Raw genomic sequence first — 71,802 nt, forward strand, 5'->3', positions numbered from 1 at the left:
CTGGGGTGAATCGGGACTATAGTCTGAATAGGGACAGCAGTTTTTAGAGCACTTAAAGCTTTTAAGTTTGGAAATGGATGTACACATTTTGTTGGCCTGAGTCTGTTCTAACCGTAACCAACCAGAAAAATCAAATTATTGGTCTCCAACATGGTTAAAACTGCTGTCCCAATTCGCCCGATGTGTCCCGATTGACCTCAGTTTACGGTACAGTCTGAATAGGGACAGCAGTTTTTCAAGCATTCATAAGCTTAAAATTAGGAAATCGTTGCACAAATTTAGTTAATCTGTATCTGTTCTAACCGAAATAAATTAAATATATCAAAATGTAGTGCAAGAACCTGGCTAAAACAACTGTCCCAATTCGCCTCATGTGTTTTGATGCGCCCCAGATGACGGTACTTAAGATACAATTTTTTATGTATTTATTTCTGAATCAGAATATCGAACGCGTGCCAACCGAGCAGTAGTGCTATGGGAAGAAATTATCAGTATGTTTTTACAATGTTTAATCAATTTTTGGTAACGTGTGCTATTATTTTTAAGTAATACTACATAAAAGACACTTCAATAAAACGGATAGCTTGATAATTTACTACTAAAACTGCTAAGTGGATTAAAATATTGAAAAGCATTCCAAAACTGAAATATAATTAAAGATTCTGATTGAAAATTCAGCAGTGAGTCTAAGAAAACATTGTTCCTTACATCATAATCTATCATTTAAGAAGTGAGCACCTAAAACTCCTCGACATGACCTCAAAATTACAGATTGTCTAGGGATACAGATTGGCCAATGCTTCTGGACACCAAACGCCCTTTACGCCCAGCAAAACTGGCAGTGTTGCAAGCGCAAAACATACGTTGCCAGTGCCTGTTTATTTTGCATTGGCCAGTCTGTTTCCCTAGACAGTCTGTACTCAAAATGGGACAGGCTAGTGTCCATGTCCGCTACTATCCGCCAGATGGCGACCACCATTCGGCAGTTGGCGCGCAACAACGCCCGCCCTTGGGCAGCGCGGCGGGCAGTCTGTCAAAGTGGGCATTGACCAATCTGTCATTCTCGCTCGCTCTCCCTCTCGCTCTGCCTCGCGCGCCATCACAGGCCGAGTCCCGGGGTGGCCAGATGCACAGACCGTTGAGTACTTTGCAGACATTTGTGCATGTGGCAGACTTTGTTTGGAGAGCACAGTGTTTTTTTGAAGGTACGGAAATCGATTGGTTTTAAAATTTGAGGAAATAAACAATGCTTAATTAAAGTTAAGGTGGGTTTGACACTAGATAAAGAGATTTTGTCATGATAAGGTGCATGAGAGAATAGTTTTAATGAAGTCTACAGACTTTTTAATCGCGCTGGCGTGAACTTGTCAAAAAACCATCTGACAACCCTGCCAAAGTAGCAACTGCAAAAAATCTTGAACACCGCAAAGGTGAAAACGTGGTAATTTGCACAACTTGAAATTTAGCATTCAAGTCGATAAAAAGGCGGACATAATTTGGTTTTAGACCAGTTTTGCATAAGTTTTGTGTTTTGAAAATGTCAAGTGCACTTTAGAAGCACTTTTCCATGTTTTGACCGTTTTTCCCGTTTGCATTGCCTCCCCCTGTCGGTGACCACCTCTTGCTCTTGGACCGTCATCGCCACCATCTCGCGCGAGCAAACGGAGCAAAAGTGCGGAGCCGGCCAAAGAAAAGGAAAAACGCGATTTTTGCTGTTCCCGAGAAAAAACGCTTCTGTGAATCGATTCGCGGCCAAAAGTGCGTGAAAATCGTCGAGAAAAGCGCCCCTGTCCTCCGGTGTTTGTGCACGTCCACACTCAGGAGCCGACATTCCGCCACGCACGGTCCACCAGGGAATTTTTCGTGCGGAAAAGAGTGTGCTTTTTTTTTCTTCGTCGTGGTTGTGTGGATCCGTCTGGAAGCCGAGTGTCGAGGACCATCAGCGCAAAAAAGAGTGGCCTCTCGAAGAGGAAGGAGGAACCGAAAAAACACGACAAAGCTGGAAATTGTCCGCCGCGCTGTGCGTGTGTGGAAATTCGCGTGAAGAAGATCTAAAGGGGCTTTGTTCCGCCGAACCCGGATTTGTGCGTTATTCCGTCGTCGTCGTCGTGGTTCCGGAAGCATAAATCATGCAAATTGTGCAGATTCTAGAAAAGACCGTTTCGCCAGGTGAGTTCAGTTTCATATCTTCCGGAATTCCAACACCCTCAAAAGTCACACCTGCAATGTGGTCCCGGAGAAGATCTGGATCATGGCCACCCTTTAGGGCTCTCCCTCAGGAGGTTCCTCCCCGGGTTTGTCGGGGGGGCAAGAATTATTGAACAAAAAACCTTGAAATTACGTCTCGCGCACATTTGCTCAGCGGCCAGGTTCGAAAGTATGCGTGGCCACGGATTCGGGGATGATGGAAGAGCGAAACAAAAGAAAAAGAGGTTGACGTTTTGTGCAAGAGGAAGCGAGCAAGCGAATCGGCCGAGGGGTCCGCGCAAAGTGGATTTTGATGAAATATGTTGTAATTGTAGACGGACAATGAGTCGGATCATTTCTCGAGTTTTTTTTGAAAAGGTCCTATAAACAAAATTTCCAATTTTTGCTTTTTGAGTGTTTTTGAATACCCCTGACTCAAGGCGGTTTCATAAACACCCAAAAAGCAAAAATTGGAAATTTTGTTTATAGGACCTTTTAAAAAAAAACTCGAGATTTGAAGAGGTTGCGAAACTTATCAGTACCTCGAACGTGTGAGAAATCGTCGTCGTCGTGTTATCTTGAGTGCATAAATATCTTCATAAGTGCAATAATAACACAGTGACCAAGATTAGTTGAATGTACGCAAGGAGAATTTTTTTTTCTAAGTTGGGTCCTAAAGCTTTTTTATGATTTCAATGTATTTATAACGGTAAAGGAAACACCCACAAACACTTGCTAAAAGCTTTTCTTTAGTTTAGGGAGCGTTTTTTTTATGTCTGGAGCAACATTTGAAAGGGGCGGTACGACATTGCTCTTACGGCCTTTCATTACACGCGTTTAATGGTACGAAAGGCCGTAAGAGCAATGTCGTACCGCCCCTTTCAAATGTTGCTCCAGATGTGTAGCAAAACGAAAAAAAAAAATGACAAGGTCCAATAACTTTTATTTTTTACCATATTAAATATTCGAGTTGATTTGATAAAACTTGTAATAGGAAGCTCGGAAAATTCTACGATACTTTTTTTTTCATATGCGATTCGGACGCATGTTTGCTAAGTTATCGTCATTCAAAAATTCAACAATATTTTTAAATTTGTGATGTATGTATGTATGTATGTATTTGAACCCCCGTCTTGGCAGGACTTGGCCAGTATACAGTATATTTCAACTGAGACGGTTTGGTTAATAACCACCATATATCTCAAGAACCTTTGAAGCGAATACCTTTCTCTGTCTAACGATTTCTTCTGAAATTGTACGGGCAAAGATCGGTAATGCAGATGACTCGGGCCAGGCAATCCACGACTCCCTCGTCCAGTTCATGAGTATATGAGATGGCCCTGGGCTGTTTTGAGACGGTGTTAGTAGTTATATAATGGATATGTTATACCTTGTGACATTATTTCGCCACTACGGAACAAATCAGTTCAAGAGCATTAACTCCATGATGGCCGACTGGTTAGCGTCCCAGACCATCAAACCAAAGGGTGTGAGTTCGAATCCCACCTGATTCTTAAAGGTTTTCTTGTTCATATTCTTAGTTCAATTCCTGATTCCAAATTTCAAGGGAACCGACCGGGATTTGATCCCTGAACCTTCTGCATTTGAAGCAGAAGCCGCAACCATTGAGCCACGGAGCCGGTACAACAATATTTTTAAATTTGTCATGTATAGAAAACCTCGTTTTTATTGTGTAATTTTTTTTCTCGGATGTTGTATTCAATCTGCAATACCTTGGAATCAAATTTTTAGGCAATTTTATGATCTGATGCTGAAATGAATATTTTCAGAGATGGAGAAGCTTGGTCATAACTTTTACAGTTAAAAAAGTCACATAAAAACACAAAAAAAACAATGTTTAGTGGATATAACTAAACTCTAAAACGGTGCACGATTTTGAAATTCATGGAAAGTACTTATCAATTCCAAATTTAATTCTTCATCTTAAAATAAGGTCATAACATTTTTTTAGATTTTTTCCGTGTTTATAAAATAGTTTTTTCTTAGGCAATATCATTTTTTGTGTCAAAATCGAATAAAAAATTGATTTTTTTAAGTGTATTTTTTTCCTGAGAAGTCCTAAGCGACAGTTACAACTTTGCACAAAACACCAAATCGATCAGCAAAACCGTTCTCAAATTACAGATTTTTGTTTATTTTAATAGCCTTTTTGTATGGACAGCTGCTAAAATTGTAAGAAAACTTGTATGGATGAATTAATGATGCAAAATGAATTCTTTGTTTATATAAAAAGTACACACAGAGATTCACACATTTAGAAAAACACGAAAAGAAATCGTTGTCCGAAGTGTCATTGCATTTTAGCGAATAAGCTATAGGGGCAGGGGGGGCAGAATGGCCCGCCTAAGTAAAATGCGCAAAAAACCATAGAAAAACATACAAATTTATGAATTCAGTGTAGTAGGCTTATGCTTTGGGATGTTCCCTTCAATGTTGTATACTGGGTTGATGAAAATTTTTAGATTAAAACTATTTTTGGTGCACTTAAAAAAAAAAGTTTTTTTGACTACTTTTCCAGGGTGCGGGGCAGAATGGACCACCCTGCGGGGCAGAATGGGCCACCTTAGAAAACAAGCAATTTCGTCTAATACAACGTTGAAGGGAGATAAGAAATGACTTAAGGGACCTTTCTAACATAGTTTCCATGAATTTAGACAACTTTTATGAAAATAGTCACTTACCAAAACAAACATTTTTGAAAATAGTGTTAATATGTTGTAATGAGACATTATTTTTACAAATAAGCATCAAAACAACTAAAAAATCAACTAATGTTGCATTAAACGTGATTTGTGAAGCTACCAGGAGTGAAATAATCCATTTAGCTCAAATTTCGTAACTTTTGATTGTTTTTATAAGGCAGAAAAAGGGTGGTCCATTCTGCCCCCAAGTGGATTTTAATTTAACACTTCCACCACCAAGCCTCTAAATGATTTGAAGGTTCCGTTGTTGTTTGCATACCTTGGTAGTAACATCTAGTAACATTATAAGCATTGAACAAACTTTTTCAAACAATCCAACTTTTCAGAAAGCTTATTTAAAAACCTCGAAATAAACAACATTTGCGTGGTTTTGTCAATAATTTACATTTTTGCTCATAATTCGAAAAATACAATGAATTCAAACGTCGTTTTCGGTATGGTGATGTTATTTGACGTCCTTTATAAGACCCTTGCCTTACGGTTGGTCTAAATCCATTCTAAAGCCCAAAACCAAGGGTGGCCCATTCTGCCCCCATGGGCCATTCTGCCCCCCCTGCCCCTATCTATAAATGCTTGATATTGGTTGAAAGTGAATGTTAGATGACTTAAACGAACGTTAAAATGATGTTATGCCAACATTAGGTGCCTAATGGAATTACATTTACTAGTTTATTAATAAATGTCGAACATTTGTCTAAAAGTAGATCTATTAACAAAGCTTTAAAAATTGTGAAATATTGCCAAAATCTAAGACCTCATCATCTTACGAAACACTGCTATAAAAAGACTGTAAAACGAGATAAATAAATTGTTCGCTCTACATCACGGCTTGAAGCGGTAAGGCAATCCAAACCTCTTTTTACATCAGAGCTCCCATCCAGCTCTGGATTTGAACTGACGACCTTTGGATTGTAAGTCCAACTGCCGACCAGCGACTCTACGGAGGCAGTTTTTTTTGCCTAGGAAGGCGTGATCAGACAAATCTCGTCTCGAAAAATGCCACCGGGGGTCCGACTAGGATCGACAACGTAATTGGGTCCTAAAATGAAGCTTAGATTGCTGATATTATTGTATACAGCGATAAAGCTTATTTTTCTGAGTACAATAACCTTTTGTACAACAACAAAGAGTTTGAAATGGATTTTTAAATTAATTTTGAAAAATAAACCTCGCGGTCCTTCTTGACAGAAAAGGTCCTACTTGACAGCTCTTTCGAAGGGGACCATAGTTGATCTATCGAAAAAATGTTGTCTTGTCAACTTTTTTTTTGCATTAAAATAATAAAAAAGTGATCAGAAATGGTGTTTAAGCGTGTTTTTAATCGTTGGGCATCAAAATTTACATAAGGCTTTAGGACCGTATTGTAACAAAGACCCAGTCACGACGGGGGCTCGTTGGTGTCTGCTAGGTGGTTACATGACAATAATCAAAATTTGAACTTTGGACAGATAATAATCAGATCCTTTTAAAAAAATACTCTAGATTTGGACTTTATTATTATTATTATTATTATTATTTGTTTATTTATTCATGTAATATAAGGCACGTGCCTTTTAATTCATTACATTGTGGCGGGAATTCACTTAGTGATGGATTTCATTTATTTTTACGAAAATGCGAGCAAATTAATGATTTTTTGATTATTTTGAACCTTGAATTTAAATTGTCTGTTTAACCACTTCCCTTTGTCGTATACGTGCCAATATTTGGCATGAGTTCATCTCATGTATAGACAAACACAAGTTCATACGTAGAGTTTCTTTTTAAAAAAGGGCGAATTAACCATATTTTGTTTTTCACTTTTTGGGTGTTTTTAAATATCCCTGACTCAAGACGGTTCCAAATAAAAAAAAATGGAATTTTTTTTTTGCTATAACTTTTTTTTTAAATACCATTTTCTTAAAAATTGCTATGAGATGATCCATTGTTAAATGATTTCTTGCTATTTTTTATGACAAAAATTAATTTAATATAAGGTCAAATCGACGACGTCCAATGGTCCTCTTTAAACAAGCTATCCAGAAAGTCCGCGAAGTTAAGTTCTCAAAAATGGTTTGAAAATCCATTTTAAACTGTTTGTAGTCGTACAATAAGTCTCATTGTGCTTATAAAAGTAAGCTTTATCGGTGTGAACAAAAATATTAGTAATTTAAGCTCAATTCAATTCGACCCTATTGAGGGTTTCTTTTCCAAATTTTAGTAACAGGTATGTTATTTTTTTTAATCTAAAACCTTGGTTCTATAAAATGTGTATAACAAAATAATGCTGGAAGTCAGTTCCAGCTTGGTTCCAGCTGCCAAACGTTTAACCAGACCTTTTCTCGTGTAGACTGTTGATCAACTTCGTAAATTGAACTGTATGTGTTTAAAAAAAAAAAAACTTTAAAATTTGAATTCAAATATAAGTAATTTACAAGTTATCGATTACGAAATTATTACACAAATCGATGCACCCCTCGACCTCGTTCTTCTCTGTGTTGGTGACAACGTTCGTGTGCGAAAGAGACGCAACGATGATACAAATCACACACAAACAGAACATAACCTGCAAAAATTTATGCGATCGTTTTGAATGTTGGAAAAACAGTTGCTAACCGCGCTCAAAACACATTAATGGCATAGCTTTACATGCTGTTTTATTGACATACTAGCTAATCAATTACACATCGTTATGATCTGGATTGTGCGTAATTCGAACTGCTACCCGGCTCGTTGACCACCACGAGTTCCGGCATTTGCGCCAAAAGGTTCTTTTCCCCCCGTCCTTCATTCCACCGTCATTCGTCAACAAGCAACATAAATTTGAATTTCTCGTTTTCTCTTCTTCTTCTTCTCCGCGCCAGACAAAGATGAGCTGCTGGTGGCGAAAAACTTCCTCGAGCAGGCCGCGGCCACCAACCTGCCCGGCTTCATCCGCGCCCTGTCGGATGTGCTCGCCTTTGCGGGGAACTCGCCGGTGGCGCGGATGGCCGCCGGTTTGCAGCTAAAGAACCAACTGACCAGCAAGGACCCCACCATCAAGTACCAGTACCAGGAGCGATGGCTCACCTTCCCCGAGGACATGCGGGAGTACGTCAAGAAGAACATCGTCGGCTCGCTGGGAACGGAATCGTCACGGCCGTCGTCGGCCGCGCAGTGCGTTGCGTACGTGGCCGTGGCCGAGTTGCCCGTGGGACAGTGGCCAAATCTGATGCAGAAGCTGGTGGACAATGTGGTCAACGAGAAGTCTACCGAAATGGAGCGGGAATCGACGCTGGAAGCGATCGGATACATTTGCCAGGACATCAACTCGGAGATCCTCGAGCACCAGTCGAACCAGATTCTGACGGCGATTATTCACGGGATGCGCAAGTCGGAACCGTCCAATCACGTCCGGCTGGCGGCCACCAACGCGTTGCTCAATTCGTTGGAGTTCACCAAGGCAAACTTTGAGGAGACGGCCGAACGGAACTATATCATGGAGGTGGTCTGCGAGGCAACTCAATCAACGGACACCCAAATCTGTGTGGCAGCGCTGCAGTGTCTGGTGAAGATCTTGACGCTGTACTACCAACACATGGAGGCGTACATGGCCCAGGCACTGTTCCCGATCACGCTCGAGGCGATGAAGTCCGACAACGAACAGATCTCCCTGCAGGGCATCGAGTTCTGGTCCAACGTCAGCGACGAGGAAATCGACCTTGCGATCGAAGCGCAAGAAGCGGCCGAAGCCGGTCGACCTCCGAATCGCGTGTCACGTCACTACGCCCGCGGTGCCCTCCAGTTTCTGGCCCCGGTCCTGATGGAGAAGCTGACGCGCCAGGAAGAGTTTGACGACGAAGACGATTGGAACCCGTCCAAATCGGCCGGCGTCTGTCTGATGCTGCTTGCCACCTGCTGCGAGGATGAAATCGTTCCGCATGTGCTGCCCTTCGTCAACAACAACATCAAGTCGACGAACTGGCGCTACCGGGACGCCGCCCTGATGGTGTTCGGGTCGATCCTGAGCGGTCTCGAGGCGAACACGCTGAAGCCGCTGGTCGAGCAGGCGATGCCCACGCTGATTGAGCTGATGTACGACCAGAGCGTCATCGTGCGGGACACGTGCGCGTGGACCTTTGGCCGAATTTGTGAGGTAGGTGGCGAAACAGCCGTACGATCTTGAATCTTGAACTAACGCTTGCATTTTCTCCCCCGACAGGTCATTCCGGAAGCAGCCATCAATGAGCAATATCTGGAGCCGCTGCTTAAAGCCCTGCTGAACGGCCTGAAGGCGGAACCGCGCGTCGCCACCAACGTCTGCTGGGCCTTCTCGGGCCTGTCGGAAGCGGCATACGATGCGGCCAACGTGGACGACGATCCGCCCCAGACGTACTGTCTGTCGCAGTACTTTGACTTTATCATCAGCAACCTGCTCGAGACGACCGATCGGCCGGACGGAGCGCAGGCCAATCTGCGTTCGTCGGCGTACGAGGCGCTCATGGAGATGATCAAGAACTCTCCCCAGGATTGTTACATCTCCGTGCAGAAGACCACGATGGTCATCCTGGAGCGGTTGAACCAGGTGCTGCAGATGGAGTCGCACATTTCCACGCACACCGACCGGCATCAGTTCAACGATCTGCAGTCGCTGCTGTGCGCCACGCTGCAGTCGGTCCTGCGCAAGGTCGACGCCAAGGACGCGCCGCAGATTTCGGACGCCATCATGACGGCGCTGTTGACCATGTTCAATTCCAGCTCCGGCAAGGTGGGTGGAGTCCAGGAGGATGCGCTGATGGCGGTGTCGACGCTGGTTGATCTGCTGGGCGAAGGCTTCATCAAGTACATGGACGCGTTCAAGGATTATCTGTACGTCGGGCTGAAGAACCACCAGGAGTACCAGGTGTGCTGTACGGCGGTCGGCCTCGCCGGCGACATCTGCCGTGGCCTCAAGAACAAGATCCTCCCGTACTGCGACGAAATCATGACGTTACTGCTGGAAAACCTGAGCAATCCGTCGATCCACCGCAGCGTCAAGCCCCAAATTCTGTCCGTCTTTGGCGACATGGCACTCAGCATCGGGCCCGACTTCAAGAAGTACCTAACCGTGGTGTTGCAGATGTTGACGCATGCTACCCAGGTGCAGGTCGACCCCAGCGATTACGACATGATCGACTACCTGAACGAACTGCGCGAGAGCGTCCTCGAGGCGTACACCGGCATCGTCCAGGGTCTCAAGGGCGTCGACAAAATGCCCAGCGAAGATGTCGCCCTGCTGCAGCCGCACGTTCCCTTCATCATCAGCTACATCGTGTCGATCGCCAAGGACAGCGAACTGTCCGACGGTAACATCGCGATCGCCGCCGGCCTCATCGGGGACATGTGCTCCGCCTTCGGGCCCGCCCTGCTCCAGCTCGTCGAAGACCCGCAGATCCAGCAGCTGCTGAACGAGGGCAAAAACTCCCGCACCGGACGCACCAAAACGCTGGCCAACTGGGCGCTCAAGGAGATCAAAAAGCTCAAGCAGCCGGCGAATGACGCGAGTTGGTAAGTGGACATTCGTCGCCGATCTGCGGAAGGACCCCGGGGGGAGCGCGAGTGCACGCACTTGGTCGGTTGGTTGGTGTGACGTCGCAAAAAGGGCACTCTTTTTAATTTCCCTCTCCCCTTTCTTTCCAAAACATCTTGAAAACCTATTTTTCTCTTTTCTTTTCTCTCTTCCTTGCGTCCTTGTGTTCGCCCAAATCTTGAACAAAAAGGCGATTCAAATGAAAAGTGATCGTTTGAAATAGTCCTCTAGTTAAACTGAATTCGGTAAAGTGCGAGTGCGATTGAATGTATGGAATTTGCGCAGTTTAGAGAGTCTCTACCCACAAAACAAGACACATTCACAAACAATGAAAGAGCGAGCGAGAGTCGCACGAAAGAGGTTTCTGGTTGAAAGGTATGGCTAAATTTTGCAGTTTTCTACAATTTTTACTCGTTTTTTTTTATTCGTGCACCATCTTTGCTAACATTCGCTTTGTGTTGACTCTTAACATATTTGCTAAAAATGCGTTTGTTACTTTCGATGTTTGTTGCTTTTGGTTTGAAAGTTCAATTTTTGGCAATAATTGTGTGTTGTGAATAATATCTCGCGCTTGATTTGCGCGGGAAGACGTGTTCAATAACATCAAAGTTTTTGGCGTCATAACTCTGATTATGTTCTTCAAGACTTGAACAAAATATCACATTTTGAAAAATCGACATTCCTAACATTTTCTAAATCACAACTTTCTTCTCAGAATTTCACTGCTTTCTTCTTTAAATCAATATAAATGCTTTGCCCTTCTCCTATTTACTTTGTTACCCTACTGTTACTGAACTTTCTCTTCTTCGCTATCACGGTAACATCCCGGTCACAAGGTCCTGCCTACGGTAGCTGCTCTTCGTTCCCTTTGGTGACATCAACGTCTGTCTAAAGAAAGTCAACAAGATCCGCTATCGTCGTCCGCGAGCAGCCGGTTTGACGAGGAATGTCGGACGGTATGGTGGACGAACCCACGATGAAGGAAGTTAAGGATACCATCAAGAAGCCGAACAACAACAAAGCAGCTGGGAAGGATGGTGTCCAGATTTTTAAGCCATCCGTATCGAATGGTGCGCGCCCGAAATGTCAAAATTATAGTGTTACCAACATTTAAAAAAAAGTGCCAATGTCATGCCCTGACACACTTGTTTTGTAACCATTCGTAACGCCACCTTCGCTTAAAAATCTGGATAGGATCGGAACTCATGAGATGGGTCTGGACAAATTGGCAATCTGTCTACACCGGCTGATAGTCAAAGTCTGAGACACAGAACAGCTACCGGAGGAGTGGAAAGAGGGAGTAATATGCCCGATCTACAAGAAGGGGACAAGTTGGAATGTGAGAACTATCGAGCCATCACTATTCTCAACGACGGACCAAATCTTTTCCTACGCCAAATCCTCCAAAAATGTCGCAAGTACCAGATCCACCGTCGCACCACCTGTCCATCGATTTCAAAGCCGCGTACGATTTGATAGATCGCAAAGCGCTTTGGAAGATCATGTACGAAAACGGCTTTCCCGGGAAGCTGATTACTATGGTGAAATCAACGATGGATGGTGTACGGTGCAGCGTGAAGATTTCGGGCGCGATGTCTGGTTCTATGAGACGGGCAGGCTTCATCATGTGGGACGCAATTATCAACCGGTCCAGCCAGTTCATCTGGACATTGTCGGCAGGACGTTCGAGGAGGTGGCTAGGAAGTACATCGAATTGAAGCGGGAAGCGGATAAGGTTGGATTGAAGGTGAATGTTGCAAAGACGAAGTATCTGCTAGCAGGAGGAACCGAGTCTCTTAGGGCTCGCATAGGACCGAGCGTGACGATCGACGGCGACGAGTTCGAGGTCGTGGAGGAGTTTGTGTACCTTGGATTGTAAGTTCTGGTCAACATCGAAGAGGACCTGCAAACACTTGAAGTTTTCGAACGGCGAGTGCTTAGGACGATCTTTGGCATCGTACGTGAGAAAAAGGATGACTCTACGGTAGGCCAAACATTAGGAAAGTCGCGAAGGCTGGCCTTATCCGGTGGGCCGGACACGTCGCAAGAATTCCTGACGCGCTGGATGCGCGCCAACCGAACCAGACAATGAATCCGGTGAAGTTGGTGTTTAATTCAGAGCCGGTTGGATCCAAGTGGAAGAAGATCTGGAAAGTGTGGGAGTTCCGAGTCGGCCAAACTCAGATCGTGTTTGAATCTCACACTTGGACAATTTTCGGTGAAACCTGCGCCACCTGCCACCAAAATTCTGATTAGATTAGATACATTTTTTCGAATTTTTCCATACTAACTTCAACGATCAATAGCCCTTAACCTAAACCGATTTGGCTCAAAATTTGCGCAGTTACTTATTTTTGCCCAAGGAAGCGAGTCAGGGAGTATCCCTAATCTCATGTCGTTTTTTTATTGTCACCCTAATCAGCAGTCGTGCCTATCATGGAGTTCGCAAGACCTTGAGTTCTGGTAACGTGGAGGAGTTGTCTGGAGGAAATGTCTTTTATTGACAACAAAATTGATATCATTTGTATGACAGAAACTTGGTTAAGTGATAAGATTACCGATTCGATGATTGAAATTGATAATTTCCAACTGGTTAGAAATGACCGAAATCGACAAGGAGGAGGTATTTGTGTATATTATCGAAAGAATTTGAATTGCCGCATTGTTAGTAAATCGATATCTTCTCCATACTTTCATACAACTGAATTTTTGTTGCTGGAAATGCAGTGCGGTTTGAACAAATGTCTACTAGGAGTTTACTATAATCCACCAACTTCTGATTGTTCTGGTCTTCTGGCATCCCACTTTGAAGAGTATAACATAAAATATGATTCAACCTTTTTTATAGGTGATTTCAATACTAATTTGATGAAAGATTCAAATAAATCACGAAGTTTTCGTGATGTTCTGGAAAGAAAGTCATTTGTTTGTATAAACGATGAGCCAACATTCTTTCATAATACTGGTTGTTCTCAGCTCGACCTTCTTTTGACTGACTCTCCGCAACTTATTATAAAAAATGATCAAATTTCTATGCCAGGTGTGTCAAGTCATGATATGATAATTGCCTCATTAGATATTGATTTCAATTCTGAAAAAAATATTATTTATTATAGAGATTACAATAACTTTAATGCGGCAGCTTTGCGTGATACCTTTTTTTCTTTCGACTGGAACTCTTTTTTGCGTATAACTGATCCTAATGATTTATTGGTCAGTTTTAATGAAAGACTTAAGGTGTTACATGAAGACTTTTTTCCCCTCAAGTGGTACAAACCAAGAGACAATCCTTGGTATAACAATGGTATTGAACTAGCTATCGTTAATAGAAATATTGCCTACAATAATTGGAAACGTAACAAAACTACTGATCTGCATAACAAATATAAAAGACTTAGAAATCTCGTAAATGAAACGATCAAACATGCCAAGGAAAATTATGAAAGAAGAATTATTAATACCAACGTTCCTAGTAAACAATTATGGAAAAATATTAAAAAACTTGGTGTTACTAAAACTAGTTCCACCCACAAAAGCTGCGAGTTTTCTCCTACAGACATTAATAATTTTTTTGCCTCTAATTTTACGTCCGATGATACTCTTTATGATGGTGTTTCAGGCTTTTCAAATGATGATGGTTTTCGTTTTCGACTAGTGGAAGATTTTGAGGTTGTTAATGCTGTATTTTCTATCACTTCAAATGCAATCGGTTTAGATGAAATACCAATTAAATTTATTAAAATTATTCTACCCTTAGCATTATCTTATATTACTCATATTTTCAATTCTATTTTTCTGACTTCAATTTTTCCTAATGCATGGAAACGTGTAAAAGTTATTCCTATTAAGAAAAAAAATAATAGTACTTCTTTAAGTAATCTTAGGCCAATAAGCATTCTAAGTGCTCTTTCTAAAGCATTTGAAAAATTAGTAAAATCACAAATTTCAGAATATGTTAATCAAATGAATTTACTGAGTCCCTATCAATCAGGTTTTAGAAAACACCACAGCACTGAAACTGCGTTAATCAAAATACACGACGACATTGCCTTAAATTTAGATAAAAAGGGTATTGCTATTTTGCTCTTAATAGATTTCGCCAAGGCATTTGATCGTGTGTCACATACAAAACTATTGCATAAATTAAAATCTAAATTTAACTTTTCTTCTATGGCTGTTGATCTTATAAAGTCATATTTAAGCGATCGAAGTCAAGCCGTTTTGTATAATGATGTTTTTTCTAGTTTTGTAATGATAAAATCTGGTGTCCCCCAAGGTTCAGTCTTGGGGCCAATTCTTTTCTCGCTTTTTATAAATGATCTTCCATCGGTTCTAACTTTTTGTTCGGTGCATTTATTTGCTGATGATGTCCAAATTTACTTCAATGCTGATGTTAATTATAATCTTGATGTTGTTGCACGAAAAATTAATTCCGATCTTCAGAGTGTTTGGCTCTGGTCTCAACGTAACTTGTTGTTTATAAATTCGTCTAAAACGCAAGCAATTCTATTTAGTCATTCCAAGATTAAAATTAACCATCCCATGTTGTTTTTGAATGGTGACCAAATTGTTTTTGTTGATAAAGTTGTAAATCTTGGGATAACCTTTATGTGTAATTTATGTTGGGAGACCCAAATCAACATTCAGTGTGGAAAAATTTATGGAACATTAAAGAAATTACATCTTGTAGCCAGACATCTAGACATAGCAACAAAAATTCGAATTTTTAAAACCCTGCTTTTTCCGCATTTTATTTATGGAGATTTCTTGTACACAAATGCATCTATGGCAGCCCTTGATCGACTTAGGGTGGCACTTAATTCATGTGTAAGATTTGTTTATAACCTTCCAAGAATATCTAGAGTTACTCACTTGCAGAAAACACTTATTGGATGTAATTTTTCGCAATTCTATAAATTTCGTTCATGTGTTAACTTGTTCAGAATTATTCATACTAAAAAACCAGAATATTTATATACTAAGCTCAGACCGTTAAGATCTACAAGAACTAAAAGTTTTTTGATACCGCAACATTCGTCTTTTTACTATAGTCAATCTTTCTTTGCAAGAGGGGTTGTGAATTGGAATCAATTAAGCATTAGTATCAAAAATAGTCATTCTTATAAAAATTTCAAAGAAAACCTACTGTCAGAACTCGCCAGCGTAAATTAGAATTAGGATAAAGAGAAGCATAGCATTAAGGAATCGATTTATCGATATTGAATTAAATCCTGCATCTGCACACTTTGTAACAAATTAAAAGGCTAAGCCTTAAGTTACATTATTTGAATTAAATAAATAAATAAATAAATAACCTTTCTCGGCGCTATTAAGCCCGCTAGTTATGTACGAAGCATGAGATTCGAGGAGCTCCTACATGCGCTTGCATTTCTCGAATGGCGAGTACTTTTGACGATCTTTGTAAGGGATCAAGTCGGGAAATCGGAAAAGTCGGGAACTTGTCAAAATCCATGAAAAATCGGGACAAAGTCGGGAATTTGTGATTTTTTGTTAGAATGTCGGGAATCCCAAGCATCCTTTCTTGAAAAATATTTTCTAACTCTTGAATAATTTTGAAATATTTTGTACACCTTTGAAATTAATTTCACTCAATTCGTCTTCAGCATCTAACTTTAAATTTCGGGTTCCTTTCACTATTTCAATCTTTATGAGAATGAAAATGCTATTTAAGACCTAAGACATTAAAAATTCTGATAAATATTGAACGATTATGGTGTCATGCATTTCACCCAATGAATTTATGAATCAACAAATTGTTATTTATTTTTGACTATGTTTATCCTTTTCTTAACATCTTTTGTTATCATCTAAATTTAAAAAAAACAACAAAGCCAGGGTATAGTTATGTTTCTGTTTCATTTTGCCACATTGCTTGAATATTAAAAAAAAAACAAATCCAACTGAAGATTGGCTATAGTCTTTATTTGTATTAAGCATTTTTGAATCTTAAACTGAATTAATTCAGTCATTTCAAATCGACGGTAACATTTCAAAAGGCATCATGTACATTTTGACACTTTCTGGGTTATTGCATATTCTGATAGTACTCCTTATAAGCTACCTCTCCACCAAAAATGAGCAAAAGTTACTTCAGTAAAGTCTGTTTAATCATGATTTTAAATAAAGTAACATAAACAAAATCTCTGCCATCAGCAGTTCCTGTTTATATAGCCCTGTCAACCTGTCAAACAAAAGACTACATGTACCTCGTGACGAAAAAAAAGCATCATGAACAAAGCGCCATGTACATTCGGCGAAGAAAAACGAATCATAACAAAGCGCCCCCCTCAATGACAGCAGGGTGATATCGACGTTGGTGATTTCAAAAGAAGTTATGTTTGTTTTTCTCAAATAAAATTACGGAAATAATGTTTTATTGAATTTGGATGATCAAGTATCAATAAAAGCCACGTTTTTCATCGTTTGTTATCATTAGAACATCTTATTTTGCTTTTATATTAAAATGGGAATTGAAAATGGATGCTCAACATTCAAATGCGTTTTTCTCAAAACGCATGGTTTGTACATGATGCTTTTTGAAATGTTGGCGTCGAAATATTGTTTCCTAGTGTTTGATTCCTTTTATTTTTTGTGTGATTATGGGTATCACAACTATAGATAAAGCTTGATTTTCAGTTTTCGGATAACTTTAATATCGAAAAAAATTCAAAATTAATTCAAAAAAAAGAAAAAAATACGTTTTGAATATATTTAAAAATCTTGAAATTGCAGAAAAGGCTGGTTAAAATTGTAATCAAAGTTTTTTTTTAATTTTATTAGTTTTTAAATATTGTTTTTCTGAAGTTTTACGTCTTTTTCCGTTTTGTGCTCTCAAAATTTGTAAAATGTTTTAAAAGCCTTCGTTTGATAAGAAATTCTTTAATAAACGTTAGACAATGTATTCTAAATAGCATGTAAATGACGGGACACATTGAATTTAAATTTGCATTTGCTTGATTAAAATAATAAAAATTTGTTTTAGTTATTACAAATAAGTTTAGAGAACTTTTGTCGTATAAAATAAGTGGTAAAATATAAAATGTTAAAAAACTGGATTTTTATTAAAAAAAGTTTAAACATTTAAATACTGACACTTCGATAAATCGAAATTGATTCAAAAAATCTAATATCACAATTTACAAAATTTTAAAGGATACTTTGGAAAAATATCTTTTTTGAAACGAATTCATTAATATTTTTAAATTCTTTGGAAGAATAATAACTGTAATCAAGTGTAAAGATGTGTAAAGCATTGATAATAAATATAATCATGCAAATAAAATTTAAAATTGTGTTGTCTTTACCTTTTTGTCATGATCTTTTTCATTGCCAGCTTAAACGAATTAAAAAAACTATATGTTTTGTAATTTTAAAAATAAACATTAAAATAATGGGTATTGTTAAGCTTTCGGTTATTTTTCAGACTGATTTTTCATGTTTTTACCCTGAATCAAAATGTCGATTCCATTTTTGAAATGAAGTTTTTAGGAATTTATAATTGAAATTCAAGTTTTGTTTTACTATTTTTGCCTTTCTTACTAAAGAAAGGTATAGGTTTTTCTTTAAGGCTGGACGTCATTTCCATCTTCGTAAATATGTCGATTCAGCATGAATTTTAATCGGAAAAATCGCCAAAAAATCACACTGCATCGATTTTCGACGCTTCGTCGCCAAGTCGACAAGTTGTCAAGTTGAGCTTCGAATACTGGCGCGAGAATGCTGGCGCATATATTTTGAGGCTCGACTTATCCTCGTTTTGTAGTAGCTTGTCTACCGATGTTTTCTACAACATGTAAGATATCGTAGCTTTTCGGTTTCTTTTGCCCTGTCCGTTTTTGCATAACTGTCCAATGTTTATGCAAAAACTTTTGTGACATAGGACATTCATCCGGCTACAATCAATTTGTTTCCCGTGCGCTCCTAAAATCGCCTAAATGTAGACTTCATTTGTCGTAAGTTTATTTAACAGGGTTCATTGGATTCCAGTATGAGCTTTCTAAGCTTTTCATCGTTTATATCGTTTTCAAAGTTTTCAATGCTGGCGACGCCAATGGCTTTCTACCTAAGGTTCTCGCGATTGAGTGTGTAGTGGTGCGGTTGTTAAAAATAGCTATCTCTGACTCTGTCACTTTCGTAGAAGCTGAATGGCTAGCTTCCCTGCACCGTGCGGCACACGCGGTTCACTTGTACCTCGGTTTTGCTTGGCTTGGTGCGCTGGAACGATGAACCAAAATACCAACACACAAAAGGGCTCGTACCGAAGCTAAAAAACCAAAACCGTGGTGTGCGTTGTCACTGGCGCATGGGAAGCTTGCTATGATCGCGTTTGTCATAAACGCTTGTTTGATCACAAACGTACAAACATATTGTACGATTGAAAATATTCTTTTGGTGAAAATTGCAATTTTTTATTTCTTTTGGAAATCATATCATTTATAATACATTGCTTTCATCATAAGACTTTCTTTTGTGCTGACGTTATAAATAAACAAAGTCGATGTTATTAATTGAAAAAAGTTCTACCATTGTTATATTCTTTAGTAAGAAAGGCTCTATCTCACCCCAGGTGGGATTAAATCGGGTTTTAGAAACGCTGTCCGATGGTTTATATTGACTTTTTTATAAAGAGTTTTTGATTTGAAATCATTCTTATGATAAGAAAAAAAAATGCTATAACCAAATCGTAGATGTGTTTCTACAAAAACACGAAAGGACACGATCTGGATCTCCCGACAGGGATTCTGTTTATAATTTTACGTTTCGAACTAAATTTCTAACTGTTTCATTGATTTGTGTTGGTTCTCGGGAAAGCACGTACAATTTACAGTTTGTCAATTTATTGGATTGTTTTGGACAGTTGTTTGATATTTCTACTCACCTTATAATTGTACGTTTTTCATTGCTGTTTATTTCTTAACGCTTTCTTTCACCTTTACCATCCTAGAAGCCTCGACTTGAGTTGGAATTCATTGCCAAACCTTTCTCAATGCTTTCCAAATTACTCGAGGCAACATCAAACATCTCCATCTCCTCCCTAATCTCGAGGTCTGCCCTGCACGGCATTCCTCACACACCTGGAGATGGAAACAGGCTTGCTTCACCACACACACCCCCGCACCATGCGCCAAAACCCCCCCGGGGCCGGGCCCCACCGTCCGCCATTCCATCGTAATTGATTCTCCGCTACTTTGCAGATTTAATCCAGCATCAACGGCAACACGCTCAACTACACGACCGCCAACGGCACCAACCCAGCCGCCAACGCCGCCACCAGCACCGTTCCAGCAATGTAATTCCGCAAATTTAATGTCGTCGGCGCCGCCACGGGAGGACGAGGAACCGTTCAACTGCAATCGCAATCTCTGCTTCGACCTGTCGGTGCGGATTTAGGTTCCGGAAGTTCGATCCGAACGCGCGCGCTGGCGGTAAGTAACATCATCAATTTTTTCGAGGTTTGCGGGACAAACATTTGGCATGAACAGCAGGAACGTGCGTGCGTGCGCGTGCGCGTGTAGTGGTTATTCGTAATTTATTACTGTGTAAACTAATTAAATTAAATCAATTATATCTACGAAAGTATAAGGCAAACACAAACACACACAATTCCCAAAAAAAAAATAAGTATCTTCTCTAAAACAGATCAAATCAAGCTGAAAATAGACAAAAACAAACCACTCACACAAACACAATTGAAAAAAGTCGTAGTCTTGTCCGCGAAGCGTGTGCCATAGTGAAATGAAAAAGTTGAAGGGGAGAGAAGAAGCGGGAAAAAACTGGGGGTTAAAATTGTATAAACATTTTAAACTTTCACCGTGGCACCGTCGCGGTTTTGCCCTACTGTTACAAAATCAACAATTTAGAGCAGCAAAAGCAAAAAGTTACAACACTTACACTGAGAAAAATCTACACCACACAAATATGATGATGATGATGCGCATAAGATTAAATCTGACAGCAAACAGCTAAACAAAAAAAAAAAGAAACATATTTAATTACAGTTTAAACAACAAAAAATAGGGCAATTCTCTCGGAAAACGGACCATTTCTTGAAATTGGCTGAAACTTTGTTGGGGATTTCCGATAACCAAAACAGCAATTTTCTTCATTGGTTCGTCCATACAAGTCTTCATACAATTTTGACAGCGGTTCGAAAATCAATGGGATGGGATTCTCTGATCGGTTTGTTATCTTCGGCAATGTTGTAGGTAAAAAAGGGGGACGGTTCCACTTTTTTAATGGGATGAGGGAAATTCTCCACGTTATCCCCAAGTAAGATTTGCTTGAAGTTAGACGATTTTTGGAAGGCGAAGTGAAAAATATTCAATTTTTCTAATCTCTTATTGGATGAATTATTCTAAAACGGGGGATCGAACACTGTCGTTCGAAGCGACACATTTTTTGGCTAAAATTAAAGATTAGAACTTTAAAAAATCATTAAATGCGAAATTCTAACAAACAAATATAAAAAATGTTAGAGAAAAAAAATCCTGAAATATGTTTTTTTATTTTAAAATTGAATGATTTAAAAACATAAGTAAAAATTTATCAGCTTATTTTTCTTTAATATTTGCAACAGCCTCACTAAAATTTAAAAAAACATAAATTAAAAATATCTAAAATTTTACAACCAAAACTAAAAAAAACGTAATAAAAATAATCTGTAAATTTAGATTTTTTTATGTTTTGCGGTTCAAAACTTTTAAACTTTTAAAAATTCCAGGTGTCTGAAATATCAAAATAGGATTTTTTTATTTAAAAAATTCTAAATTTAAAAAAGTAATTTATTTTAAAATTAAACGATTTAAAAAACATAAGTAAAAACTTATCGGCTTATCTTTCTTTAATAGTTGCAACAGCTTTATACTAAAATTTAAAAATTAGAAAATAGCTGAATTAAAATCTCAGCTATATTAAAGTCCAAAATTTTGAATTTTAAATTAATTTTTTTTGACGAATTTAAAAAAAAACATAAATTAAAAATATCTAAATTGTTACAACCAAATAACTAAAAGAAACGTATTAAAAATAATCTGTGAATTAAGAATTTTTCAAGTTTTGAAGTCCAAAATGTAAATATTTCAACTTTCAAAAATTCCAGGTGTCTGAAATATCAAAATAGGATTTTTTTTTAAATTTTGAAAGTTCTTATAATTCAAAAAAGTTAAAATGTTACAACAATGAAATTCAAAATAGTATGATATCAAAAATATAAAAAAAAATATGAGATCAAATGAAAAAAAGCTCAGAAGTTAAAACCTTCTTTTTTATTTTGAAATTCAAATATAATAGTTTTTTAATCGGTTTAACTTGAAAATAAACAATTTGTTTCAGTAATCCTCGGTTTTTTTTAATTCTATTTTTTTAACATTTGAATAATTAATTAAATTTTGTGCCAAAAAAATTATTCGATTTTGCTATGGTTTGTGTCCTATGACTCACTGCATTCTGAGCAAAACCCAAAATCCGGTCTATTGATTTTTCGCCATCCAAGATTCTGGTTTTTCTCGGCTTTGGCTGAACAAGTTGTGTCCGGATGTGTTTTAATCGGTCCAGTTTCAGGTCTTACAGCTTGGTTCTGAAAATTGTAATGTTTCGTTTTGTTGTTTAAAAGTTATGACAACTATTTAGACGACTACAAAAATTACAACATAACCTCAAACGGCCGGGTCTGATCGCCTCGAAAGAGCCGTGTAGAGGGTTGCCATTTTCTTCAAAGGCGGTGTCTGTATTTTCTTGACAAAAAGTCTGCAACTTATTTTAACGGAAAATTTTTATTTCAGGCACCAGCCACCTAAAGATGTTAGATTTTTAAACTATTTATTGTATATTGGCCGTTTTTCAGTTAGCAAAATATTCTTTTTCAAATAGCTAATAATCTTGTATGCAAATTTCTTTTTTGAACTTTGAAAATCAGACAATCAAAGGCATTTTAAAATTATTCCAATTCAATTCAATTGGTGTTTATTAGAATTTAACAGTTCTGCTCCAGGATGTTACATTTGCAATTCAGAGATTTGGAGAACCTTTCAACTGAGATCAATTCATAAGCCTTTACAGGGAGGGTACATGTTTCTAAGATTAGATGTTGCTAGCTGCATGCTCTTTTAGGGAAAATAAATTTTGAGAAAAAACCCTAGATCTATGTTTGGCTTATTTTAAAATTATTATTATTTTTTTTTTTTTTAAATTCATTTTGAGAAATTGAAAATGGGTACATTTGTTTAAGAGATTACATAAACTGTCCTTATTCTTACCTACAACTTTGCCGGAGGCACCAAATCGATCAAAAAAATCCTTTAGATTTTCGAATATCTACAAATCTGTTGTATGGACAGCTGTCAAAATTGTATGGAAACTTGTATGGACAAACCAATAAATCAAAATGTCTTTTTAGGTCATATTGAAGACACCCTAATAAGTTTTAACCAAATAAAAAAAATCAAATGAATTCCACTTCCGATTATCGTGGAGAATTGCTCAATACGCAATGAGAGAAATATCCACCAGGCAGAAGGAGAGTGACGCAAAATCAGAGTAAAATCACGAGAGAACGAAGCACTTCCAACTCGGGTGATTTAAAAAAAAATGCGAAATCCAATGTTATTTTTTATCGTTATCATTTGAAACCACGTTAATTTTGGTGTGTCCTCCGTGAGGGTACCACATCACTTACCTCCTATCGAGAGAAAAAATGGAAGAGGGTACAACACTACTTATCCCCTATAAAAAATAGGGGGAAATTGGCATTTTTCCCGAGCCCCTTACAGGAATTGTTTCGTTGACTCGATGGACAGCCGGACCCGCGGACGCACGTCCTTTTTTCCTGCGAATTTTAAAACCGACTAAAAAGGGTCATTAGCTACTTCGCGAGGAAGAAAGGAACATCGTTGGCGCGGTGTTTAAAACAGTGCTGTTGTTCCATACATTTAGTAAGTGAGAAGGAGTAAGTCACGCTTAAGCTACCACGCGTGTTGGGAGAACGTCGAGTTGGAAGGTTAAGGGGAAGCGGGCCCGCGTGGAAGCTTAACGTGTAGAGATCATTATTAATAGAGAAAAAAACAAGCAGAACATAGAAAACACTAGTAATGATTAAGATAAAAAAGCAAAAAAAAAAATATCAAAAAAATTAAGGTCAAGTCATGCAATTGCAGCCCCTCCCCTTTTCGCGGGAAGAATGGTGTGAGATGGATTGAAGAGAGAAAATAAGAGAAAGAGAGCGAGAATGGATGCTAAGTGCGAAGAGAGAAAAAGTATGTTTCCGGTGAATTTCCGGCAGAAAAGAAAGAGTTGGTGATGGTGTGAAGAAAGGAGATTGGTTTCGAGAAAGAACGTGTGTTGTTGATCATTGTTGCGTTTGGTTTGGTTGGTTGAGCGAAAATTATGGATGTGAAAAACGAGCTGTAAAATTTTCCGCAATCGGTTAGCGATTCAACTGTCAAACCCCACTCCCGTTTTGGTAGTCTTGTTGTATAAAATAAAATAGTTTTACTTCTTCCCAAGAAAAAAACAAACAAACACAAATTCTTCTCATTGTTTTTGACTCTCCAAAGGTCGGTAACGGAATTTGTAGCGCACAAAATTATCCACAATTTCCGGTCATCCTGAGAAAAAACTCAAATATATTACAGCAAATCGATAAAATCTAACCTTAAAAAGTAAGCCTCGGACACTGACTTGTGACGGTACACTAAACACACACATTCAACGACGAAAGACGGTAAGCTACGTACGGAAATCCAAACCAATAGAGACTATACTAAAGAGATGAGTACGGTTTTGAGCGCGCGATGTGTTGCAATTGTGAGTCACTTCTGTTTTGCGTGTTGTGAGAGTGCGAGAACACAAGGATGAGAAACGCGTAAGTATGCGGTTGTGAGTGTGCGAATTTATGGCCATAAAAATATCAGTTGTGTTAACAAAAAACCAATGAAGCACGGCTTCTGTTAATTTTCCCCTCTTCCTAATGTGCCTTTTCTACCGTCGAATTTGTTGCATTTTAATAAGTTCAAGTAGTTTTGTTTAATTCTATCATTATTACTGTTAAGCTCTAAATCACCTGAAAATTAAAAAAAAATGTACATCAAGAAGGTATTACACTACGTAAAACTTTGTGTAACATAAACTTCTAAAATAAACCCCCAAGATATCTGCAAGTCTGTAAATGAGCAAATGTCTTTGGAGTTGAGTACAAACATTTTTTTCGCTCGAATTTCTCGGCACTGACTGAACGGATTTTATCCGGATTAGTGCCATTCGGTCCGGTTTGACGTCCCATAAGTCCGTTGTGAAAATTATAAAGTTTGGTGAGGTCCTTCAAAAGTTATGCTAAAAAAAAAACAATGTTTTAATACAAAAATAGTCAATATTTTCCTGATTTGTTGAAAGCTCCGTAAAAGAATGCTTTCATTGATTGGATGCTAACATTTCCTTTAAAACAGATTTTTTAAACAAAAATGTTTAGATAAATTAACATGAAATAGTGCCCAAATGAATATTTTTTTGCATGTCTCAAATAAATGTGCAAAAATCATGTTTTTCGAAACAAAAGAAAGTTGTTCCAAAACCAATTCATTGCAAAATCATATAACTCGGAGGCAAAATATATAAATTGGTAAATTATCCCGTTCACAGTAAAAAGTTATTTTTGAAGCTGCCTCAAATTTTTGAATTTGTTGAACGCGGTCAAAAAAACTTGCGCGTTCTTTTCGTGACCCCCTCAGGGAAAGTTGACATTCCGGTTTGACCACGTGCGCTTAAGATTTTTGAGAAAAAAAAGATTAAAACATTGAAAAATTCAAAAATTCTAACATTCAAAATTACAAAATTCCAAAAACTCAAAAAATTAAAAAATTTTGAAGCTTTTTTTTAATTGAAAAATTAAAAAAAATCGGAAAAAAGGGATGAGCAAATAACAAAAAAAAATCAAGAGATTTAAATTCATAACATATCCATTAAAATTCTTGAAAAAAAGATTGAAAATTCACAAAATTCAAAATTTTCAGCATTTAAAATTACAAATTTCTTAAAACTTCAGAACTTAAAAAATTCAAACCTTTTTTGTTTTTTTATATTCAAAAAATTAAAAAAAATCGGAAATAAAAAATCAAGGGATTCGAAAATAAAAAAAATCAATAACTTGGAAAAGCTCAAACTATAACCAAAAAACACAAAAAAATTAAAAAAATAAATTTTAAAAAAATCTTAAACCAAAGGATTCAAAAAAAACAATTACTTCAAAATTCTTAAACTATAACCTGAAAACACAAAAACTTAAAAACATAAATTCTTAAATTTTTAGATTCTCAAATTCTTCAATTCTTAAATCTTCAAACTGTTGAATTTTTGAATTCTTAAATTATTAAATTCTGTATTCTTAATTTCTTTTTATTCTTAAATTCATAAATGCCACCATGTTTGAAGTCATATTTTAGGTTAGAGAAATTTTTAGAAGAAAATCATATAAATTTCGTGTTTAATTCTTCCGGAGTGATAATTTATAATTTTTGCATTTTTACATTTTCATGTTTTTTGTATTTAATGATTTTAAATTTCTGATTTTGCATTATTTTTGAATTATAGTTTTTATTTTTTTTATTTTTATTTGTTTGGTCAAAATTATTGCTATGGCTTTTCCCTCTAGTTTACTTTATTCCAGCAAAAAAAAAATCGTCCTTTTCATTTTCGGCTTTTCAAGATTTTGCGTTTTAAACTTTGGTCTTACGAGGCTATGGAATTAAAATTTTAGTTATTAAATGCAAAATCATTTGAACGTTTGTAATTTAATTCATATTTTTTCGACTTTTCCGTAACAACTCTGCTGTTATTATTAAAATTATAATAATGTTCCAATTTCCAAATCAACACTTTTTATAGATTTTCCCGTAATAACAATAAAATAATTTAACGAAAAATCACTATCAATCTTTAGCATTTCTTCTTGGATGTTGTGAACTATTTCAGCAACATAATTAATTTGTTATCATTCTTTGTTTCTTTAGAATCCTTCACGAGCTTTAATTAGTTCCATGCATATTTAATAACCTACAATATCCGAAAATCCTAAATACTCTACTGATTCTGAAATTCTTTCTAAGCTACAAGCTTAACAGATAAAGCAAAAATTAATGTTGCTATAACTTGAAATGTCCACAATCAAAGAAATGTGATCGAGAAAATCGTATGCAGTGTGCACGTGTGTCTGAAATCTACTCAAAGTATATGCATCATTCCATCGAGTGTGACGTACGTGAAATAAAACAGCTACTTTTAAGTATTAGAGAGAGAGAGAGCAAGCGTCGTGAGCGTGAGAGCGAGAGAAAAAGCGAGAGACAAAACGCAAGAACGAAAAATAAGATAAACTTCCAAATAATTAATATTAAAATTACCTAGAGAGAGAGAAAGAAGGAGAGCGAATTTAAGGTTAATTGCGATCAAGCCAAAAGACTCGAAAACGTTTGCACAACACACACAAAGCTATACAAAACAAAACAAGTGGAAACATACGCGAACACAAACACAAACAAACACGATGATGATGATTCCCAGTGAAAGCAATTTTTACACTGCTTTTTCGTTGCGTGTATTTCTTTTTAATTTTTTGTATTTAAACCGTTAACAAAACAAACGACCGCTGACTATAAAGATGCACAGACTGCTGAATTTAGTGAACGTAAACATAACAAACAAAAAACAAAACAAACATGAAATTAAGTAAATACTAAATGAAACAACAAGCGAACATTGCTCAGGTACATACAACAAGAAACAAAACAAAAACAAAACCTACATTGCAAAACAAAACAAAGACTTACAAAGCGAAACACGGAAACTCTCAGTATAAACAAGAAACAAACAAAACAAAACAAACGAAAGAAGTTGTAAGACAGAAACAATAAAACCATGATACAATGTTATGAAATTTTTCCTTCTTGCTAGAATGTGATGCGAGAAAGAGGGAGAGAAAGAGACAACAACAGAACTGTGTGCCAGTGCGCGAACGTGTGATAATTGGGTGCGAGTGTGTGCAAGTATGTAGCAATAAAACTAACACACACAAAAAAAACATTAATGTTTGGGAAGGGAAAAAAGTTCCAGGAAAACAGAACTTATAAAGTCATATATTTATAGTAGAAGAAACAAAGAAACAACAATATCAAACTAGGAACGAAACAAAGCGAAACAAAACAAAAAACTGAATTCATTCACTCCTATTTAGCTAGTGAGAAAGAAAGGGACGACGAGAGGAGCGCGCGCGCCAGGAGGATGAGCGGGACGGTATCTTTTTCTTCTGTTTTGTCCAGCGTTCGGAGACATTTCCGTTTCCCGTGAAAAACAATTGAAAGAAAAAAATGAGGAAAAGAGACAGAAGTATGTGTGTTTTTTTCTTACGTGGACGTTTTACCATTACCGACGATTACTCGGAATATATGAAGTAAATACATACAATAAACAAAACAAACAAACTGAACGAACTCTCAGAACTTGTGAACGCGGAATCTGAACGAAAACGAAATGATGAACAATACACTCACTCACACAAACAAAGAAACAAACACTTACACATAGAGGAATGTAAAATCCATTAGAATAAGTAGGAATCTATTGAAATTGTAACCAAGGTAAACTGACTTACGTAGACGCAAATGAATTAAGAAATAATAAAATGAAGAAAACAACTGTGATTTGAGAAAGCTTTTTATCGCATTGGTAAACACTCCGTTTAAAGGGAGAAAGGGGAACTTAAACTAAAAAAAAAGAAAACTAGCGCAAAGTTGAACGAAACAAATTAAAAATTGATCAAGCATTTTAAAAAAGGCGTAAATCCAATCGAAACGGGAGATTAAATTTTACAAATTGCAAAGCCCACGCGAAGACGAAGGAAAAAAAGCTTTCTCAAGAAAAAGAACGACTGATTTTTAAAAGAAGAAACAAAATGAACATAATACCAACATTGTAACGACGAGTGAACGCGAGCGTGAGAGAGAGAGAGTGAGTGAGCGATGAGCAGCTCGCGCGAGAGCGTGCGTTTGAGAGACTCATTCGTTGTATCGTTGTAACTCCTATTCATAGAAAGAAAAACAAACACGAACACAAACAAACACACACTGACGACTCGACAAATGGTCCTCCGCGAGTGAAAAATAATGTTTGAGCGTGTAATAAAAATCATCTTTAAGTGAACCGAATCATCTCATCACCGAGGAGAAGCCTCCAAAGAAGAGATTGAAATGAGAGAGGGAGGGAGCAGCAACCTCTCACGCGCTCTCTCCCTCGCAAAACGATAATATCATGCAACAAAATTATCCACTATTTGAATTTTGATAACCTTTTTTAAGACTGGTTGCAACGCGGTTCTACTTTGTTCTAGCTGTTTCATTTTTCAAATAGAACTGAAACAGACCACCCGCAACGCGGAGTTGCAGTTTTATTTTTCGAGCAGTATTTTGGATCAGAAATAAAACTGCTCGACGAGTTTGTTTCAAACGTGTGACGATTTGGAACTGGAATAGAACTCTGTTTTATTTTTTGCTTCAGTGTGTTAGTGACATTTGACAGATAAACAAAGTTTTGATTTCGATTCACTTTGATTCTTGTTTTTTTAGCAGCAGCTGCGTTTCTGGTCTCGGTTTTGGTGAGTTTTCCTGTTTTTAATAAAAACTAGTTTTTTTATTCGTTATCGAAACATTTTTAGGAAATGGAAGATGCGGGGGGTAAGAAAAAATCTTCCGGGAAGAAGCGAGGAGCTGGATTTCACCCCCAGGATGATCTTCAACTAGCTAAATCATGGATTGCTGTTTCAGAAGATCCGATCAAGGGCACGGACCAAACAAAAGATTCATTTTGGAGCTCGGTCAAAGAACACGGTGGGTTCGAGACCCGAACTCCTGACGGTCTTCGCCAACGATGGGGTGTCGTAAGCCGCGCGGTCTCAAAGTTTTGCGGGATAATGACTAATCTCCAAAATAAGAACCAAAGTGGGACGACGGATGAGGATAAACTCGACAAAGCGGCAGTTATTTTTAAGCAGGATGAAGGCAAAGAGTTTCGATTTCTTGCGTGTTACGACGTTTTAAGCTTCTGCCCGAAATTCAGTGTTGATCTTGGAAATAGCGGTAAGACATTGACTACTGCAAGAATTGACATAACCTCCCTTTTCGGCAAAGTAGTATAAACTTGCTGCCGGATCTTTTTCGAAAAAAAAATCCGGCAAGTTGGTACTGAGCGATATTTACGAAGGGAGGTTATGTTCCTGCTTTCAGGACTCAATTTGGAGTGCAAATTTAACAATCACAATACAATCTTTAAATCAGCAATCCTGATAATAATTTTTTTATTTATTTACAGTGGGAGCTGCTAGTACCTCCGCTGCTAGTACCTCCGCTGCGAGTACCTCTACTGCTAGTCCGTCCGCCGCAAATTCTTACGCCGAGAGTCCAACTGGTCGTCCATGCGGACGTGATAAGTCGAAATTCCTCTCAAACAACGCCAGCAACATTCATGCCTTGGAACTGCGACGAGCTGAAGCACTTGAACGTATTGCGTCAGCTGCCGAAGTGAAGGCGAAAGTTTTTACTGAATATAAAAATGAACTCAGACAAAAAAATGTTATCCAAATTGCCACTACTCGTTTGGATGATTTGGACCCGATCTCGAGGAAGATAATGATAATAGAGAAGCAAAGGGTGTTGCAAGAACTAACTGTGTCCAATAACAGTTTGAATACAGATTCCAGCAACATTTCTTCGCGAATTGATGGAACTCAGAGTCTATGCGCAATGCTAACACCCAAGGACGACCCAGAATCTGTAAACCATGCCACTGTTCCGGATGACGACATTTTCCAGAAGTTTATCGAGATCGATAATGAGCTGAGCGAGGAAGAAAACTTTTCCGAAAATTAATGTTTGGTAGCATCTATGCGTTTCGTATATTGTTTTAAGATAAGATTAGGCACTAGATACCATTCTAGCATTGCCTTTGTTGAAGTCCAGTGAGGTCCCTTATTTAAATGATTAAATAAATTATTGATTCTAACTTTCATTTCAAGTGTAATTATTAGGATGTAACAAAACGGGTCAATTTTGCGGGCATTTCAGGGCATGATCTTCTAGGTGTACTGAGCCCGAATACTAAATATGAGCTGATTGCTTGCGGTTGCTAGCAGGAGACCGACTCCGTGGCTTAATGGTTACGGCTTCTGCCTGCCAAAAAACGAAACAGAATCAGGTGGGGTTCGAACTCACACCTTTGGATTGATGGTCTAAAACATGCTGTATTCTTCTCATATTAAGTACGCTCTGATCCCTGATTTGCCTGCATGGATTGGGATAGATCAAGGATCCGTCTGGAGCTTGCTTCTATGTTAAGGCGGGGCCGGACAATGCCCAACGACCTCGGAATTGGGCCGCTAGGATCTCTGCTATTCTGAAATGGGTCGTTGGAAGCAGCGCGAGGGCTTTCACCACCTAATACCCGGGACTGAGATAAGTTGTATCAGCATTCGGCATATACAAAGTTCGATACAAATTATACTTTTTCATAATTTCGCTACCGGTTAGCGGGTATTGGATTGGACCACACACACACACACACACACACACACACACACACACACACACACACACACACACACACTGCTTGCGGTTGCTGGCAGGAAACTTCCTCTCGATGAGTAAATTTTGCGATCTTGGATTAAAAGTGCAATTCGGCCGAGGCGGGATTCTGCAGGGCCAAGAAGCGATTCTGGTGGGCGAGCGTGGGCTCTACCGCTTGAAGCAGTTTGTGGAGAAGGCGATGCTTGCGATGTTCAGCGTGTCTGTGGGGTGTGCAAGCTGGGTCACCTACCGTTCCCGAAGGAGCCCCATGGAAGTTGCGACGCGGCAGGAAACCGGTACCTCATGGCGCTGTTGGACGATTTCAGTGGGAACACAGTGGTCTACCTGCTGAAGGCGAAGTCAGAGGCCGAGTCCAAGATACGGGAGTACTTCAACTTGGTTAAATAACCAGTTCAGTCGTCCTCCCAGAGTCTTTCGCACGGATGGCGGATACGAGTATTCCGGATCGTCGTTGAAGAAGTTTCTGGTCGAAAGCGGGACGTTCCACTTACCCCAGCAGAACGGGAAAGCGGAGCGGAAGAACCGATACGCTGTGAAGATGATGAGATGCATGATCGCCAATTCTGGCCTTGGTAAGCAGTACTGGGGAGAGGCGAAAACAGCGACAACCTTCATCATCGGTCGAGAAGACTCCGCATAAGCTGTGGTACAGCAAGAAGCCATCGTACAACCACATCCGGACCTTCGGCTCGCAGGCATTCGTGCACGTTCCGAAAGAGAAGCACCTGAAACTGTACATGAAGGCGGAGAAGATGGTCTTCGTGGGGTACGCTGAAGGGCGGAAGGCTTACAGTTTCTTGGACCCCGACACCAAGCGGATCGTGATCAGCAGAGATGTCAAGTTCATCGAACAGGACGGTGTTGCAGAGGTTGCAGAGGAACCGGTCCGAACCGATTGAAAAATTCGACGCTTTTGAGATGGCTACAAGCGGAAGCGAAACTCAGCCGGAGAAATTCTCAAGCACAAAGTGCGCCAGGTGGCACAGGGGTACTGCCACAAGTACGGCGAAGATTACGACGAAGTCTTTGCCCCTGTAACGAAGCAGACCACGTTTCGCGCAAAGAGAAGCTGATCCTTTGACGTGAAGACGACTTACCTGTACGGCAAACTCAATGAGGAACTGTACATGAAGCAACCGGCAACTCGAGGAGGAGCTGTACATGAAGCAACCTGCATATTTGAGAAGAAAGGAGCAGAGAAGCTGGCGTGGAGACGCAGAAGAAGCATCTACGGGCTGAAGCAGTCCGCCCGGTGCTGGAACCATCGACTGCACGCCGTCCTGGTTGCAATGGAGTTCGTCCAAAGTGGTGCAGATTCCTGTCTATACACAAAGGATACACAAAGAACATGAAGACACGAAAGCCCACGTCAGGAATGGTGTTCGAACTAGCGGGGGCGCTTTTTCTTGGGCAAGCCAGTTCCAGAACTCTGTAACTTTGTCTTCGATGGAGTCGGTGTTCCTGGCGTTGAGCGAAACGAGCTCAACGTTTGGCTACTACACCTGCTAGACAATCTTGGCGAAGCGCCAGCTGCGTAAAGTTAACCGCAATGATGATTCGTTGAAGTGGATTGAGTGTTCAATGTTCAAACAAAAATTCATTCCTGAATCTACAGGGGAGGAAGAAACGTGGGCAGTTCATACACTGGGTTGCTTGGGTTGTTGGGGGGGGGGGGGGGTGTCGAGGGTTGAAGTCAGCACGCAGCTCCAAAGAAAAAACAAACAGCTTACTGTCAAATTAAAGTTAATTGAAAATCATGTGTCTGTTCTAAAAAATTCAGAATTTTATTTTAACATCACGTGTAAATGTGTCTTATAAACAAAAAAAAAATCAATTAGGTTGGTCCCCGAAATGGTTCCAAATATGATCGATTAAATCTCGTTTAAGTATAGAATGATTGAGCGAATTGCGAACCTCCATTCGTTTCTGAAGATAATCAGCAAAATTGGTTGGACCTGTCTCAACCACATTTAGCGGATCGTTCTCGATTGGTCCGGTATCGGTGTTGTACTCAATCCTCATATTATGCAATATTATACAAGCATTCATGATGAGTTGCAACGTCTCGAGATCTTGGAACCTAGCTGGATAATTAAGCACGTGCCAGCATTTTTTTAGTATTCCGAATGCTCTCTCTACGTCCTTTCGCGCCGACTCTTGTTTTTTACTAAACAACTTTTCCTTCGGAGTATTTGGGTGAGAAATGGTTTTAACAAATATTTCCCAATCTGGATAGATTCCATCGGCGAGAAAATAGGCTTTCTCTTTTTGTTTGCCGTTTAGTTCATAATTGCATTTTAAAATATCGTCCTGAAAAAGATAAAATTATTTATACAATTTGTTATAATTAAACGTTTTAACTATTCTCTCGAACTTACGTTTATTATATGATTCACCAACGGCGAACGATCGAGAATGTTCAAATCATTTAAACTTCCAGGACACCCAAAAAAGCTATGCCAAATATGGGTGTCGTACGATGCGACGGCTTCTAGTACAAGAGTGGCTTTCCCATCTTTGCCAGTGTACTGCCCTGTAAGTAAATAAATTCTCATTTATTTCAATTAATCTAAAACAATTATTATATGTTACTTTTTTAATGAATAATTTGAAATCAATAACCCCGAAACTACGAGTCGGACAGCTGAAAGTAGGCACCTACCTCTCCATCAAAATTGAGCAAAAGTTACTTCAGTAAAGTCTGTTTAATAATGACTGGATAACGGCGACCAGAGGGTGCGGGCCACGATCGGGCTGCTGATGGAGGACACCCAGTTGCCTCTTATCAAGAATGCGACGACGGCCAAGCTCTGCTGGAACGTCCTGAGGGACCACTTTGAGACGGTCACCCTGACGTCTAAGGTGGCTCTGCTGAAGCGATTGTGCGGGATGCAGTACTCGGATGGAGAGGACATCCAGCAGCATGTCCAGCAGATGGAAGAAATTTTCGAGAGGTTGGCGATGGCCGGTCAAGAGCTGGACGATCGAGAGCTGGATCTTCGACTCGGGGGCTACGTCCCACATGTGCGTCAATCCTGATTGTTTCGTGTCGATGGATCAGAGCGTGAAGTAGGACGTCTACCTTGCGGACGGCAAGAAGACGACCTCGGAGGGTGTTGGCTCATGTAAGTTGATCTGGGGGTCTCCGGAGGGCAAACGAAACGACGTTGTCCTGTCCGATGTGATGTACGTGCCCAAGTTCGAGACCAGCATCATCTCTGTGAAGAAGCTGACTGCCTTCGGGGCCAAGGTCGACTTCGATGCGAACGGATGCCGGATTCTCAAGAACAACAGGGTGATTGGATCCGCGGCGATGGCCGGTGGACTCTACAAGATGTGGCCGGTTCGTGAAGCGCTGTGGCAGAATGGGGTCTCGGAGCGCAAGTGTCGCTCGGCTCGTTCCATCGATCCGGAGACGCACGAGTGGACCATCAGCCGACATTGTCATTTTATGACACATCAGAATATTCGGGAAACCGAACCTTCGCAGGGAAGTGTCGTTCTTTATCCATTTGCTGAAGTCTTCCCGAAAGAATGTGTGGCTGATGACGTGCCCGTTGTTCTAGTGCTCGATGGCGAACACGACGGCGGTGAGGATCGAGGCAGACTCCAGCGATTTCGAGGTGGAGGTTTCCGGCGATGGACGGAATGATACGGAAGACGTTGATGACGCGTTGTCGCCAGAAAACGTCGAGATCCGGACTGCAGAAAGGAGCTGCAAGATGGGCGCAGTGTTTGTCGTACAACTCAAGGAGGCCTGCGATGTCGGGACCTGGTTGACCTTTTCCTGGAGCACTGGGAGCCCCGTACGTTTGCTGATGTACTCCGAGAAGTGGTTACTCGCTTTCAAGGAGGAGATCCAGTCCCTTAACGAGAACTTGGCCAGTTTTGAGACCGGCTCGATGCTACCGGGCGATGTCTACTTTCTTGAGAAATGCTGTTACGGACTGGAGCAGGCGGGACGCGTTTGGAACCAGCAGTTTTCTTACGTGCTGCGAAACTTGGAGTACCTGCCGTCAGAAGCGGATCCCTTTTTGTTCGTGAGAAAAAAGGCCGACGATAGATCGTTCGACAGATCGCAGAACGGACGGTTCTGGCTGGACCAAAGCGCGTGTACACATACGATCGCTGTAAGGATTTATCAAGGTTACCCGAAACGCCAGCAAAAGGAGGAGGAATCGCTGCCCCGGAAGAACGACTACGTTAGTGCTTTGCTTGTCCACTCTGGGACGCAAGGTAAGCAACCCGAGCCAGACGAGCTGGACCAAAGCTGAGCGGACGCTGCGAGATCCGAACGCCACGGACGAATTGGAGCTCGGAGCACCAGGACGACGATCATCAGGACCAAGTCGAATACGTGGCGTAGTCGGATGCCGGCCAGAAGTTGCTGTAGCGGATGAAGCTAATGCCGAACGTGGGAGACGACCAAAGCCGGAGCTGATGGTCGCTGCTGTCGAAGATCAAACTGAGATGCTGATGAAGAAGTTGATGAGTTCCCCAACCTACGCAGCTTGAGGAGGAGTGTTGGGATCTAGCAAGCTGTGGAGTTGGACCGATCGTAGTTAACCTTGTTTGTATCCCTAGTTGAATAAACCATTATGTACTTGAATTTCTTAGAAACCAGTCGCCTAGTTATTTCGCACTCCGACAAAACAATGAATCAAAAATGATCAGTGGGAGCCAACCATCCGTTCACTGTTTAACCCCTGAAGACCCAGACTTTATAAGCCTTTACCGACGCCCTCCCAAGAAGCCTGCAGTTCAACAAAAGGGAGGAATGTTAGCCCGATAGTTGAAGTTGCAGACTCATAGCACATAGTTTTTCGGTCTTCAAGGTAAACAAACGCCTGCTGGAGGATCGTGATCGCACCGAAAGAGACCAGCTGTTCCGACAAAACAAGACGCGGAAGTTCTACGAAATTGTGCTCACAAAGGCTATGCTGCAAGCCAACACGTGTCGGGACGCAGGTTGAAACCTTCTCATGGGCAAAGGCGAGGTGTTGAATAGATGGCAGCAGTTCTTCAAGGAGCACCTCAACGGCTTTGAAGCTCAACTTGGGCCGACCGTAGCTGACCAATAGTTCCCGGCACCTGATCTGGAGACGGTGCAGAAGAAGATCAGGCTACTGGCAAAGATCGGCTACCCGGTGAGCTCTTCAAATATGGAGGAGAGCTGTTGGCTATTTCGAAGATCTGGCTACGGCTCTGACTGTATTCCTGAATGACCCAAGTTGAACGCTGTTTCTAAACCCCACTCCTTTGGAGCTGCGTATTGGCCCATAACAATGATTCATTTAACTCATACTCACCTTTATACGCAGTAGGGCAATTCGCCCATTGCCAATGCATGCAATCGATGCTCCCGAGCATGCCTGGGAAGCCACGATTTGCATTTTCATTCAACAGCCTCGTTATGTCTTCCTGATTCGGATACCGAAGAAAATGTTCTCCGTAAAGATTTGTAATTGCCGAGCAAAACTTTTTGAGATAAAATAAAGCCGTGGACTCGCCAATTTTAATATATTCGTCGACCGCATCTGCAGATATACCGTAAGCGAGAAGTCTTACGGCTGCGGTGCATTTTTGTATTGTGCTTAATCCGGATTTCCCTAGAGCATCTACTTTTTGTTTGAAGAATTCGTCGTCCTGCAGATCGTCGACTATCTTCAAGAACATTTCCTTCGACATCCGGAATCGACGCACAAATTTCGTATCATCATATCTAGGATTTAGGACAAAATAGTCCTCCATCAGTTTTTGATGTTCTTCTACAAAATTTCTCCGGACAAAGCTACGTTTTCCTCGATGATTGCGTGTAAATGCCTCCCCTGTAATAGACGTAAAAATATAAAATCTGAGAAATTTGACTTAATCTCTATCCCCACCCAATATCATCCCCACTGAAGATACTTTTTGTTGCTGTCAAGTGAAAGTGTGTAGGCACACACTTTCACTTGATTTCACATAAGTTGAGCTGAATCTAACTTCTAAATAAAAGTCATTTTTACCTTCTAATTCCAACAACGCCACTTCCATTTCCGAATCATCGATCAAATCTTCAAGCACAAAGTCACAAAACATTTTAATTTCAGCGTCTTCTCGTCTTTCACGTAGGTACTGCTCGTAATTAGGTTTGACAGGGTTTGACAACTGAGTTTTTGATTGATGTCGTATCCTCACACACACACACACACTTTCAAATATTTATTTGAAACGAGATTTGAAGCAGCGCATTGCGAGCATCGTGTTCTAGTTTCATTTCCGCCAGTTCTAAAAATTTAAAACTGCTCGCAATTTGAAACAATAATAAAACTTCGCGTTGCTACCAGTCTAACACAACCACTCACGACTAAATTAGACCTAACGAAAGAAGCAGGTGAGCTTTGGAGGTTTCACTCAATCAAAATGAACCGATTTCATGAGAGCGTAATGTGATTTGTATGAGAGAGAGTGAATGAGAGACGAAACCTAGACGTAAGATTCCATTTTTGAAACATACCGAAGAGCGGCTGTAGAAAATAGTGGAACTAAAAAATTGGGGACTTTAGGAACGAATAAATGGGGTGCGCGAGCATGGGAATATAATTACACAAAAAAAAATCAATAAAACACAACAACAACAATGACAATTGGCCATATATGAAATGTGAAAATCATGAAAAAAAAAATCGAAACTATTTTGCCTGTGACTAGTTGAAAACGAAAGCGAGAGAGAGAGCGAAAACGAGAGTGCTGAAGCATTGCCTAGTTTTAAGAGCTGTAAGACGAGTGCGTGCTGTGAGTGTTAAAAGAGTAAAAATCAATAGTTTTAAGAGCAGTGAGAGAAACCGAGTTTTTCCCCTAGTGTGCGTGAGCAGCGAATCACGTGAGAGTGAGTGCTAGAGAACAAAAAAAGAGAGAAAGCTCGCGTGCGAGAGAGAAGACTACAGCGAACGTGTGGTTTTTCTTCTTTCTCCTTCTAAAAAAACAAACTTCTTTTGTTGCTTCTCCGAGAGAAAAAAAAATCGTGTCTTTTTTGCCGTGAGCGCGCGAGAGAGAGCCTGTGACTGCGATGCCAAGTGCGAATGATATGCTAAGCGTATGTTGTAGTCTTTTTGTAAGTAAGTCTGACTGTTTGTACACTTGATGTTTGATGACTGAATAAAAATTACATGACTGCCAAAAACATCATCTTGTCTTATTTATTGTTTTGCTCATTACTACTTGTAAGCCAAGCATTTGCGAGTGAGAGGAGAGAACACAACAAAAAACGAGTCTTAAAACAATCAAGAACAGTGTTATTGTTTCCAAAAAAATATCAAATAAAATACAATAAAAGAGAAAAAAAATCATCAGAACGAGTGTCATGACTCCGTTCAGCATCCCATGTGATGTGTGCGGGTAGCGTTTTTTTTTTAAATTTATTATTTCTGTTATGTAATAACGCTTTATTTTCACAGACTCAAACGAGTACTATTTTGTATGAAAAGGAAATAAACGAGGAAAAAAAGCTGTTGTTTTATTATATATTAGGCTTCATCCATAAAGTACGTCACGCTAAAATCACCCAAAATTTACCCCCCCCCCCTCCCCCCCTTTGTCACGCTTTCCTATACTTATAACACGCAATGTCACACTTGCTCGGACCCCCCCTCCCCCCCTAGAGCGTGACATACTTTATGGATGACGCCTTACGCTAACTGACGATTTTCTAATTTCAGCAGCAACTCGGATCGGTTTTCATCCTTCGGCAAAGTTTTCCGTCATAAAACTTTGTTTCGAAAATCAACGCAGTTCAATGATATTTACAATCCTATCAAAATTATTATTTACAATGTTTTATAAAACTTCAACGAATTGTCTTTGCGGTTAACTTGGCACGGTAGGCCGGGTCGCTTGAGTGAAAATCATTCAGGATTTGACGTTTACATGTATTTGGCCGGACTGAGTGAATTCAACTCAGGCCCTGGGTTATTTTTAATGTGCGTGTAAAACAGATTCTTTTTCAACCAGCATTACTGTAATTGTTAAAATTGAAACGTTTCCAAAATCTTCAACGCTTTTTCGGATTTGGGAAACAATGTTTGCAATTTTTTAAACATTTATAGCGTTGTTCACGATTTTGGAAAAAAATGTTTAAAAAAATATCCGTGTGCCCATGATATTATTTTTGATGTTTCAAATTAAATGTTTATAAAAGATGTCAGTTTAGCCATCAAATTTGCGTGTAAATAGTTTGAACCAAATTTTAAAAATTTAAACAAACTTATTGGTTTTGCACTCTCAATAAAAAAAATCTTATTCTACAATAAATGCATCCATTTTATTTAGGGCTAATCTATTTACCACGTGAACACTTGTTTGGACATCTCAACCCCTTTCCCCCTTGTGGGCAGCTGTCCATACTATACAAATATTTTGTATAGAGCAGGGACCAGTGTCCACATGGTTTATGGATGACCCCTTAAAATTTATTTCAATAGTGTTTAATATATGAAAAATTTATAATATTATACATATAAAACATTTGATGAATATGAAAAAAAGTGTTTTTGATAATATATTCTTTAAATTATTCATGAAAAATATTGTTTTTCAAACAATAATTAGTTGCTGAGAATGCCTTGAGAAAAATAAGAATATTTTTTATGAAATTAATCATATTAGAGTTTTTTTAAATTTCTGAAATGTTTGGTATTTAATTTACATGTTGTCGATTTCTGGAAAAGTCAGGGAAAACCTGGAATTGTCAGGGAATTTTATTTGACCTGGAAAAGTCAGGGAAAGTTAGGGAATTTTAAGCTGGGTCAGGGAATTTCGATGATTTTAAAAATATTACTACAAAATTTCATTTCTTTTTTGAAAATTCGCCCTTGATGATGTATTTGAATGTCTTCCAGGCCAAACTTTGCAACATTGATAATATTTAATTTTTTATATTGGTCAGTCCGGAAGGAACGCAGAACTCCATATAAAAAATGCTTAAGAAAAGGGTCACGATGAAAAGCGCGTAGCTTGTTTGCAATATGTTTAGGTTTAAAAATCAAATAATTTGGATTTTATTTGGATTTCCGTTCAAATGAAAATGACAAATTACCAAAAAATTACTAGCGCACACAGGGTGGGACAATATGAGGCAGTTGCCCCACCATCCTCAGAGATTTGTTCTAAAATTGGTTGTTTGCTTAGCATATAGGGACCATAGAGAAAATCATACATTTTGTCAGAAAAATTGAATGATTTAAAAAATCAAAAGTTAAAAAATTCGAACATTTGAAAATTTAAAAAAAAAATCTAAAATTCTAAAGCATGAAGATTCTAAATTTTCAAAATTGTGAAATTTTGGAATTGTTGATTTCTAAATTTTTAAATTTTTATTCTAAAAAAAATTGTAAAGTTAGAAAATTTTCCAAAATTTCACTTAAGTATTCGTTATCTAAATTTTTATTTTTCTCAAAATTAAACTGAACTATTATTTAAAAATGATCCTAAGTAGTCTAATTTTGTGTAATCTAAAATGTAAGCAAAATAGTGATAGTGAAAATGAATTAAAAATTAAAGAATTAAATTCAAGAATTAAAGAAATAAAACAAAAATTTATGGAAAAACAGGGTTGTTACGGACTACACTCAACTCATTTTTAAACATACTGACTCTGAATATTTAATTTCTTTAAAGTTTTGAGTAATGTTTTTTATCCTTATTTATTGTTCTTTTATACTGGATACATTCAATTTTAATCTTTTGAATCTTAATCATGTTTCAAACTATTCCTGAAGATTCAGACATTGGAACAAAAATTATTATTGGGACTGTTCCAGTGGGTGTACTGTGCTTCTATCCCAAATATGAGCTTGATTGGACGTAACAGAAGCTTCTCCGCCTTTGAATTTTAGATGGAATTCAACCAGTAGATTTTTTTTAAAATTTGAACATTCTTAAAGAAAAATAAAAAAAATCGAAACATTCAAAAATTACAGCTCCAACATTCAAAATTGGATTATTCATAAATTTGGAAAAATAGTATTAAAAACCCAAAAAAAAAATTCACATTAAAAAAAAATTAAAAGATCCGAAATTTTTTAATCAAAAATTTAAAAAAATCTGAAAACAAAAATCAAAGATATCAATATTCAAAAATAAAAAATAAAATAAAAACAATCAAGAGAACAAAAAAAAATATTTCAAATTCTTAAATTCTTAAATTCTTAAATTCTTAAATTCTTAAATTCTTAAATTCTTAATTTCTTAAATTCCTAGGTTCTTGAATGCTGTCATTTTTGTTACCATCTTAGATTGCAGAAAACCTGATAAAATTTGAAGTGTTTTTGGAAAAAAAAATCGGTTAGAGAAATTTTGAGAAGAAGATTTAGGAAAAATTTGCTTCGATTTTTCTAAGTGACGCTTTGGTAAGATCATCGAGTATGAACTGTATCTTAAATTTAAAACCTCAAGATCGAGAATTTATTACAATTTTTAATTATTTTTTTTACTAAGATTTCATTGAGTTTTAGATCTAAATTTCTAAATGTTGAAATTTTTGTTTTTTTTTTTTGCCAAAATGTTTGTTTTGGCTTTTTCCTCTAGTTTACCTAATCCTAGCAAAAATACATTTTCAGCGTTTCAAGATTCTGCGTTCTGAGATTACAAAATTGAATTTATTATGAAACTCTTTTGTATGTTTGTCGCAAAATTATTTTTCTTAAAATGACGCGGATTTTGCGCGGATTGGGTTTTGGGATGGCGCGGATTTTTTTTCGATTTCTCCGTAACAATTCTGAATAAAGGAATTTGAGAGTTCAAGAATTTATAAAATATGGTCTCTTCGGAAAAGTTGTTTCCAGCATCCGAGATTTCATAGGGATTGTACAACTACATTTCACATATTTTCCCCAAACAACATTCAAGGGGTTACAAGGAGGAGTTCCCGTGGTCAGATCGAGCTTAAATTTGGAATCTATTCCAAAACACCCAAATATCTAAGTTTGATAAATAATGACTTTTTGAAAAGCTCGAGGTTGAATTTTGTTTTTATTGAGCAGTTCTCTACGGAATCGGTCTTTTTTCTGTAATTTTAATTTTTGTATTTTTTAATCCGGCTGAAACTTTTTTGGTGCCTTCGGTATGCCCAAATAAGCCATTTTGCATCATTAGTTTGTCCATATAATTTTCCATACAAACTTGGCAGCTGTCCATACAAAAATGATATGTGAAAATTCAAAATTCTGTATCTTTTGATGGAATTTTCTGATCGATTTGGTGTCTTCGGCAAAGTTGTAGGTATGGATACAGACTACACTGAAAAAAAATGATACACGGTAAAAAAAAAATTGGTGATTTTTAATTTCACTTTTTGTCACTAAAACTTGATTTGCAAAAAAACACTATTTTTAATTTTTTTTATTTTTTTAAATGTTTTAGAGGACATCAAATGCCAACTTTTCAGAAATTTCCAGAATGGGCAAAAAATCTTTGGCCGAGTTATGATTTTTTGAATCAATACAGATTTTTTCAAAAAATCGAAATATTGGTCGCAAAAATTTTTCAACTTCATTTTTTGATGTAAAATGGAATTTGCAATCAAAAAGTACTTTAGTGAATTTTTGATAAAGTGCACCATTTTCAAGTTATATCCATTTTTAGGTACCTTTTTTGAAAATAGTCGCAGTTTTTCATTTTTTTAAATTGGTGCCCATGTTTGCCCACCTTCGAAAAAAATATGTTTGAAAAGCTGAGAAAATTCTCTATATTTTGTTTTTATGAATTTTGTTGATATGACCCTTAGTTGCTGAGATATTGCAATGCAAATATTTAAAAACAGGAAAACTGATGTTTTCTAAGTCTCACCCAAACAACCCACCATTTTCTAATGTCGATATCTCAGCAACTTTAGGTCCGATTTACAATGTTAAAATATGAAACATTCGTGAAATTTTCCGATCTTTTCGAAAAAAATACTTTCAAAAATTTAAAATCAAGACTAACAATTCAAATAGGCGTAATATTGAATGTTTGGTCTTTTTGAAATGTTACTCTTGATTTTAAATTTCGGCGCTGTTGTGCTATCTTGTTGGACGTCGCTTTTTGACGTTCCGAGAAAAACGCGTTATAATTATTTTGAAGATGATTCTTCCATCGCTGACAAGTTCAGACATTAATGTCTGAACTTGTCAGCGATGGAAGAATCATTTTTATAAGAATCTCATTTGACGCTCATCAAGAGAAAAATCCAAAGGGAGCATGGCTCTCCTCTCTCGCGCACGAAAGATCGTTAAAAAGAATCCCAAAAAATCATCATCTTGACTTTTTGGTGGAGCATTTAATTCACTACTACACTTGCAGGTGTAACGTCACACATCGAAAAATGATCTGTCACTTTCTGAGATGGGCAATGTGCTTAAACAAAGCGAAATAATTAGGTTTAAGTGGTGCTAACAAGGAAAGTTACAAAAAATCTTAAAAAGATTGATTTTATATGAGAAGTTTGGGAGCGATTTTCTTTTGCGTGATTCGCCTCCTCTCTCTTTAGCGAGTGAAGAAAGTTCGCAAGCGAAAATATTTTTTTTTGCGGAGTTATAATAACAAATGTTTACGGTAGTCGAGCTCGTATCTGTGTCAAACGCGTTCTGACCTGAAATTCTTTTGGCCAGTTGTCGCACTTACATCAATAGTGTCAAAAGAGTACGACAAGATTTAAACTTCTTTGATATGAAGAGCAACAACAATGCACGGATTTTTTCGGTTTTAATTGAATATCTCAGGATCGAATTCGAATTTTGGGGATTTGTGAAGGTCAAGAGGTGGGACATTGAGAGCTGCACAAAAGGGCGTTCTTATATCAATTTGGCTTAAAATGCACGTTCGACAAGATAGCACGACAACAACGATTTGTGTGTTTTTTATATTTTTGATCGTTTAAAAAAAAATATGCTGGTTCCTTGACTTCTTTGAGAGCATTTCGCAAGGATTATACTGCCGTTCTACGCATAATTGTCCCATGTTCAAAAAAGTGCAACTGAGAAAAACGCGATTGAGATTTTTCGACCGATTTCTGTGTTTCTACGCATAATTGTCCCGTGGGCTCCTATTCGCCCTTTGTGTCCCTAATCGCCCCAGTTAGCAGTTTATCACCCTTATTTGTGATTATCTTGCTATACAACAGGTAAACAAGACATAATGCTTAGTAAAACTAATGATTCCGTGTAAGAAAATACTTGGCGGGACAATTATGCGTAGAAGTTTAACGATGGGACAAACAGACTTGGTGTTGTTTTTAATGAATTTCCGAACAAAGTACCTGATTTTATGTGTTTTTCTTAAAGTACACATCAAACTTAACTTAAAATTGTCATAAAGTCAAAATCGTCCAAAACTGACATGGGACAATTATGCGTAGAACGGCAGTGTGCCCCTAAGAAATAAAAATAGTTGATTAGCAAAGTCATTAGGTGATATTTTGCACCTTTGCATCGATAAATTAAATTGATCCATAGAAGACTCCACTTAAAGGAAGACGACGATAATTGAATGAGCTTGACGCCACATTAGGAACGCGGAAAATTCCATCACACTTTGACTACCGGAATCCCCGGCCGACAAACAACGGTTTATCACTATCATTACGAATTTACAACATAACAACCACTGCATCAACATCTGTTTGAGACACGTGCTTTTAGCTGATATTAGAAGATAATAATCTAGAGTGATTAGAACAACTTTGGCTTTAGTCCAAGTTTAGCCCTTGTTGAAAATTTTAAACGAGGAAAGTTGGCTTCTTTCCATTATCTAATTGAAACAGGTATATTTGCCTGCACACATCAAATAAAACTCACAATACCGTTTATCACCTGCGCGTCCCATCGACGTAAAATGACAAACGGCTCTCGATGGTTTGAGGACGGTGGCACGCGTTGTTGCTACTCTTGTAAAGTGTGTCCCATCCATGTAGTGTACCGGCTTTCGAGCAACTTATCTTCCCTCCCCCGGGCTAGATTACATGGGACACGAGTGGTGGGTCCAATTTATTAGCGCCTCTCGCGACCTATAGCAATTCCAGCGCATCAAGTTTTTCGCAGCCACAGTCTTGGTTGGGAACAAAGGCGGTTCACATCTTGGGCCTCGATCAAGTGCTGTGTCGCCAGTCAATTAGTTTTCATTGATTTGCTCTGTTTCGTTCGAAGTAATGGAAATGATGGACAACCATTCTGTGGTAGATTTGATTTCTGTCGGAATAAGAATACGGTTTAAGAAATGTTATAATTTTAGAATGTTGACCCTGGAGCAACTAAAGAACCGTTGAAACGTGGCGTCGATATCAACTATGGCATAGACGATTCTCCACCATGGTATTTGAGCATCTTCATGGCACTGCAGGTCGGTAACTCTATTCTACAAGGTGATCTTTTCGCAATGTTCGGCTCTGTTTCCAGCACTATCTCACGATGATTGGAGCGATCGTATCGATTCCGTTTATCCTAACACCCGCGCTGTGCATGGAGGATGAAGATCCCTCGCGTGGAATCATTATTTCAACCATGATCTTCGTCACCGGTCTGGTAACGTACATCCAAGCCACGTGGGGTTGTCGGTTGCCGATCGTGCAGGGTGGTACGATCTCTTTCCTCGTACCAACTCTGGCCATCCTCAATCTTCCCCAATGGAAGTGCCCTAGCAAGGACGCTATAGCGGCCCTAGACCCAGAAGCCAAAACGGAACTGTGGCAAGTACGGATGCGTGAACTGTCCGGCGCGATCGCCGTCTCAGCGCTGTTCCAAGTCTTCATCGGATACACCGGATTGGTTGGCAAACTCCTCAAGATCATCACTCCGCTAACCATAGTCCCAACGGTATCGCTGGTCGGACTCACCCTGTTCTCACACGCCAGCGAAACCGCGTCCAAACACTGGGGCATCGCCGTTGGAACCATCTTCCTGATGACCTTGTTCTCGCAAGCAATGACCGGCGTGAACGTGCCCACCCTCAAGTATCGCAAAGGACACGGTCTCCAAATTGGCTGGTTCCCACTGTTCAAACTCTTCCCCGTTCTCCTGACCATCATGATCATGTGGTCTCTCTGTGCCATCCTTACGGCCACCGGAGTATTCCCGGAAGGACATCCGGCTCGAACCGACGTACGAATTCGCGTTCTCCAGGACGCCTCCTGGTTCCGCGTCCCTTACCCCGGTCAGTTCGGAATACCGACCGTAACGCTAGCCGGAGTTCTGGGCATGCTTGCCGGTGTCCTCGCGTGCACCGTCGAATCGATCAGCTACTATCCAACGGTTTCGCAAATGTGCGGAGCACCGCCACCTCCCCTTCACGCGATCAATCGCGGCATCGGAACCGAAGGTCTCGGAACGGTCCTAGCCGGTCTGTGGGGATCCGGAAATGGCACAAATACATTCGGAGAAAACGTCGGAGCAATCGGCGTCACCAAGGTCGGCAGTCGCCGGGTCATCCAGTGGGCCGCCCTGATCATGATCTTGCAAGGAGTTTTGAACAAATTTGGGGCGGCCTTCATCCTCATCCCAGATCCGGTCGTTGGCGGTATCTTTTGTGTCATGTTTGGAATGATTGCCGCGTTCGGACTGTCCGCACTCCAATACGTAGATCTACGTTCAGCAAGGAATCTCTACATTCTCGGGCTGTCGATCTTCTTCCCGCTGGTGCTCTGCCTGTGGCTCAAGGATCACCCAGACTTTATTCAAACCGGAAATGAAACGTTGGATTCCACGTTGTCAGTCCTGTTGGGTACGAGCATCCTCGTCGGAGGTTGCTTGGGATGCGTTTTGGACAATCTTATACCCGGAACGGCGGAAGAGCGAGGATTGGTGGCGTGGAGTAAGGAGATGGCACTTGAAGTGGACTCGGATGAGACGATTGAAAGCAACACGTTTGATTTTCCGTATGGAATGTCGCTGTTGAGGAGGTACATTGTAGATGTCAAACTTTTATACAAAGTTGTTGATTTGTATTTATTTTTCCAGGTGGAGATGGACCAGACACGTTCCGTTCCTTCCAACCTACAAAATGAAGTTGTAAAGGTTCTTTATTCGAGATTTAGAGGTTATTCTACAAATATCTTTAACAAATCTCAGTTCGACAAAAAAAAAATCTTGAATGGTGACAGCCTTAACAAGCTTGATGTCGGCATACTTTGTGGAATAAAAGTTACCTACTTAAATGTTTCATTTATGAACTTATGATGTTTCAAATTAGAAAAGTACAAATACTAGGACGTAGGGACCATCCATAAACCACGTGGACACCTTACGGGGAGGGAGGGTCAGCGATTGTCCACGCTCCATACAAAAAAGATTTGTTTATCCACGAGGGGGGAAAGAGAGGGGGTATTTCAAAAAAGTGTCCACGTGGTTTATGGATGGTCCCGTAACAAAATGCGTCATTGTTACGGAAATTTAAGAGCATGACCGCATGACCCTTGACCCCCTTATAACTATAGTGTACAGAGCTAGAAGGAAACGGTATTCTTAATACCAGCAGTACTTTCAATGAAAACTGTGTTCTTATCAATCATGTCACATGTATGAAGTGAGGAAGGCACATGGGAAAGATTTTTGATTCGAACCGACTTTTTCAAACATGTTTCCGCTAGTTGCCGCTAGGGGCGTGATCGTCTTCTGCGATTGTAGCTGGCGGGCATTAATGAAATGAGACAGTGCCGGCGAAAATGAGCGGGGGTTTAAAAAAAATACAGAGTTCCAGGAGAAAAAAACGTTACCGTAAGGAGGTTGGTGCCTTCCTCACATTCATATCTGGAGTTTTTTTTTAATAGGTCCTATAAACATATGAAATACATTATTATTATTATTAGTTTATAGGACCTTTTTTAAAAAAAACTCTGGATATATCGAGAAATTAAAAGTGAGAGTGTGTGCAACATGGAGTTAAACTTTCTGTGCAGTTGCTGTGAAGCTTACCAAGGCTTTTCGAAAAGTTTAACTCCATGTTGCACGCACACACTCTCATTTTTAATATCTCGATTAAATACCTTTAGTAAAAATATCATAATTCCCCTTTAAAAAGTTTAACACGCTAAGCTTTATCATTCATTTCAATAAATAGGGTCAGATCATCAATCTTTTGGGCTTGTGGAAATGTATTTTGATTACCCATCCAACGATCGTCGCATCGATGAGTCGCATGCTAGATCGGCTATCGGATCTAGCCACAGAGTAAGACAGAGTGACCACTGCCTCTGATTTTTGGTTCAACTTTGTGGTACATCGCAGGTAGGGGCAGAATGGACCATGGGGGCAGAATGGGCCACCCTTGGTTTTGGGCTTTATAATGGATTTAGACCAACTGTAAGGCAAGGGTCTTATAAAGGACGTCAAATAACATCACCATACCGAAAACGACGTTTGATTTCATTGTATTTTTCGAATTATGTGCAAAGATGTAAATTTATTGACAAAACCACGCAAATATTGTTTATTTCGAGGTTCTTAAATAAGCTTTCTGAAAAGTTGGATTGTTTGAAAAAGTTTGCTCAATGCTTAAAACGTTACTAGATGCTACTACCAGGGTATACAAACAACAACGGGACCTTAAAATCATTTAGAGGCTTGGTGGTGGAAGTGTTAAATTAAAATCCACTTGGGGGCAGAATGGACCACCCTTTTCCTGCCTTATAAAAACAATCAACAGTTAGAAAATTTGAGCTAAATGGATTATTTCACTCCTGGTAGCTTCACAAATCTCGTTTAATGCAACAAAAGATGATTTTTTAGTTGTTTCGACGCTTAGTTGTAATAATAGTGTCTTTTTTCGACATATTTACACTATTTTCAAAAATCTTTGTTTTTTTAAGTTACTATTTTTATAATGTGATCAAATTTCATGGAAACTATAACGGAAAGGTCCCTCAAGTAATTTCTTATCACCCTTCAACGTTGTATTAGAAGAATTGGCTTGTTTTCTAAGGTGGCCCATTCTGCCCCGCAGGGTGGTCCGTTCTGCCCCGCACCTTGTAAAGTTAGTCGAAAAAACTTTTTTTTAAAAGTGGCTCAAAAATAGTTTTAAGTAAAAAAAACATCAACCAAGTATACAACATTGAAGGGAACATTCCAAAGCATAAGCCTACTACAATGGATTCATAAATTTTTATGTTTTTCTATGGTTTTTGGTGCATTTCCCTTAGGCGGTCCATTCTGCCCCCCCCCCCCTGTCCCTACATCGCACGCCTGCTACCAGCAAACCTTATGGAGCCAAAAATTGAAATGACTTTTCTTCGGCCTGGTCACTCTGGCTTACTCTGTGATCTAGCTTTTGAGAGGGTTGTCAGATCTGCAATGTTTTGGACTCGTTGGAAAGGTCTTTCAAATACCTTTCTTAAAATATATATGGGGGTCATTTCGCGCCAACTGGCACACCACTCGAAATCTCGGATTTGTTTTCAAAAAGACGTAAGAACCAATGGTAAACAAAGCCATTTTTGCATCGGCATTCGACCTACTTACGGAAAAACAATTTCTAAAATGCTTAAGATTTTTTATCTACACGTCTTGCAAGTGCCTCAAACTAAAAATAAATGAAATTTTGTTCCAATTTGGAGAAAACGAACATTAATGTCGAAGGTCACGGTGGCTCTTACGGCTTTTTGAAAACTCACCCGAGAAATGAACACTCTCTGATCAAGCTCAAATTTGGTGGAGCTGTTGATACTATCAGAACATGTAAGAACCCCGATTTTGAACCAATTTGGACCACCCCTTCTTTTTGGCACCGCCCCAAAGTTTTGCGATTTTCGTCATTTAAAAAAAATCTTTTTATTTTTTCAAATAGCCATATCTCGGAAGCAAAAAAATGATACAGCAAATCTTGACAGTTATTTTTAAAACAAATTGGACGCTGAATTGAATGGCGTCATCAGATTTTCACTCGATTATCTCCGGACTGGCTGAACGGATTTTGACCGTTGTGGCCTTATTCGATCCGTCTCTCCCCTAAGTCGATATTAAAAACGCTTCTGCAGAGTGGATTCGTTTATTTGAATGGAACTAATTGGAACGACTGACACACGTGTTCAACAAAGTGTTCAAATTCCATGGTACGATTTTGAAAAACGTACCATGAAATTTGAACACTTTGTTCGTGGTTCCCATTTTCATGAACGCTTGTTCACGATTTTGGGAACTCTTTTTTCTCCGTGCAGAAGGGCCGCGACGTTATTTTTTTTTTAAATTGATTAAAAAATCTATTTTAAATGCTTTGCGGTCGTACAAAGGGTCATTGTACTCAGAAAAATAAGCTTAATCGTTATGAACAATAATTTAAGCTTAATTTTAGGATCCAATAGAGAAATATTCTGATAAAAAAAAATAGGAGCGCGATTTTTTTTAACGAATTTTAATTATTTGTAAAAAAACGCAATTTCTCAAAATCCGTATTTTTTGATAATTCTAGAGTTTTTTTAATAGGTCATATAAACATATAAAACACAAAAGCTTATAGAACCTTTTAAAAAAATCTAGATATGTTTTAGCGGACAAAAAACCGCAACTTTTGAGCCAAATAGAAGTATGGAGAAAAATATTGCCGCCGAATTAATGTGTTTTTTGGAAAAAATAGAAATAGCAGTCAAACTTTTTTTACTTCAGTTTTTAATGCAAAATCAAATTTGCAATCAAAAGTACCTAACAGATTTTTTGACAAATGACACCGTTTTCAAGATATAGTCACTTAAAATTTAATTTTAACTTAAAAAAATCATTTTTTTTATTTTTAAAATAGTATTCGTGATTGTCCATTCCTAAAAATATTTTTTTTTTCGAAAAGTACAGAAAATTTCGGAACCAAGACTAACATTTTGAAAGGGGCAAACTTTCAATATTATGCCCATAACATTTTTGAAAAAATCATAAGTACATAAGCTTCTCTATGGCTCAAAAGTTGCGGTTCTTTTGTTTAAAAAAAATCGGCAAAAAATACGTGTACCTATTTTGTTCTGAATAGTCCTACAACTTTGCCGAAGACACCAAATCGATCAAAAAGTTCCTTCAAAAGTTGCAGATTTTCGAATATATACGTAACATTTTTGTATGAACAGCTGCCAAAAATGTATAGAGACTTGTATGGATGAGCCAATGACACAAAGTAGCTTCTTTGGTCATAGGGAAGGCCCAAACAAAGTTTGAGCCAAATCAAAAAACAAAAATGGTCGAAATCAGCCGATTTCGTAGAGAATTGCTCTATGGATGGACAAACGATGCAAAATGTTTCTTTTTTAATTTCTAAGGAACTACTCAGTTCTTGACTCAGTTAATAAAAAAAACGCAACCATTATTTTATAAGTTATCGTAGTTTTTATTGATTTCCACTTTTGTTTTCCGTAATTATCATACTTAGCAATTTTTCTCGTGAATTCTTGTTTTCTTCTGTGTTAGACATAATTTGTTTGCTTTCATTTTGTTTTTATCATACATTAACGAAATCGAAGAAGAGTCAAACTGCGTGCTGCTGTTGTTGTGCTCAACGGCTCCAAATCTAACCAAAATTGAATTTGTTTTCAAGTCTGTTTTATTAATGCTCCGCTCCTCCTCTGCTCAACAGTTGAGCACCGAGCACCAAAAGTACACCGAATTTTAGAGATCTAATTTTTGTGGGTGGAAAAAAAGTGTGTGCTTTGTAATTGTTTTCCAAAAAGGTAGTTTTCGTTATTGTGTTGCTTTCATTCCTTTCTCTACACGAACTATTTTATGTTTTACTTTTTCTCAGAGCACTACTGCGATTGCGTTCGTGCCGGTTGGGCTGTGTTTGCCAATTATTCCAAATTACAAATATAATACATACCCTAACAAACAAATACTAGTTACAGCAATATTTTTTTTATTAGTTTTTTTTTCTTTATTTGTTTATGTCTCGTTTGATGCATCCTGAACGCACAACTACTTCACCGGTGTTTGTTGAATAAATAAACACAAAGAAGGCATTCACTCCTTGCTTACTTTCGTTTTGGACGCTAAAACTAATCACACGCCGTATTGTTTGCATTCCTGTTCCGGTCAATCTTCTCCTTTTGCGGGATTCTTACTTTGCGCAATTACAATTTCAATCAATCACAAGTCCTGTGTGTTTTTATTATTACCTTTCTTCTTCTCTGTTGGATGTGCCATTGTGTGTGTGTGTGTTTGTGACCTAAATTTACACAAGTATTTGGGGGTGCAGCTGCTGGCTTGCTAAATAGTTAGTTAGTTTGCTGCAACGCGCGCGCTTCCTAAAAATCAGTGTGAATTATACTTGTAAGTGTTACTAACTTTTTGCGGATCGTTCGTCTCTTTCTTTCTCTCACTTTTGCACGTAATTAAATAATAAGCTTAAGTGTAGACAAGATTATCTCAAAAATAGAGAATAATTGGGGAAAAAGAAGGGAGGGTCGTCACTTTCCTTAGTCCACCTTGACCACGCTGTAGATCTTGCGGATGAACCAGAAGCAAGCGAAAAAGCCTATCGACCCCGTCAGCAAGAAGAACAAAAACACCATAATGAGCGTGTAGCCAAAGTAGAGGAAGGTCGAGGCGGCGTCCTCGATCTGCAGCTTCGTGGCAAAGTAGTGACAGCAGTAGATGAACAGATAGACCGCCGTAAAGCCCGACGTGAGGAAGGATCGCCACCACCAGTGGTAGTCCTCGGCGCACAGGTGAAAGTAGCACAGCAGAATCGTCGTCTCCGAGCAGGTGATGACCAGGATCAAAAACACCAGAAACAGAAAGCCAAACATGTAGTACATCTGGCTGGACCAGAGCGAGTTCAGGATGAAGAACAGCTGGATGAAGATGCAGCCGAAGGGCAGGACGCCGCCCATGATGATGCCGGGCACGGGCTGGGTGTAGATCGACTGGTCCGGGATCTGGCGCGGGATCTGGTTGGTGCGGACCGGGTGCTCCAGGGACTGAAAAAAGAGGGAAATTAATTTTATTAAGTTTGTTAAACATGGTTTTAAAAATATTTAATTGCAAAAATAAAGAATATTTGAAAAATTGCTATATTTGCGAAACATTTTGGAATTTGCTTCCAACCTAATAACCATTCAAATCTATAACCAGATCAAGACTTGCCCTCAAAATTTCATAATGATTGTTTGAAAAAGAACATGTATTTTTAAGCGTTTTCAATACAAAATAGTTGAAAACGCGATAAATCAGAAAAGTTTAAAAAAGGCTACAAAATTGAAATCGCATTTCTCAGCCAATGCACAAATGAATCTTTAAGTTTAACAAAATCATAAAAAATGGAATCGCTTAATTTGAAAATCATAGATTTAGGTCATTCCCTAAAAGAGCACTGAGATAGCAAAATTTAAACTTAGAAATATCTATCCTCCCTGCAAAGGCTTATGAAATGATCCCAGTTTAAAGGTTCTCCAAATCTCTGAATTGCAAGTGTAACATCCTGGAGCAGAACTGTTTAATTCTAATAAAACACTAATTGAATCGAATTAATTTGAAAATTGAGAATAATAAGTATTCTGTAATTTAGGATATTTTAATTTTTTTGTAGAATTTTCGAATCTTTTTATTTAAGAAATATAGAATTTAAGAGAATTTTTAAAATTCCAAATAAAAAAAGGTTTTAAATTTTCAAATCAAATTTACAAGTTTTCAAGCAGAGCAATTCTCTGTGATTTCGGTCATTCGATTTTTTTTTAGTATTTAATCCGGCTGAAACTTTTTTGGTATGCCCAAAGAAGCCATTTTGCATCATTAGTTTGTCCATATAAATTGCAATACAAATTTGACAGCTGTCCATACAAATATGATATATGATCAAAAGGGCGTAATATTGAATGCTTGGCTTTTTTGAAATGTTAGTCTTGATTTATTTATTTTTTAAATATTGTTTTCGAAAAGATCGGAAATTTTCACAAATGTTTAATATCTTAACAATGAAAATCGGACCGTTAATTGCTGAGAAATCGACATTAAAAAATGGTGGGTTGTTTGGGTGAGACTTAGAAAACATAAATTTTCCTGTTTTTAAACCTTTGCATGGCAATATCTCAGCAACTAAGGTTCGTATCAACAAAGTTCAAAAAGCAAAATATAGAGAATTTTCTCAGTTTTTCAAAAGTGGGCACTAATTTAAAACAAAAATAATAACTGCTACTATTTTCAAAAAAATTACCTAAAAATGGCTATTACTTGAAAACGGTGCACTTTATCACAATCACAGATTTTTGCACCCTCTGGAAATTTCTGAAAAGTTGGCATTTGATGTCCCCTAAAACATATCAGAAAATAAAAAATAAAAAATGGTGATTTTTGCAAATGAAGTTTTAGTGACAAAAAGTGTTTTAAATTCACTTTTTGTCATCACCAAATATTTTTTACCGTGTACAATTTTTTTCAGTGTAGTTCTTATTCATACCTACAACTTTGCCGAAGACACCAAATCGATCAAAAAATTAATTCAAAAGATACAGATTTTTGAATTTTTATATATCATCACTGCCAAATTTGTATGGAAAATTATATGGACAAATTATGCAAAATGGCTTCTTCGGGCATACCGAGAGAATTGCTCAGCAGTTGAATTAAAAAAAAAAATCTTGAGGTATCTGAACCTTAAATTTTAGAAGTTCAAAATTTGGATTCGTCGTTGAATCTTATAATTATATAATTTAAGATAATGTTTATTTTTATTTTTAGAAATTTGTATATTTTTAAAACTTTTTAAACTTAAGAATTAGAAAAAAATATGGATTTTGATGGATGGACTCATCAAAAATCAGAATATAAAATAAAAAATTGAACTGCGAATTCATAAATAAATTTTAAAATAAAATAATTTCAAAAGCTTTTTTCACAATTCAATTCAGAAAAAAATAGAAAAACACATAATTATACAATAAACAACAATAAATTTTGAAATCATGAAATTTTAAATACTAAAATTAAAAACATGAGGCTTAGAAATTTAAAATTTAAAAAATCACGAAAATTGTTTAATTATTGTTTATTTTTAAAAAGTACAGATTTGTAAATTGCTTCAAATCTGTACTTTTTAAAAATAAACAATAATTAAACAATTTTCGTGATTTTTTAAATTTTAAATTTCTAAGCCTCATGTTTTTAATTTTAGTATTTAAAATTTCATGATTTCAAAATTTATTGTTGTTTATTGTATAATTATGTGTTTTTCTATTTTTTTCTGAATTGTTGAATTTTATCATTGTAATTTTTGAACATGCTTAAAATTTTGAATCTTTTTGTTCAAATTTTGAATTGAGAATTTTAAGAATTTTAGATTTGTAGATTTGTTGTTGTTGTTGTATATAATTAGGTTGTTTTTCGGCTCAGCAGTCAGAGACAAATTCAAAAACTTGTAGTTTTTTCTTTATTCCGACGTTTCGACGCGATATGCGGTCTTCTTCAGGGGATTCTGTAGGGACATTAACAAAAACATAGCAATACGAAAATCATCAAGTCACAATAATACAAATCTTACAGAAAATACAGTTTTCATGTCCGGGGGCTTTTCAGCTAAAGCTGCATTTGTCAGGGAAGGTAGCATCAAAAGGTGCTGTGAACATGACCAGAAAATGTGTTTAGATAGTTGCAAAAAGTGGAAAACACTAACATAATTACTGTTCTGGAGCGCCAAAACAGCTAGATCTTCGATCAACAACGAACACGGAGCAATATCACCTCAAGACTAACCGACAAATAGAAAAACTAGACAGACAAAACTTTGCATGCAACTTGCATGCAAGGTCGTGTGGGTACTGCTGGATGTTATCTAGACGAACAGTACTAATCCTGCTCTTCTTCCCTGACATTCGTGTTTTGTTTTGGTTTTGGCTTTCGTTTCTTCGTTTTTACCAAATGCAAAATTCCACCATAAATCGAACTCAAACCTTCAACATCACTCTTTTTGTTGACAGTTTGATCCGTAGTGAAAATATGACACATTTCTAGAACAAACTAACATGTCGCCTCAAGAAGTCGCTTAGGGCGGATTTCCCTAACATCATGTTGGCCACCCGAAACGAACATACGATCAACAACATGTTCACAAGGACAAATACCCAATCCCCCCCAACATGAGAACCAATGTTATCTACAAGATCCCGTGCGGCGACTGTGAAAAAACCTACGTAGGCTACACGACGCAGTACTTGAAATCGAGGATCAGCAAGCACCAATCAGACATCAACAAGTGGGATGAGCTGCTGAACGCTGATGATGACACCGAGATTCACCGGCTGAAGGACCGAACTGCCCTCATCCAACACAGCATCGAGGAGCAACACCGTTTCGCGCTGGAGAAGACCGAGATCCTGGACCAACATCGAGCCAAACCTGCCCTGGAAATTATAGAAATGTGTCATATTTTCACTACGGATCAAACTGTCAACAAAAGGAGTGATGTTGAAGGTTTGAGTTCGATTTATGGTGGAATTTTGCATTTGGTAAAAACGAAGAAACGAAAGCCAAAACCAAAACAAAACACGAATGTCAGGGAAGAAGAGCAGGATTAGTACTGTTCGTCTAGATAACATCCAGCAGTACCCACACGACCTTGCATGCAAGTTGCATGCAAAGTTTTGTCTGTCTAGTTTTTCTATTTGTCGGTTAGTCTTGAGGTGATATTGCTCCGTGTTCGTTGTTGATCGAAGATCTAGCTGTTTTGGCGCTCCAGAACAGTAATTATGTTAGTGTTTTCCACTTTTTGCAACTATCTAAACACATTTTCTGGTCATGTTCACAGCACCTTTTGATGCTACCTTCCCTGACAAATGCAGCTTTAGCTGAAAAGCCCCCGGACATGAAAACTGTATTTTCTGTAAGATTTGTATTATTGTGACTTGATGATTTTCGTATTGCTATGTTTTTGTTAATGTCCCTACAGAATACCCTGAAGAAGACCGCATATCGCGTCGAAACGTCGGAATAAAGAAAAAACTACAAGTTTTTGAATTTGTCTCTGACTGCTGAGCCGAAAAACAACCTAATTGTGTAATACAGTCGAGAACAACGCTTCGTTGTTGTATATAAACACATCAAACATTAAAAAAATATTGTTCTTCAATTTTTTTTTAATTAGGGTTTTTAAGTTGCAGAATTAAATAATTTGGGATTGTTGAATTATTTAATATTTTCAGTTACGTAATTGAGATTCCACAGTTTTTAGAATTCAAGTATAGACAGATTTTAGGGGCCTCAAAATTAGAAATTTCTTAATTTCAGTAGAATTCCAGCGTTGCTGCAAAGTAATAGTAGTTTATACAACAAGTTACAAAAATACGTTTTTCAGCACGAGTCATACAATTATCCAACGAGGTAAATTGAAATTTATGCACGACAAGTGCTAAAAAAACATTTTTTGCAATTCCGTCGTGAAACTACTTACTTTTCCTGTCATTCTTGAACGACGAAATAGCCTACTTTTCTGTACCAAAAATAACAGAATCGAATAGCAACTCTTTTCAAAATAAATGCTGAAAAGTTCTACTTTTCAGCACTGAAATGGGTGCTGAAAAGTTAAACTTTTCAGCACTTGTTTCGAAAAGTAACACTTAACATTTTTTTGATTTAAACGATTAATTGACAAAATACATGAAAATTCGACTTAAAATTTAACTCAATGGGTGTTTTTCGAAATTGCAAAAAATGTTGTATGGAACTCGTTGCAAAACTTGATTTTTTCAGCACGAGTCGTACATTTAACTTGTTGCATAAACTACTATTTTACAATTCCGTCGTGAAATTGCCAACTTTTCCTGTCATTTTCGAGCGACGAAACAACTTACTTTTCTTTACCGAAAATAACAGAATAGAAAATTAATACAATTCAATACCAGTGCTGAAAAGTTCTACTTTCGGGCATGCACCATTCGTAATACCATCTTCGTTTAAAAATCTGGATCGGAATGTTAGTAAATAATGTGTATTGATATTTTTAAAATTATTTTCTTACAGTGTTAAAACAAAATTTTAAAGAACTAAAACGTAATTTGGTTAGACTTACCCGCTTCCTAAATCCAAAGTACGCCCCAACGAAGGTCAACGGCACCGAAACACCAAACCAGAGCGCCAGCAGCGCAATCAGCGTCGAGAAGGGCACCGCTCCCGAGCTGCCCTTGCTCCACAGGATCAGATTCATCACGAAGAACAGTCCAAAGACAATTCTGTCGAATAAAAAAATAAAATCAAGTTAAAACCGAGAAATGCCGTTGAACGGACCCCAAATTCTTACCCGGGACTCAGAATCGACGTCAGCAGCACGTTGCTCTTCCACTTGATGCCACCGAAGCTCTTGTAGATGCGGGCCGAGATGTACCCGGCGGGTGTTCCGAGCAGCACGAACAGTACCATTGCGCAGGTCATGAGGGCACCTCGGTTGGCGGGCGACAGGAATCCGAGACAGGCGAAGGCCAGCGTGACCAGCGTCATGCAGAACACCTGAATGCCCGAGCCGAGCAGAACCGACAGGAGCATTCCCTTGCGCGGAGGCCGGAACACGTCACCGTGCACCAACTTCCAGCCAAACTCTTCCTGGGCGTCCTCGCCAGAGTCCATCTGGTTGTAGCGGGCAATGTCCTTGTGGAGCGTGCGGAGCATAATCATGGCCACCATGCCGGACAGGAAGAGGACAATCACCAACGAGTTGAGGATGCTGAACCACTGGATGTTGGTGTGGGGCATCGATTCCAGGATGTAATCCCACCGCGAGGACCACTTGATCGTGTTGTTCGGGTTGAACTTGACCGAGTACGTGTACGTGATGTTCATCTTTTGTCCGTTGGGGAGGGCGCTCGACGGGATTTCGATCGGGTCCTTGCTGGTGCAGTCCGGCTGGTCCGGGTTCTTGTGGTTGATCGACGACGGCACGACCTTCACCGAGATGATACGTCCACCGTTCTGCTTGAACGCCACACCCCACTCCTCGGTGGCTCCGCTGTGATAGGTGATCGTCAAGTCAACGTGGTTAAACGGATAGTAATAACCGGCCTTGTTGTAGCTCGGATTGACCATGCAACCCTCGTCTCCGTCCGGATGTCTCCGCACCAGACATCCCATCGGGAACCCGGTGCTGCAGTACTGCCGATCGTTGTCCAACGGGTAGCACCACGTCACCGGCATGTTGTCCACGATCCAGTGATGCTGATAGTTCAAGCTCATGCCCTTCTTCAGGATCATCAGCCGCCGGTCGCTGTCCGGATCGCCCCCGGTGTAGTACTTTGTGCACGCCTTCTCGCACGTCTTCGGCTTCAGGAACTCGATCTTGTACGGACCGGGCCGAATGCGCTCGCCAAACACGACCTGGCCGAGATTTTCGACCGGGGAGTTCGCTTCGTCGATCGGGCAAAAGTCAAAGTGGTGGAACTCGTACGGGATGACCGATTCCTCCGTGTTGAGCCGGTTCACGTACAGGACCACCTCGGACTGGGGAGAACGGAATAGAAAGTAGGGGTTTAAAATTAGTTTAAAGGTATTTGACACATTCATAAAGATTACAAACGCTTATATCTTCCTTCCGACAAATTGAATTGGCGTGATTTTCGCTGCTATATTTAGCAAAACATTTTTGTTATCGGAACAATTCAAAGTTTTAAAAAGACTGAGCCTTCCGACCAACGTCACCAACGCCATCATGACCCTAAGAACACCAATTGGTCCTACCGACGCGACGGTACAAATTGATAAAAAAAACTAGGATGGAAATCCCTATGTCCACACATTAAAACATAACGTAGTCCCACGCCATTCTGGTTATGTCTGTGACATAACTACTTGATTTTTGTTATTTGACTAAAACTTTCCGGGGGCTTTCTCATGACCAAAGAAGCAATTTTGCATCATTGGTTTGCCCTTACAGGTCTCCATACAATTTTGGCAACTATGTTACGGAAAAATTCAAAAATTTGTATTTAAATTGGGAAGGAATTTCCTGATCGATTTGGTTTTTTCGGCAAAGTTGTAGGTATTGGTTAGAGCACTACAGAAAAAAAAACAAACCTCTTAGAATAATTTACCCAGTTTTCACATTAATTTTCAATCACTCAAGGTTGAATTCCCAAAATCCGTATCCCTAGATTTTTTTTTAAAAGAGTAACAAAAAAGGTATTAATTTTCAAATATCAAGGAAAAACGTAGTATTTTAATGGAAAATCAAATTCGCTATGGAAAAGTCGACGGTAACATTTCAAAAGGCATCATGTACATTTTGACACTTTTTGGGTTATTGCATATTTTGAAAGTACTCCTAATAAGCTACCTCTCCACTAAAAATGAGCAAAAGTTACTTCAGTAAAGTCTGTTTAATCATGATTTTAAATAAAGTAACATAAACAAAATCTCTGCCATCAGCAGTCCCTGTTTATATAGCCCTGTCAACCTGTCAAACAAAAGACTACATGAACCTCGTGACGAAAAAAAAGCATCATGAACAAAGCGCCATTACGTACATTCGGCGAAGAAAAACGAATCATAACAAAGCGCCCCCCTCAATGACAGCAGGGTGATATCGACGTTGGTGATTTCAAAAGGAGTTATGTTTGTTTTACTCAAATAAAATTACGGAAATGATGTTTTATTGAATTTGGATGATCAAGTATCAATAAAAGCAACGTTTTTCATCGTTTGTTATTATTAGAACATCTTATTTTGCTTTTATATTAAAATGGGAATTGAAAATGTATGCTCAACATTCAAATGCGTTTTTCTCAAAACGCATGGTTTGTACATGATGCTTTTTGAAATGTTGGCGTCGAAGTATACTTTGAAGAAACAAAAAAAATAAGCTTTTCAAGTGTCACTCAAACAGCATAAACAGCACCCAACTTCAAATGCCGATACCGTAAAATGGGGTGACATTGATAGGATTTCAATTTATTTTTAAAGTATTGTTCAACCGGTAAGATTTTTTTCATGATTTATGATTTTTATGCTTAATTAATTGGGCCTTTCCTGTGACCAAAGAAGCCATTTTGTGTCATTGGTTTGCCCATACAAGGCTTCATACATTTTTTGCAGCTGTCCTGTATCTTTTGAAGGAATCTTCAGAACGGTTTGGTGTCTTCGGCAAAGTAGTAGGGATTGAAGAGGATTTATCAGAAAAAAATTGGTACTCGAAAAAAATTTACGTTTTTTGTCTCAAAAATTCAATTTGCTAAAATCTGTTTTTTTTTTAATTTTTGATTTGTTTTAGGGGACAAAAAACTGCAATTTTTGAGCCAAAGAAAACTATGGCAACAATTTATCCATCGAATTTTGATTTTTTGAAAAAAATGTATTAAAAAAAACTCATCTAAAAAGATAAAATTTTACTCGATTTTATTTTTGATTTCAGTTTGTAAATCAGCAATTCCCCACGAAAACAGCATGGAAAAAAACAAAAGTGCTCGGATCGTGGTCAAAATTTTTCTGGGGGTTCCCTGGCCGAAATAATTAGACCCGTATTTTTTTGTTTGGCCATTAGGGTGACCTACGCCGTGTTAGGGTGGTCTGAAAAATTGCCATTTTCGTCGATTTTCGCAAAAACCACTTTTTTCGAAAAATCATATCTCCTCGCCATTTTAACCGATTTCTATTGTCTTATACGCAAATGAAAGGTGATAAGTTGGCCTTTCAATGAAAAATAGTAAAAAGTTTCTAAAATCTAACCTAACATATGAAAAGGGCGTATGAAACTTTAAAATGCCGTTTTGGCGGTGTCTGGACCAAAGAGCCTATGTCTGGAAATATTTTTATCGGATTCCTCGGACATTTTTACATAACATACTAAAAAATGGGAGGAGTTCATTAACAGGATTCTGAGATATGATTTTTTGAAAATAAAATCCGTGTTTTTTCACGGAGAATGACGAAATTGGCAAAAAATCTACTTTTTTCACTAAAACTGCGATAACTTAAAAATTTCAGCGATGACCTATACATGTCTGGGTATCAAAATTTTTGTAATTGAAAGACGCAACTTTTGGTACCATAACATCTATAGGTCATCGCTGAAATTTTTAAGTTATCGCAGTTTTAGTGAAAAAAGTTGATTTTTTGCCAATTTCGTCATTCTCCGGTTTTTGCGCGCGGCGCGTCAAAAAACACGGATTTTATTTTAAAAAAATCATATCTCGGAATCCTGTTAATGAACTCCTCCCATTTTTTAGTATGTTATGTAAAAATGTCCGGGGAATCCGATAAAAATATTTCCAGACATAGGCTCTTTGGTCCAGACACCGCCAAAACGGCATTTTAAAGTTTCATACGCCCTTTTCATATGTTAGGTTAGATTTTTGAAACTTTTTACTATTTTTCATTGAAAGGCCAACTTATCACCTTTCATTTGCGTATAAGACAATAGAAATCGGTTAAAATGGCGAGGAGATATGATTTTTCGAAAAAAGTGGTTTTTGCTAAAATCGACGAAAATGGCAATTTTTCATACCACCCTAACACGGCGTAGGTCACCCTAATGGCCAAACAAAAAAATACGGGTCTAATTATTTCAGCCAGGGAACCCCCAGAAAAATTTTGAGCCCGATCCGAGCACTTTTGTTTTTTTCCATGCTGTTTTCGTGGGGAATTGCTGAAATGTAAAATTAAATTTTAAAAATTAATTCACAGATTCATTGATAAAGTGCACCGTTTTCAAGACTGAAAATAAAAGTTTTTCAATTTTTAAAAATAGTGTCCATGATTGTCTTGCTGAAAATATTGTTTTCAAAGACTTGAGAAAATTTTCAATAAAATTGCATAAGAGATATTCAAGATTGGACCTCTGGTTGCTGAAATACAGTGAATAAAAGAAAAATAAGCAAGACAATTTAAGCTTTTTAAGGGGTAACATACATGTGAATAAGTAAAAATCAAGGCTGTTAAACGATGAAATTATCGTTGATAATATTATCGTCTGACGATAACGATAATATATCGTTATCGTTATTTTGATAATTCTATCGGCTCCCCTCTTACTAACATTTACACACAAGATCCTCTGTATTTACTCTAAGCTTTAAGAAAAATGTAATTACAAAAGCCGACTTGGTCCAAACAAGGTCCCAGTGCCGAAAAGGACCAAATAAAAATAAATTTATGAAAAAAGGACGATAACTCATTTTTTAAATCATTCTTAAGCATGAGCATGAGCATGAGCATGAGAGACCACCCATGGTTGTCCTTCTCCGTTGCTGAACAGGACCGTAATATCCTATCAATACAACTGACCATACGCTTAAACGATCTAATGGTGTTTCCCTTTTCAACAGCATGTATGAATGCGTTGAAAAGATAAAACATCAAGGTCATTAAAACTAGATCTGAAGCAAATAGGTAACAGTCATTGGCCACCAACGGCGCCCGCCATGTCAGTTTGTAGATCTCGGGGGGATTGGGACGGGAATGTTAGTTAGCACAGGTTGCTACCAAGGGTGGGTTCTATACGATATCCACACCCCCACGTGTGCCGGAAAACTACTTCTACTTGGGATTTTGTTAGTGGGAAAGGGTAATGGCCAGGATTCATCATAGAGGATGATGATGCGACCCAATAATCAATAAATTTTGTTTAATGATGTGATGTATTATCCATTCTCAAGGCAAACAGTCGGAGGATGCGGATGAGATTATTCCCGGTTATTTGGTGTTAAGTTTAGCATAAATGATTCAATCTTAGACAGCCGGCTGTGGAAAGATGAAACCAAATAAAACGCGAAACCGCACGGACCGAAAAACACACACAATCGGGGGGAAAACAAAGACGGAAACGGCAACGAAAATTCGGCTTGTTGACCGCGACGCGAACCGTTCAAATTCTCCAAAGCAACTGTCAAACCATCGCGAAATCACCCGGGTCGAAATACACGCGCAATCGGGGGGGAAACAAAGACGGAAACGGCAACGAAAATCCGGCTTGTTGACCGCGACGCGAACCGTTCAAATTCTCCAAAGCAACTGTCAAACCATCGCGAAATCACCCGGGTCGAAATACACGCACAATCGGGGGGGAAACAAAGACGGAAACGGCAACGAAAATCCGGCTTGTTGACAGCGACGCGAACCGTTCAAATTCTCCAAAGCAACTCCTCATTTTTTAAATCATTCTTAAATCGATTAATTCAACCATATCATGTCATGCTTTCACTAAATATATATTTTTTTCGAAAATACTCAAATTTTCAAAATTTGGGTTATGGATTCATACATACATTCAAATTGTGTATGCTTCATATCAAACTTTTTTTTTTTCGTTTTTTCGTCGTTTGATATCCATATTGAAAATGTGAATATTTTCGAAAAAATGCGGTATTTTGTGGAAATTTTAGTATACGGTCCAGACTCGATTATCCGAAAAAAATCACTTCGGATAATCGAAACTTCGGGTAATCGAACCACGAATTCTTTTTTTTTCGATGTCTAATTTTTGATTGTCGAGCTTTAGTTAGGGGTCAACTACAACTACGCTAAAATGATTTAGAATTTTTAATAGGTAATCAACAACTCAAATTGGACTAAAATGGGGATACGGAAGGCATCTCTGCTATTTTGGCCGCCATCTTGGATTTAAAAATTCTGAATCATTTTGGCGTAGTTTAGGGGTCATACCTAAGCTCGACAATCAAAAAATTAGACAACGAAAAAAAAATATTTTTTCGTCATTTGATTATCCGAAGTGAAATTTTTCCGAGGCCTTCGAATAATCGAGTCTGGACTGTACTTTCGTAAAAATACGGAATTTTGTAAAATAAATAGTATTTTCCAAAAAAAAAACTCTATTAATGTGAAAAAAGCAAACCAAATTTTGCTTCGTTTGATACCCATATTGCAAAATTTGAAAATTTGAGAATTTTCGAAAATAAATCGGTATTTTGTGAAATAGTGAAACATAAGGTCCTTATCATTTAAGTCAATGTATACAAAACAGGTTGTACATTCGGTATATTTTTGAAAAATAAAATAAAAATACAAATTGTATTTTACAAAAAAAAAAACTCTAATACAGTGAAAAAGCTTACAAAATTTCGCTTCGTTTGATAACCATATTGTAAATTATGAAAATTTGAGTAGTTTCGAAAAAATACGGTATTTTGCAAGGTATTTTGTGAACAATTTTGAGTACATATTTATGCTTTGAAACTTACTACATTTTCAAAAATATATTCTTAGTGAAAGCATTGAAAATTTAACATGATATGGTTGAATTAATCGATTTTAGAAAGAATTTTAAAATGAGCTATCGTTTATTATTGGCGATAAGATTATCGCCGATAAAATTATCTAAATAACGATAACGATAGAACTATCGTTATCGTTATCGAGCCTCGATAATTTAATTGTTAACAACCTTGTTTCGTTTTACGGAGCAAGGTGGGGGACGCGGCCTCAAGTCAGTCCAAGTCCGGTTTCTTGTGGAAAAAAGGGTAGTGGCCGAACTAGTATTGCATACAAAATGAACACCACCGGAAGATATAGGGGATCGGGAGGGGGAAGGTGAAAGAAAATTAGTGTAGGTGTGAGTAGTAAGAACTTGGATGACTTGAGCAGTTACGGTAATCTAAGTTTAACACTGAATAAAGGAAATCTGAAATTATGATCCAAAGTAAAAAGGCCCGGAGAAATTAAATTATGAGTTAATTAAATAAGAAAATGTAACTAATCGCAGATTTATACAAAGGAAACCTATGATGTATTTCAAATTTAAAGGAAATTTAAAAAAATACTGGAAAACAAAAGATGAAAACTAACTTGTCTAGGGAATATAAATCTTGAGGACTTTTTTCTGGGCCCCGTCCTGTCGCGTCCGTCAGTAGTCTTGTCGTACATTACAACTAGAAGCAGATCTGCTAATGAAATAGTACACTCCGACCAGTTCAACTGATCATTTAAGTCCAATTATTCATTTACGGAAAACTAACTAACTTGAATCAACAACCTAAACTAAACTGTCTTAAAGTAACTTGAATCTCAAATCCCCGAAATTTTAATTGCAAAGCCAAACATTCCTTTACCTTGTTTTTAAACCTGACTTGCCGCTTCCAAAACCAATAAACATAAATGAACAGTTCATACTTTACAAGTTGAATACTCTTCATCAAGAAGACTATTTCGTGCCTTCCATTTCATTAGGGCACAGAAGCTCTGCAAACAAGAGTGTATCCCTATCATACCTAATATAAACTGTCATTTGAGTGAAAGAGATGAACTCCTGTTCACAAAACCCTTGTGTCCCTTTGAAATGTTAGGCTCCATTTCGTGCTTTCCATTTCATTAGGGCACAAAACTTTTGTAAACAAGAGTGTATCCCTCTCACACCTTATGCAAACTGTCATTTGAGTGAAAGGGATACATTATTTTTTACAAAAGTTTTGTGCCCTTTTGAAATGTTAGGCTCCATTTGATCGTCAAAACTCCAGTAAATCCTCGATTCGCAATAATGGTCGATACAACCATAATCCGAAAACCGTTAGTTCAACAGATTAACGAATTTTGTCCGATATCATTTCATTATTGATTGATCGAGACTCTATGGATTTTTTGACAATTATGAATGGTTATTATTAGACCACATAAATTGAAATCAGAGATTCTATTAGCATTACTTAACTCGCTTACACATAGATAGAGTCTGGAACTATTAAACAACCTAAAGTTACAAAAAAAACTAACTATTCTAAGTGCCTTGCAAAAAAAAAAACTCAATTATCAAAATACCAAATCCTAACCTAACACCCACTTTAACAAAAGAGGAAAATCTCCTCTTTTACTGTTGTGCGTAAGCGTTGCTTTGCTTTATGAATTTCTACCTAAGCTAACGATGTATCAAAAAGATTTAAACCTGTTCCTACCAGATTTTACAAACAAGAATATTGAGATGCAAATAAAAAAAAAATCAATATCTTGCAATTTTACATAGTATAAAAGTTGTGATTTCTATCAACACAATTCGCAATTTTCAGTGTAAGAACGGGCCTTGACCGATCTTATGCACCAGGTTCCCAACGAACACGCACTGCCCTTACACCTACATCTCACCTTTGCTCTGAGTCAGTACGAGCAGCACGCTAGAACACGCTTTGAGTGTTCGTGCCAGGCATGCACACCTTCTTTTCCGGTTACACATTTTAACTCGGCCGGGGGTGGTACATTACGTAGGGTTTGATGTAAGTATAAGCGCCTAACCATTTATAGTGTGCCTATCAATTTTCATTAAAGCAAAAACTGTTTTATTTTTAGTTTGAATTCAAAAACTAGTTGTTATTTTACTGTGTATTGTTTTCTCCTGAAATCTTTCCTAGTGTTGAGTCGTGTTTATCTGTTGCTATTTCTTCTGTCGCGGTGTTTTGTTACAATTTTTGGTCCTAAGCATGTTATAAAAGTTTACCAAAAGTACAATAGTAATATTTGTGTTAATCCTTTTACCATTCCATAAATTGAGTAAGGGCTCAAACCTCACTTTTCAAACAAAGGGTGAAGATTGAAGAGAATAATGAGAGAATAAGAGAATGATGAGCGTATTTTAAAGAATAAAAATGAGAAGCTGGATGTATTAGATGTAAAATAAGACAATAGTTAATAAAAAGAGATACAAAACAAGCTTAGATTATAGTAATGATAATTTATAGGACAGATAAAGAATTATTCAAATAAATAAATTCGCAATAAAATCAAAAAAGATTAGGCGAATGATAAATAGACTTGATATTACTAGTACATTAAGGAAAAGTATATTTTTAAGGAAAAAAAAAAACAAAGTTTGTTACACCAGTATCAATTGGTAAAAAAGAGTGGAAAAGCTTTGAGAGATAAGAGAATCAAAAGTTAGTCAAATCAAAATCAAATGATGGATATTAAATAGAAGAATCAGTGAAGAATTGAGAATCAGTAGAGCAAAATAAAAAAAGGAGATAGGTGGTAGCTGGAAATGGAAAGGAGAGAAACCCCGTTGTGCGATGTTTCAGGTACATCCACAGCAGTTGACTCAACATACTGCGAATCGAAACAATACCGTCTACAATCACAAATTACTTCCCTTTCCCACATTGTCGCGCCCCTTTCTTTTAGCCGTCTCGACTCTGACCCGCGGTGGTCAAAGGTTTACGATCCGTTTCCACAGGCCACCAGCTAGGTCATCATGAAAACCAAGCCAACGTGGAGGTAAGAAAATAGGACACTCGCAAGGAACCAGAGCTATACTGTTCTGATCAAGATAATTCGGATGATCTAACAGAACTACGGATGTAGCTAGTTACGCTCCTTCCAGGATGTTCCTTACGTGGACGTCAACCGAATAGCACGCAACAAGGTCAGTGCCATTGCATGCTCTTAGGTATCAATCCTTGGCCTGCAAGTTGTGATTTCTATCAACACAAGTATATAAATATAAAATAAATGTGTGATATATATCAACATCGGAAACCATCTTGGCAAATAGCCCTGAAACGACGGCAACGAGTGGCTCCATCTCCAGGGAATTTAATTGTTAACAACCTTGTTTGCAATAAATTGTTGGTATTATAAATAAAAGTTACTTTTACGTCATTTGAAATAAATATATTTTTTGGAAAGACCATAAAAGCGATTTAAAAAAAACTTTCCAAGGCGTTTCCTCTCAAAAATTAAACATCCAAACAGCCGATTAAATTTTTTCAATCGAGAGGAATATTTTCAAACACAGCTAATATTTTATTTAACACCTAGCTACACCGCTACACTCCAAATCTCGAAAAAAAGCTTTTTTTTGCATGGAATTTCCAACTTTTTTACGAGTTTGATAGTTAAGGTGTTCAAATGCCTTTTTAAGTGCATTTTACATTTCAACAAGCTTATGCTAATTATAATTGAAAATTATGCATTTTGAAATGGATAATTATGTATGAACATTATGCATCGGTAAAATTTGAAGTTTTAAATTTAGTTGTGTTTCCAAGTTTGCATCATTCCGATGGAATTTCCACTCAATTTACAACAACGCGATAAAGATTAGTTGCATTTGCTTCAAGTTTGGCAAATATTACATCGATCGGAAAGAGTTGGTTGGCTTAAAAATTTCCACAAATATAAAAAAGGGAAAAAGAATCTCTCCTAAACCGCAGCACAACCCTCTCGCGCGTGGTGATAACCTTATCTGAAACAACCCCGCTGATGACTTGGTCGGTGCTGTTGAGTTGGAGTAATTCGATAGAGATATCAAGACAAGTTGGTTCCCCCATTTAATACCTTCTTCCCCTCTTCAATCAAAAACCATGCCCGCGAATGAGTAATTCACGATTTGATGAGTTGTCACTCTTCGGGGACTGGAAGAAGGTGCAAGAAGTCATTACACACTCACCTTGCAGGACTTTTGCATCTCCGACTGCCGGCAATAGTTGACCGGGGCCAATCCGGGCAGATAGAAGGCACTCGCCGGTCCGGAAAGCAGTGCCGTCACCAGCAAAATGCCGGCAAGCGGTCCCATGTTTGTTCTGGAACTTGTCTTCGCCATTACGTCTTGGGGCCAACCAACTCTTCCACTTCTCCACGTCCTCCTTCGGTGTGGCCACCGAATCGGATTGTTTTCGCTTCGTTAAACCGTGCCCAGATTAAAAACTTGAGAGGCAACGCAAATGGATTCCCCTTGTCGTGAAGTAACGGCAGCCCTCTGCCCTCCCGTCTATTTTCTCCGGCCTCCGCGGACCTCGCGACGGTTCTTATTGCTTCTTCGTGGAACTTGGTGTTTTTTTCTTTGACTTTTCCACTTTTGACGTAGCACTTTTGTCCCCGTTGAAAACTCCCACAAATCACACCTTGCTTCGCAAACTCCGGTCAATCCGGAACGCGGACACGTTGGGGCACTCGCGGACACTAGCTTTGGGTGGAATTTCAAGCGATTGGAACCATTTTGGCCACTATTTCGGCTCCGAAACACCGATTTCCGCAGGCTGGAGAAAAAAAAAGTTTCGATTTGACACATCGACCGATCGACGACGTCGAACGTGAAAACGTCACTGGCAAGTTGGCTGCGTTCTGTGACAGTTTGTGGTGGATGGCTGTTACAGGGGGTTGATATCATTGTTTTTTCAAGTTTTTTTTACCGGTTAACCCTTTACTGCCCTTTTTTTTTTCGAAAATTCTTATTTTTACCGTGTTTATTTTGGACAACTTTTGTTCTGCGAAATCTTGACTTCTTTCGTTTTATATTTTTCTTGTTTCATTTTTAGTATTTTAATTTGCATGTATCTTTTTTAGTTAATGTTAGTTTCTGATTCTGATAATTGGGTACTAAAGCCCTATGTCAATTTTCATGTACAACGGTAAAAAACACGATTAAAAACCATTTCTAATCCCTTTTTTTCATTTTAATGCAATTTTTTTTTTGACAAGGCAACATTTTTTTCGATGGATCAACTATGGTCCCCTTGGAACGAGCTGTCAAGTAGGAGCTTTTCTGTCAAGAAGGACCACGAGGTTAATTTTTCAAAATTGATTTAAAAATCCATTTTAAACTCTTTGGGGTCATACAAAGGGTCATTGTGCTCAGAAAAATAAGCTTTTTCGCTGTAAACAATAATATCAGCAATCTAAGCTTCATTTTAGGATCCATAGTTGATCCATCGAAAAAATGTTGTCACGTCAAAAAAAAATTGCATTAAAATGAAAAAAAAAGTGATTAGAAATGGTTTTTAATCGTGTTTTTTACCGTTTCTTGTTAGAGTAATGAGAAACGCAGTGGATTAGAAACACGTCCAATCGGTAGAAGTTTATTAAAACTAATAACTGTAACCAAGCTGCCGGCACACAGTGCCTACTTGATTGCGCGCAGTCTTCAACTCAACACTCCTCCTAGACTGCTGCAGTCAAGCCGATCATCCCAGCCAGCTTCTCCGTCCTGATCCTGGCTAGTGGCTTCGTGAGAAGGTCCGCCACCATGTCCTCCGTTGGACAGTAAACGCAGCTTACCTCCCCCTTCTCGATCTGGTCCTTCGTGAAGTGGAATCGCGTGGCAATGTGCTTCGCCCTGTTGCTGAACTTCTCGGCAGACAGCATCTTCAAGCAGCTTTGGTTGTCTTCTTGGTTAACGATCTGCTGCTCGTCATTCAGTTCTCGCAGAGGCACCTTCAGCCACAGCACCGCTTCGGAAAGCGATACAAACTCGGCCTCGGCGGTTGATAGCGACACACAGCTCTGCTTCCTGCATGCCCAGCTCACCGTTCCGCCGTTGACCTTGAACACGAACCCGCTGTTGGATTTTCTGTCCTCACGGTTTTCCGCCCAGTCGGCGTCGCAGAATCCAACGATCCCGCTGTCGGTTCCGTTCTGGCTCAGTCGCAATCGGTAATCTTTGGTTCCTTTCAGATACCTCACGACCCGCTTCAGCTCGTTCCAGTCGTCCTGCGTTGGCCTGCTGGTCTTGCGGCTCAAGATGGACACCGCCGCCGAGATGTCCGGCCTCGTGTTGACGGCAATGTACAGCAGCTTCCCAACCAACTTCTGGTACTCCTTGTTGTCCGGAAGAGGCTCCTCCTCCGACTCGCGCTTGATGTACCCCGGATCCAGGGGAACAGTGGACACCTTCGCGTCCGCAAGTCCGCTCGACTCGACGACCTCTCCGATGTACTTCCGTTGGCTCAGGAAGTAGTCACCTTGTGCGTTCTTCTCGATCTCCATGCCGAGGTAGAACCGGATGTCTCCCAGCACGCTCATTTCGAAGTTTTGCTGCAGCGCTCCGGCCAAGGCCTCGATCATCTTCGGATCTTCGCTCGCAACAATCAAGTCGTCCACGTACACAAGAACGTAGCACCAACGTCCAGCTC

General features: G+C 38.4%; 4 protein-coding genes across 7 annotated transcripts; 3 read left to right on the forward strand and 1 right to left on the reverse strand.

Annotated features, from left to right (window-relative positions):
* The first annotated feature begins 1,618 nt into the window (after positions 1 to 1,618).
* On the forward strand, positions 1,619 to 27,520 carry LOC120422550 (importin subunit beta). 3 transcript variants are annotated; one of them, XR_008211950.1, is made up of 5 exons: positions 1,619 to 2,169; positions 7,754 to 9,024; positions 9,091 to 10,415; positions 10,628 to 10,812; positions 19,653 to 27,520. XR_008211950.1 is itself a non-coding variant. In XM_039586032.2 (4 exons), coding segments are annotated over exons 1-4 (2,637 nt in total). In that variant the 5' UTR covers positions 1,621 to 2,129; the 3' UTR covers positions 19,654 to 27,520. The 3 variants fall into 3 exon arrangements, 2 of the variants coding, with proteins under 2 accessions (XP_039441966.1, XP_039441957.1); XM_039586032.2 differs by lacking the exon at positions 10,628 to 10,812 and having other exon boundaries at positions 1,621 to 2,169; XM_039586023.2 differs by lacking the exon at positions 10,628 to 10,812 and having other exon boundaries at positions 1,621 to 2,169; positions 19,664 to 27,520.
* Positions 27,521 to 28,381: 861 nt separating this feature from the next.
* On the forward strand, positions 28,382 to 32,710 carry LOC120422586 (uncharacterized). Of its 2 annotated transcripts, XM_039586078.2 has the most exons (3): positions 28,382 to 29,089; positions 29,150 to 29,570; positions 29,803 to 32,710. In XM_039586078.2, the coding sequence occupies exons 2-3, from the start codon at positions 29,153 to 29,155 to the stop codon at positions 30,357 to 30,359; spliced, it is 975 nt and encodes a 324-aa protein (XP_039442012.1). In that variant the 5' UTR covers positions 28,382 to 29,089; positions 29,150 to 29,152; the 3' UTR covers positions 30,360 to 32,710. The 2 variants fall into 2 exon arrangements, with proteins under 2 accessions (XP_039442012.1, XP_039442019.1); XM_039586085.2 differs by having other exon boundaries at positions 28,382 to 29,570.
* Positions 32,711 to 45,004: 12,294 nt separating this feature from the next.
* Positions 45,005 to 47,253, forward strand: LOC120423153 (solute carrier family 23 member 2-like). Its single transcript, XM_039586836.2, has 4 exons — positions 45,005 to 45,264; positions 45,321 to 45,428; positions 45,485 to 46,983; positions 47,042 to 47,253. Exons 1-4 carry the CDS (start codon positions 45,238 to 45,240, stop codon positions 47,094 to 47,096), a joined length of 1,689 nt encoding a protein of 562 aa, XP_039442770.1. The 5' UTR covers positions 45,005 to 45,237; the 3' UTR covers positions 47,097 to 47,253.
* Positions 47,254 to 52,151: 4,898 nt separating this feature from the next.
* Positions 52,152 to 69,968, reverse strand: LOC120422576 (transmembrane 9 superfamily member 2). Its single transcript, XM_039586067.2, has 4 exons — positions 69,342 to 69,968; positions 58,275 to 59,464; positions 58,047 to 58,206; positions 52,152 to 52,968 (listed from the first exon to the last, which is right to left on the reverse strand). The coding sequence occupies exons 1-4, from the start codon at positions 69,492 to 69,494 to the stop codon at positions 52,465 to 52,467; spliced, it is 2,007 nt and encodes a 668-aa protein (XP_039442001.1). The 5' UTR covers positions 69,495 to 69,968; the 3' UTR covers positions 52,152 to 52,464.
* Between the last annotated feature and the right edge of the window lie 1,834 nt (positions 69,969 to 71,802).

This window comes from Culex pipiens, chromosome 2 (assembly GCF_016801865.2).
Source record: "Culex pipiens pallens isolate TS chromosome 2, TS_CPP_V2, whole genome shotgun sequence".
Classification (NCBI taxonomy): Eukaryota; Metazoa; Arthropoda; class Insecta; order Diptera; family Culicidae; genus Culex; species Culex pipiens.

Coding starts and splice junctions, on each gene's coding strand:
- LOC120422576 (XM_039586067.2), bottom strand. CDS start 69,494: ATGGCGAAGACAAGTTCCAGAACAAACATGGGACCGCTTGCCGGCATT. Junction 59,465..69,341: donor AGATGCAAAAGTCCTGCAAG/GTGAGTGTGTAA, acceptor CGTTCTCCCCAG/TCCGAGGTGGTCCTGTACGT. Junction 58,207..58,274: donor ACGTCGATTCTGAGTCCCGG/GTAAGAATTTGG, acceptor TTTATTCGACAG/AATTGTCTTTGGACTGTTCT.
- LOC120422550 (XM_039586023.2), top strand. CDS start 2,130: ATGCAAATTGTGCAGATTCTAGAAAAGACCGTTTCGCCAG. Junction 2,170..7,753: donor AGAAAAGACCGTTTCGCCAG/GTGAGTTCAGTT, acceptor TCTCCGCGCCAG/ACAAAGATGAGCTGCTGGTG. Junction 10,416..19,663: donor CCGGCGAATGACGCGAGTTG/GTAAGTGGACAT, acceptor GATTTAATCCAG/CATCAACGGCAACACGCTCA.
- LOC120423153 (XM_039586836.2), top strand. CDS start 45,238: ATGGAAATGATGGACAACCATTCTGTG. Junction 45,429..45,484: donor GCATCTTCATGGCACTGCAG/GTCGGTAACTCT, acceptor CTCTGTTTCCAG/CACTATCTCACGATGATTGG. Junction 46,984..47,041: donor GGAATGTCGCTGTTGAGGAG/GTACATTGTAGA, acceptor TTATTTTTCCAG/GTGGAGATGGACCAGACACG.
- LOC120422586 (XM_039586085.2), top strand. CDS start 29,153: ATGGAAGATGCGGGGGGTAAGAAAAAATCTTCCGGGAAGAAGCGAGGA. Junction 29,571..29,802: donor TGTTGATCTTGGAAATAGCG/GTAAGACATTGA, acceptor ATTTATTTACAG/TGGGAGCTGCTAGTACCTCC.